Genomic DNA, 68,802 nt, shown 5'->3' with positions numbered 1-68,802 from the left:
TTATTGTTGTTGTTCAGTTGCCCCCAGGTGTGAGCAGAATGGCCTGGGCCCCCCCTCTGTGGAGGTGAGCCTGTCAGTGGAGGAGGGCTCAGAGGTGCAGATGGATGGGCTGGAGAGGACCTGTGATGGAAAGTACAAGTGTAGCTACTGCAGTTACACTAACAAGGGCATGGCTCGACTGATAGAGCACATCCGCATCCACACAGGTCAGTGTTTCAGCTTCACTCGATCCAGTTTGGGGCTTGTTGTTTGAGTGAAAGTAGCAGTTTCAGCTTCAAATCTAGCAGAAGGATTCAGAGTTGTGGTTCAGGGCAGTCATTGTCACTTTTGAATCTGTGCATTGCTTCATCAAAGACTTAATATTGCTGTGATGTTTCTTCACTAGGAGAAAAGCCTCACCGCTGCCAGCTGTGTCCCTTCGCCTCTGCGTATGAGCGTCACTTAGAGGCCCACATGCGCTCCCACACAGGAGAGAAGCCATACAAGTGCGACCTGTGCACCTTCCGCTGCAGTGACCGCAGCAACCTGTCTCACCACCGACGGCGGCGCCACAAGCTGGTCCCCGCCAGAGGAGTGCGCTCTCCCTTCACCAACAAGAGAATGCTGAGCACCCTGCAGAAGAGGACGGGCTCACTAGGCTTCAGCAGACGGCTCTTCCTCAACCCTCCCTCCGCGCCAATGCCAAAGTCAGACTATCTGAACGACTTGTCTCAAAAGCTTCACCAGCATCTGAACAGCAGCCTGACCAAGGTAGATGAGAATGACGGCGGTGGCAACAGGGATACGAACGTTTTTACATACGACAACCCACTGGACCAGCTTTCTACGCTTGCCGGCCAGTTGTCTGATCCTCCTGCGTCTCAGACTCCTTCATCCCCGGACAGGGACTCTTTGAAAGACGAGAAACCCATCCTCATCCATCAGGTCACCGGCGCGCTGGTGTCTCTGTCTTCGAGCGGGGTGCAGACGTCACCGCCTAAAGACGAATCCCCGCACTTGGGCAGAGGCAGTTGCAGCCCCGCGCCGGGCCTCGGCTTCGACAACAGACTCCCCACGAGCGTCACCAACAGCCAACCGAGTACGCCCACGCTGCTGACCGCCACAGACCAACAGCTGTTACACAAATGCCAACACTGTGATATCTTATTCTCTGACAACATCCTCTACACCGTTCACATGGGTTGCCACGGCTACGATCACCCATTCCAGTGTAACATCTGCGGCGTCATGTGCGGCAACAAGTATGACTTTGCGTGCCATTTTGCCCGTGGACAACACAAAAAAGTGATCTAGAGTCTCACATTCTGGTTTTCTCATGAAACGCGGTGGCATTTTTCTTTCCAACTTGAATTTACATATTGACATATTCTGTGTCTTGTTTTACACGTATGAAGTGGAGTATGCTGTTGCCTTATTGCAGTCGTTGTGTGGTTGTGGATTGACGTTTGGTGGACAAAACCGAAGAATATTACAAACAAAAAAAGGGTGATGTAAGTACCAATTTAATGAAGCTCAGTTTCTGCTCAGTATTGAACTCGACTCAACGTTTTTCCCCGAGCAAATCGAACCTTTACAGAATCTGTTGTGATTCAAAGTTTTGTATGTAACCGATGTGGACATACTGTAATAGTTCAGGGTTCTTCTCAATTACAAGCTGTATATGAGCTGTGACTTTATTTTTGAAAAAGTAGCTTTATTTTCAGCAGTTTGGTTGAGTTTGACGTGTTTGTGATGTAATGGACAGGAAAGGGAATCCTCCTCTTAAAGACTGTGATAGTTTTACCTTTTTTGTATCCCGACAAAAGATTTAAACGTTTTCTGCTAAACATTTTATATCATGTACATGCGTAGACTACTAGTGCTTATAAAACTTAAATAAGGTCAATTTTCTTTTATATTTATTTGATAATTAAAGAAAAAAAGGAAGCCTACATTCTTGTGTTGTTATTTAACTTGAACCAACATTAAAAAAAAGCATGATTAAATTAAAAATACATTCATACCATTTGACTTAATCTTACCTTTGTGGCGATGTTTACGCATTTATAATTCTCATCAAAATGTCCTTTTTATCCTGGTCAAAAACATTCACGGCTGTTTTCACCACATGTTCCACATCGATGTCTTCATCTTGACTGACAAGGAGCTCCTGGAGGAATTGCGTCCTCAGGTTGTGAAGAAATCTTGTTTTAGATTCGTTAAGCTGAGCTGCCATGGACCTCATGTGTTCAGGGGCCACCTGATGTTCTAAAGTAAGGAATAATGTTATTTTCTGCTTATATTTACGGCGTTTTGTTCTGTGTCTTGTTTATTATAGCTCATCACTAACCTCTGGCGCTCTTCATGGCTTCAGAGATCAAGCGTCGACAGGCCTGGTCAGCTTGGTGAACCAGACTAGTGGCACATTTCAGGCGATCGGCCTCCTGCGGAAGAACAAATACACTTCCCACTTACATGAGCTGCATATTTAAAATTCATGTGTGAAGAGATTTGAGGGGAAACAACACTAACATGCCTTTTGTTCCGTATTGTCCTCCACAGGGCTCAGTGGGCTACTCAGCGCAGAGGAAATCAACTCCATCATCCTCTGGCTGAGTGGAAGCCACATAGGCAAAGACACAAGACAGAGATGACAAATGAACACCTGGTTCACGCACAAGAACTTATTTAGACATAACTTGTTCACTGCACTGCCTTACATGTCACATTTGGACAAAGTATCCGTGGTGTCGAGTTCTATGCTGTTCCTCTCCCATGGATTCTTCTGTGGATTTGGAGACTCAAGACGCTTCACCATCTCCTGTATCACCTCAGTGGGCACAGGTGTGGGCCTGCTTTGGTTTCTGCTGACACACGACTCCACGGGACATTGCAGATACACCTGGCAGTACCCCAGTGAATCTGCAATAAGAGGGAACAACGTTTTAGTATGTTTGGGCTCGGCGATGCATCAGGTCAGACAACTAAGCACACCTCATCATGTGTTATGGCTTCAAACAATAGTATCCCTGCACTTACACTTTCTTGCAAATTGGTACACTTCATATCTCATGCTGGGATAGTAGAAGTTGTCATCCAATAAAAGAAGAAGTGGTGTTTGGTGAGTTTGTGAGCGATCCAAAGAATCTACAGGCTCAAGCAGACCCTGAATGCATCGTTCCCATGCTGCACTGTTGATCTGAGACTCTGTCAACACCTGAGGATTCTTCAGGAACTGCTCAATGCACTTTAACACCGACTGTCTGTGCGACTTCCATTCAGTGTGCTGGTAAGGAAAACAAGCACACACTGACATTTCATGCACACGGGGAACAGAATTCAAAATCTGTCTTGCATATCGAATGAAACCTCAAACTTCTTTACCTCCTCCAGCAGTCTGGGTTGAAAAGCTTGATCGGGGATGAGGTCATCGTAAGGGATCACTGCGGACCTCCACCCGCGCTGTGCAGCCAGACTGCAGATCGCGCGGCCCAGCGTGGACTTCCCGGCAGCAGGCAATCCACACAGGACACACAGACACACCGAGGGACGGAGGACACACTCTGAATCATCCACCTCCATTTAAGACGGGAGGGGAATGTTTTGTTATACGGCTGTTCGCGTGTAATTGTTACTAACCTGCATTACGTTCAAAACACAGGAAAAGAGACGGAACTTCCGGGCAACTGATTTCAAAATAAAAGTCACACATTTGATGAGTTTCATTACATTACATTACATTACATTACGGTCATTTAGCAGACGCTTTTATCCAAACACATGTGAAAGCCCTTAACTTAATTGCAGGTTTTCGAAAAGTTTAAAAATATTCCTTGGGAATTCTGTCCATGCTCAAATATTAGCGGGTATCTATTGCTGTAACTGACTGTAAGATTTAAATACCAGATCTTTTTGACAGAGATAAAAACCATTATTGACTTAGCATTCAACAGCAGTTCACTCATTCTCTTGACCCCTGACCCTTGAGGGAACTGAGAGGGAACTGTCACCTGACCAAGGTGAGGAGAAGCTCATAATGGCTGTTACAGTTCAGCTTCTTGCCAACTTTGCTGGTCATTGAAGATGATTGTAGGAATGGTGCTTGTTGCAAATTCACACAAACAAACGACACACTCTCTCCAATCTCTCTTGGCAATCCTCTTGTAACATCTTCGTGTCCTATGCAAATGCCGGACCCCTGAACAATGTTTCTGGCAGGTTTGCACAACATTTAAATACAAAAAAAAGGCAGCCTGATGCTAACTAAGTGCATTGATCATTTTTATTACAAACATTCCTGAAGTCAACATCAAAATCTTTAAAACATTTTTTCAAAAACATGTAACCGCATCAAATACAAAATATTTGTGATTTTTTTCCTTCTATTCCATGTGCATATATTTCCATACAATACAAAGGGTGACATAAACAGAGAGATCATAAGACACACACATAATAAATAAGTAACAGCCTCCACCACCATGTTATTACAGTAGCCTACATCATTATAAAAGGTGCTGGCAAGAAGTTAAGAGTCAGAGCATTTTCAAAATAGCTCTTCATACAGTGCTGATTGTTTTTGATTTGATAAAATCCTTTCCCTAAATTCCAGAAATTCACAATCCAAATGTCAATATGTAGAGGGTAATAAATCACTGTGGTAATTGCCTAGGTGGGATTGGTTTGGGCACTCCGGGTCCCTGCCTGGGAGGAGGTGGCCCTTCAGAGGCGGGGGGCATGCTTGGGTCTGTATTCCAATAATCCAGTTCTCCATACCTGAAACTGAAATACAGCAGGGAAACGGGTTAAAGAGGAGCAGTTCTGCTTGACAGTAGATCATGTGGATCATCGTGTTCAAGTATTTACCCTGAGATTGGAGCTGAGGTAGCTGGGAGATGTTGAGGCTGGAATTAATGACAAAGATCGTAAGCGGTTTAGAGTGAATTTAACCAGGGATTTGTGTTTAACTAGTCAATGTTTGCACCAAAAATGTATTCAAATCAGATTTTCACCAGACGTTTTGTATGGTTTTTAAAAATGTAATAATATATATTCATTTATTTTAAAAATTAACAGGGAGGAAATTAAAAGAAAATCAGCCAGCATTCATAAACATCTAGCTGCTTTAACTGTAGTGATTGAGTAAGAAATTAAAAAAAATCAACATGTTTACCTTGTCAGCAGGAGGACTTACTGGAGGCTGGACTGTGGCAGCTGTCGGACCATTGCTGTTCACGTTGCCATTTTCTGTATTACGTGTCCTGTTTATGTACAAAAAAAACCCCAACAACACTGATTTCATACTGATTTCATTTTTAAAAACTACTATATAACCACTGCAGTTGCATGTCGCTACGTGTAAAGTTTCACTGTACCCGGCACGTTTCTTTTTAAGGCAGATATCCAGAGAATCTCTCCTGTAGATGTAGAGTAGCAACAGAATGAGAAGAACCATAACAGGAACCACCAACAGGAAGAAGATGAGCAGGCCATCCCTGAGGGAGTAGTCTGAGGAAGAAGAGAGAGAGAGAGAAAAGGTCAGGGAACATACATTCAAGACATACAACATAAGAAGTTACAGTTAAAGTAATCCTACTCAAAATAAAATCAGTGCTGAGACCGTCTGTGTAGTTTAGCAGAATCAGTGTGAACCCACCTATCTGGGAAGGGCCGCTGTCTATGCTGCCACCCCAGCCTGCTCTGTCACAGTTAGGGAAGGCCCAGCCGTCTTCACAGTGGCAGTGTCCCTGATCATTGCATACCTGAGGGAAAACGACAGCAAAGTCATACTGTGTCCCTGTTGGTCGTGCTTTGAGTGAAGCCGTGTTCGTCTCTAAAGAAGCCGCCCGTCCTTACCCCTCGACCGTTACAGGTGGTCTCAGCGTCGCAGCCCAGGTCGGCCAGCAGAGCGGAGGCGTTGACACAGTGAAAGTCCAGGCAGGTCTGAAAGAGAGGGCATATTTTGATTGATTTTCTAAAATAATAATAAATCATATTAACAATAAAGTTTTTGTAATTTGGGCTTATAATCGTGACCTCAATTGATCAACCTACGAAAGATTAAACTGCTGATTCTCTGTGTGTCATCTTCCCTTTCACAATAACATTGTTGTCTTTGCTAAACCAGTTAAATCACATCACAACCTGCTGACGTTTCCTCAAATAGTCTGCAGTCATTAGCTCCTCACCTTTCCTTTTCCACACGGGCTGCCAGGGTTAACATAGGCGGGATCTCGCACATCACTGCCAAGCTTGAAGTCTGCGTTGACGCAAGTGGCGTCTTGGATGATTTGAATACTGACGTGGGCGCCGGTGGGAGGCCTGTTGACGTCAACGTTGGTGCACTGCACCTTTCCACACATGGCGTCGCTGCAGTGCCGGTGAAAAGAACAAACAATTACTTCACAGTTGGTTGGAGGTCAGAAAGCAAAGATCTAATCTACGTATCCTGACCCACATTCAGACTTTGTATCAGGTACCATGGCCATCCCCATCTTCAAATAGGGAATATTCAGCAAATTGCATTTACCTGCTGATCACATCCTTACAGAATCTTATTGAGAAATATAAAATTCAACTGTAATAAGTATGCAAGTCTGTTGTGATCAAACAGAAGATCTTAAAATGTGCTGTTAATAATTTAAATGCGTGCACAGTAAAGTTTCTGCATTTCCTTGACCAAAAAACAGAGACATACTTACGCAACACTGCATGGGATAAAGTCTCCCGAGGAGGTCCTTCCACAGTTTCCAAATAGATTTCCCTTGGTGTTTGCATACTGGAAACAGACATCTTCTGCCTTTATAGCTGGATCTACCAAAGAAATGATATGCAAGACAGAATATTTATGACATAAAAAGAGAGAGATTATGATGCCAGGTCAGTGCTTTGGTCTGATGCACTCTTGACTGATTAAGAATACTGACAGTAGAAGAACTAGCAATTATTTTTGATCTGGAGTCGTTTGTTCATAGCTGAACATACCTGGAGCAAAGAGATATCTGCACTGGTAATCATAAGTCTGACATCGGCCCTCGTAGCAGTACGCGGCGTTGTTTTCACAGGGGACGCCGTCTACGATGTAGAAGTCGCTGGGACAGAACGCAGTCTTGCCGTCGCAGTATTCAGGTAGGTCACACGTGTTGAGGGATTTTCTGCAATTTGTTCCAGCGACTTTGATCTAAAACAGAAACCCCATAGTTTACAACAATGGAACAAAGCCATCTTTGCATACGACCAAGTGTCTCCCAACTAGTCCCTCTGCTCACTGCAAGATTAACCAGTTTAAGACGCACACAACGCTAACCTGACAGTTGTTGCAGCAGCTGCCCTGAGCACATTTAGACCCTGGGGTAAATTTGCAAGTGGCCGCATCACAGCATTTAGTTTTGCACTCCTGTAGGAAACACAAACAAGGAAAAACAATCCTTGTCAACACACTCAATTAGAGGAAACAGTGTGTAAAAGAAAAAAAGAGATAGAAACAGCCACGAGGGAAGTATTTTGGTGTATTCATGTGGTTATAATGTGTTGTCGAACAGGAAGCACACCTGTGGAGTGCCGCAGTCACATTGCTCTCCGCCCTCCAGCAAACCGTTTCCACATTTTGCAATGCCGACCACATCTGTGAAGGAGGGCTTGTTCAGCAGACACGCACCGCCTCCACGTAGGATCAGCTTCTCAAAGTCGTTTCCACTGCAGGTGCTGAACGCGGTGGAGCCGCTGTAGGGAGAAAAAATGCTCTTAATAGGCCAGCACATTCGCTTCTTGCGTTATTAGCTGCAACCTGAGTAAATAAGAAGTACACGCTAATTGCGTATGTGCGACACTCTCATCCAGTCGTTATTTGTGCTGAGTGATTCATGTACACACAACTGGCCGCATGTTCACCAAGACGTCTGTGTGTACAGAACAGGTCTTTAGTTACTGCTATTCATAATTGTATTGGCAGTGTATTGGCTTTGAAGCATGTTGAAGATTAAGATCAAAAGACTGCAAACACAATACAAATATATACACATTTGTAGAAAAAAGTGATTTTGTTGTACCTGGCGCTGGCTCCCATGATGCAGCCTTTACCGTCACAGCTGCAGCGCTGATCATCATGATTCATGCCCAAGTTATGGCCCATTTCATGAGCCACCACAGTGGAGACGTACGCCAGACTGTCGTCACTGAACTATGAAACACATTGGATACATTTAGAATCTGGATGATTTATTCCCAAAAATGTATTATTCTGAATCAAATGTTCACCTTAGTAATATTTCAACTATAATGACAACAATAAAACAAACCACAAAGCAAGATATTGGGACATAAGGAAAGATAGGATCTTTCAAACATGGAAACAAGTGGAATATAAGTTATATGATTAAAACATTTTTAATGGAAAGTCTGTAATCACTCTTTTTGGAGTTCCATGAAGACTAAATGCAATGAAATTCAAAATTTAAAGAATCTTAAAAGCAGAGTTGCCTCATCATAGTGATCCAGTTAAACCTGTCCGACTTCTGTCTTATTCATAGCTTATAAGAAACGAACCCCACTCTTATAGAACTCTCCATGAATAATGTAAAGAGTATCTGTTTCGGAGGAATAGCTCCCGCTGCCAAAGCACCGCGGTGTCAGCTGGTGCGAGAGGTTAAAAGTGAGTTGAACTTACCACATTGATCCCTCCTGAGCTCGCCACAGAGCAGACAGAGCCCACAAAGGCCATACCCAGCACACCCCCTCCATACGCCTGAGGCTGACCACTAGAAAAGAAAGCAGGAATGTCAACAATCACAACAGTCGATACACCCGACCGTTAACCATCCGCCTGTGTGAGGACGGCAACTTAATATTTATGTGTTTTATGTCATCAGATTGCTAAAACTAACAGACTAAAAGAAACCGCCCTACTTGACAAACACTTACACAATGAGTTGACCGATGTCATGCCTGACCCTTGGAAGCAGCGCGGCCTTCCTCCACGCCACAAACCTCTCCAGCACCTTGCCCGCCGAGCCGTTCACATCAAACGGATTACTGTCCTTAAAAACTTCCAGGCCTACGAGCACCACGCGGATATTCAGCTGCTTGTAATACTACGGCATGACAGAAAATAGAAACAAATGATATGAAGCTAGTACTATCAAAAACAAGTTGTTGGATTAAACATCAGTATTTCAAAGCTCACCCCATCCAGTAGATTGGCCATTTCCACCATCTCCTCTCGTACTGCCGTCTCATTCCGTTTCTTAAAGTTGTACTGTGAATACAAGTATAGCACGAATGAAAGACTCATCCTTCCCATCCTGCGTAAGGATTCAAGTATTTCTTCCACGTGTAAATCTGTACATAAACGTAGACATAAGAAGATGGAACTGTATACACTCACCCTGAGATTGTCAACAACCAACGCCAACTCCACATAACTGGTTTCAGGTAGATTGCGCTTCCTCTGTAGAAACAAACAGAAAACAGGCAAGGTGATGAGTTAAACCCACATCCGTTTCCAGCTTAATACTGGCTCAATATCTGTTTGGGTTGAAGGTGACAAGCATCCTCACCCTCAGCAGCGATGTCAGCGATTGGTCGGGATGAAAGGGTGAGTGGCTTTGTGTTGAATTCTCACTCAGCACGCCGCAGGTGAAGGCCCCAGACTGAACATCCTTCAGTTGGTACAACCGGTGCTCGTTGGTCACAGAGTGAAGGACCGGTTCAATTGCGTAACTCCGGTTATCAAATACGATCACTCCTCTACAGAGTAAGCAGTACACAACATGAAATACGGCTTTACATGAATGCCCTTGTCAGTGCCAAAGGCAGGGTGTGGTCTCGCAATCCTAAACCACAGTATTTTCCACTTCCTCTTAAGTACTGAAAAGCTACTTTGCTTCTTCACAAGTTGAGTTGAATATCTACTTCTACTATTACTGACTATACCTTTCAAAACAATGCAAATGTTGATATGTGGAGGAATGGAGCAAACGTAAAACCAGAGTAAATAAATGAACAATAAAACAGGAGAAACAAGAATGATGACCAACCTGAGGCCGGAGCAGGTGCTCAGGGCGACCAGCGAGTCCTCGTATCCCTCCACATCTCCATGGTAATAGCAATGCACCTAAAAGGGAACACAACAAGAAAACAGCTTCAGGGGGTGTAGTTAAAATTAGCAGAAAGTAAAGTAAAAAAGAATGAGAAGACCATTTGACTTACATTATCCTTTGGGTATGTTCTGTAACTATTGCTGTTGTCGTGGGAATACTGAACAAAATTCTGGGATAAGAAGTTTCTGATGAGGAGAAGGAGAAATGTTTGATCAGAGACAATACCACGAGTTTAAAGGAGGAAACCGTCAACAAAAACAAGTCGTACTTGTTCCTCTTTAGATGAAGGTGGTGTGTTTGGTTGTTAATGGTGAGTGCATAGGAAATACTCTCCTCTGTATATTTCTGAAAAGGAGAAAGAGTCAAAACAAAGAAGGGTATTTTGTGTTTTAATGTCAGAATATAAATTTAAAACTGTATCTCATCTAGGGAAAGTAAGTTATGTACTTACCTGTTCTGACTCTGGGGGTGGGTGGACACTTCTTGCCCACCTGTGAATAATTTGTGGACTTACAATTGAGTACTTGTTGAGATTTAATGTGGCGTCACTGGAGATATCTGGAAAAATCGATGAACACATAGCAACTTGTCCATGAGTCACTGAACTACACAAACACAGAAAGGAGATACAAAAGATGCGTTTTTTTACGCTAGAACCAATTTAACGCAACAAGAAGCACATAAAGAAAGGAATAAAGCCGTAGTTTGGTCTCTTTCATAAACTAGTAACAGGCTTCGTCCGGTGTACATTTCCTCACTGAAACATCAGCACCCTTTTCTCCGTTTCCTCCGTGGTAAACACATCGTTCGAATACGCCAGCAGTCATAAATCAACAAAAAAACGTCGTAACTCACCTATGCTGTCGATTCCGTGTGTATAACAAAGCAAGAAGCCGACAAATAAGACGTATTTTCTAATCATGTTTGAAGCATATAGCCTGTTGGCTATTGTTCAGGGTTACATTTCAGTCTCCGTGTCCTGCTTGCTGATGGGCGTGGCTAACAGGTGAGGCATGGTCAGGTGTCAGCAACACTATTTATATTATGGTATTAGGGTTTGTTTATCTAAAGGGAATGACTGAATATATATTTAATTATGATGTCAACCCCGTAATACAATAAATAATCACCTTTATCATTTTACGTTAAGTTTGGCTTTGATTTGGCCGTATGTCAAATGAATCAGTAGTAATGTTTAAGTCTATAAATATTTATCTTTATTTTATATTCTAGTTTCTACATACAAAGCTTGTGCACCATGTAAGGCTATGGCTTTTTAATGTATTGGAATAAAATGCGTTTAAAAACAACGTTGTCCTCATACAACACCATCATACGCACACAACCGTTAGGTTGCGCAGTACCCGAGCTCAGCAGATAAGGCGGGAGCTTCAGAAGTCTGTAGCCAATAGGGAAGCAGAAGGAACCTTCCGGAAGGAGACATAACTTTAGAATACTTACATTTTCAATGTAAGGGTTGTAGTTAGAGTTACGTACCACGAACGTATGACAATGAAGCTTTATTCGTGCAAAAATAGAGACGTATATATATATATATATATATATACACGACATTTTGGCGTCACGTGACCACGGTTGACCATTCACAGCCCACACCCATGTTCGTCGAATCACGGGTGGGGAAAGAACTGACGTTGTTGACGTTTTGTAACAAACCATGGCAGCTCCTCTGGTCAGGATTGTCTCAAAGGTGAGTACATACTTCATATCCTTCATTAGATTTCTCCATCTTAGTGCATCTTACTTTATATCACACAATGTATCGTTGTGTTTAAATAGCATAACTCATTATCCTAGATTACGTAGCCCCTTCATGTTTCACGCCACAGCTAACGTGGCTAACGCTAGCATCAATGATGTAAGCGTACAAACTCGCATAAATGTATCATCCACACTAAAATAAAGGATTTGATTCTTTGCAGCTTTGCTTATGGATGATGTATAACCTCACTCGTTCATCTCCACTTAATATCAATGACGTAGGCTTGTTGTCTGTCCCATTTCCAGTCTTGCAGACAGATCTGCAGACCATGGGGGTTATGCCAGGCTGGTTTCCGGTGCAGGTCCACCAACTCTGCACCAGATTTGTCCTCAGGTGTGGATGCCGGGGCGGGGGTCTCCTTCCCTCCACTACAGAGCTTCTCAGAGGAGGAGGGCATGATGAGGGATGCAGGTGAGTCTAGAAACAGGAGGTATAGAAGATTTAGTTTGTTTTAAATATAGTAGGCATGGTAGAAACACAATCTAGTCAAATATAACACCATCCAAAACCAGTTCCACGTGAAAACTTTATACGGGATCTTTTCTGTGTTTCTTCAGTGAGAAAATATGCACAAGAGCGCATTGCACCGTTTGTGTCAAAGATGGATGAAAAGCATTCCATGGATGAGGAAGTGATTGCATCTCTCTTTGAACAGGGTGTAAGTGTGTATCAATGCATGTATCGGATCAGACCTTATTAACAGATATAAGAAGGTGCCGTGAGATCTGACTCGCTATCTTTTCACAGCTCATGGGCATCGAGATCGATCCGGAATACGGCGGCACCGGCTCCACGTTCTTCTCCTCCATCCTGGTCATCGAGGAGCTGGCGAAGGTGGACCCCTCCATAGCCGTGCTCTGCGACATCCAGAACACACTGATCAACACGCTCGTATCCAAACTGGGCACGCCGGAGCAGAAAGAGCAGTACCTCAGTCGCCTGGCAACAGACACGGTGAGGAGAGCCAAAACCCTGTATTGTGTTTTGTGTTGCAATACTTACCTGCGGGTCTCTCAAACGGCGATGTGATGTCACACAGGTTGGAAGCTTCTGTCTGTCTGAGGCCGAGTCTGGCAGTGACGCCTTCGCCTTGAAGACACGCGCTGAAAAACACAAGGACTATTACATCATCAACGGGTCTAAGATGTGGATCAGTAATGCCGAGCACGCCGGGGTGTTTCTGGTGATGGCAAACGCAGACGTCTCTGCTGTGAGTACCTGCTTCTATTTCTATTCTTTAAGAGTATTCATAGCATATTAGACCACATTCATATCATTTGGATTTGATCTACAGGGATACAGAGGCATCACCTGCTTCGTCGTGGACCGGGAAACGGAGGGGCTTGAGATTTGCAAGAAGGAAAACAAGCTGGGTCTGTGTGCGTCCTCCACCTGCCCGCTCAACTTCGACAACGTCAAGGTACGGCCGAGCACGGGGTCCAGTGTACGCAGCGAGACAAACACCTAATCTGACCGATCTGTAACTTGCTGCTCTACATTCATTGCAGGTCCCAGAGAAGAACATCTTGGGGAAAATGGGCCAGGGCTACAAGTATGCCATTGGAATGTTGAACGAGGGCAGGATTGGAATTGCGGCTCAGGTAGTTTAGTTAGTTCACATTTAAAGCCTGCTATGTAGACCGTGTCAAAGGTTCTAAGTTTGTCCTTCTATCTCTCTAGATGTTGGGCCTGGCACAGGGTTGCTTCGACCACACAATTCCTTACACCAGACAGAGGATGCAGTTTGGAAAACGCATCTTTGACTTCCAGGTAAAGATCCCAAACATAACACGTCAGTCATGTGTCCCTTAACCTCTGGCCGCCAAGCACGTCGTTCACTTTGTTTGTATTTCAGGGCATGCAGCACCAAATAGCGCACGTAGCCACGCAGATCGAAGCCGCGAGACTGCTGACCTATAACGCCGCTCGTCTGAAGGAGGCGGGCAGACCGTTCATTAAAGAGGCCTGCATGGCTAAATACTTTACTGCTGAGGTGAGCCGCCTCCTGATCCACACACCACACTTCTAATAAACATGGTGTGATGTAGGACTCAAGTGTGTGTGTGTGTGTGTTATCTGCAGCCTAAATGTTGTTCTTTCTTCCTCAGGTTGCAACCCTAACTACATCTAAATGCATAGAGTGGATGGGAGGAGTGGGTTTCACTAAAGACTACCCCATAGAGAAATACTACAGAGACTGTAAAGTTGGTAAGCATGATCGCACAGATACACAGACAAATATTGACGTGAATTGTATTGAGCAGTGTGCACAGTTTGTTAGATGTAGTGTACCTGAGAGGTTGTTGTATTGCTGTTGTTGTTGCACTTACAGTAGTTGCCACAGTATCATTTCATGTATTGTGTAAAGGACTCCCGAGGGGTGTAGGAAGGTCAGCTGTAGCTTTTTGCTATTGGACCACAGAGGGGTGGAAGGAGGGGGGGGGGGGCTGATAGGACTGGCTGTGCTGCCAGGGGGCCAAGTAATCCGACACAGAAGAAATTCCCCATGTCTGACCTTGGCGTGCTGCGAGTGTCATTACGCTAACACGCCGCCAAGGAAGCTGTCGGACCAGAATGTCGCTTTTCCTTTCATCACGTCCATTTTTTTCCCCCCCGACAAGAGCTCAGGTGGCTCGAGCTGCATAATAACCTTGTTGTTCTCTCGTCTGCCGATAGTGAAAGCTGCTGTTTTCATGTTGTGGAATTCCAACAAAATTGACCCCGTGCTCTGTTCTCGGCTGGCTGAATGTCATTCTTAGTCATGCTTGTCTTTGTCTCTGTGTGCAGGTACCATTTATGAAGGCACAACAAATATCCAGCTATCTACTATGGCCAAGTTCATTGATAAGGAATACGACCACTGATCCGATCTAACCTGAGCTTGACAGTTTGCACTCTTCTGTGTTCCACTCCATGGCTTTATGCTCGCAACTGTAGTGAGAATAAAGTCGCATCTAAGGCTGTAGTCAACTAATAGTGTTTGTTTCGATTAGTTGATTTAAATGAATGTTCCTGTCATCTCCTCATCATAACTGTACTAGCCATCTATGATGATTATAGTCATACAAAAGCATCTCTTGAAATCTAGAGTTTTGTCGCTATTTCAGTTGTGATCCATAATATTACCATCTTGTTTCCATATTCTTGTAAAGTAGTCGTATTGAGTCTATTGCTGCTTCCTACTACTGATGCACCGGCTGTTACATTTGCTCAAAAGTGGGGTTAAAGGGTTAATCTGGTGTGGTGGCAGTGGTTCTAATTTTTTTATTTTAGCTTTTCAATGTGTTCATGAATAACAGATCATTATTTTGCCTTTTGATCCGTCATTTCTTCTTCTTTTTCTTGCAGTTATGTCAGATTGTCACATTTCAGAGTTGTTTGGGATTTTCCTTGAACGTGTCAGTTAGTGCCTTCAGAGGTTTTCCAATGGCATTCATTGAAAGCTTTCACTAAGTGTGAACTAGAAATAATGTACAGTTCTGTGAAATTGTGAAAGATCAGCTAATGTAACGATATAAATAAAGATGAAGTTTACCGGAACGAACTGGTATTATGGTTGCGTGCTGTAACAATGTTTTGTCGCTAGATGGCAGCATTCCCCTGCATCACAACAACATTTATCATTTGGAGGAAAACTCACCACATCCTCCAACGGCCTGTGAGGTTTAATGTTTGTTTAAGTTTAATTACATCTGGATCCGGCTGCTTTACATACATTTATCAGAATAATAGTTTTTAGAGTAGGACTGTCTTATTTTCTACACCTTTTATGTTGCATAAAAGGTATTTTCTTTTACACTGACAAGCATAGGCCAAAATAAAGGTTACATTCTTTACTCTAAAGAAAGAAAAGCTGAAAAAATTCCAAAAATTCATCATGTTATTTATACTAAATTGTGCCACGAAAAGTTTATTTTTTAAAACATGGTAGAAATTTGACTTTCCAGCCCTTACAATAACTGATTGTTGGAATGATGTCACCTGTTGCCAACAGGAGCAGATCTTTCAAGGTTTTAAGCTTGCATATGTGAATTAGAGCGTGTTGAGATATGTAATATTAATATTAAACCAATATACAAGGTCTATGAAACTGAATTAAGTTATATCAACATGTTTCCAAAAGAGAAAGATAATCGATTACATACAGATACAAACTGTGTGACCTACTTTGCACCAGAATTAATGTGATAAGTACTATTAGTGATTTAATATGAAGCATTGATTTGAGGTTGCAGGTTGTAATCTGCTTTAAAATATACAAACTGGGGACATACAGTCCATAGGCACATTTTTGCAATACTGATAGTCTTCTTTGTTTTTGAGCCACTGTCTTGTTGTGAATGTGGCAGCAGCGCTCGTTTCAAGAACATAATTGGATGAAAACAGGATCCATCTAAATGACTATTTGCATAGTTTAACACAAGCTCAACCGGCTCGTTCCTCCGCCCCCATCTTCATCACGGCCATGAGACCTCTAATTACGCAGGGGGGGATTCAAGTATGCTTTTCACCAAACACAGCGTCGTCCTTCAGAGCTGGAGAGCGATCTGTAAGCTGAAAGGACGCGCCGCTTGTTTTGCAGGTTGAGCAAATCCAATTGATTTGATTAGACCGGTGTGCCTCATGTCCCGAGATGACAGATCACAAAGAGAATCGTCCGGTTCTGTGCAGACTTTCCACGTATCTGGCCATAATAAAGTGAGCGCGCATGCAGTAAAATAGCGTTGAGGAGTGTTAAATGTTTTTGAATAACATTTGTAGTCTAAACGCAGAAAAGAGCCAGAAATAATTTGACATCTTTTGAAATTGTACTCAAACCGGCCCCTCATTCTATGTTCTATGTCCACCCATCAACCCTCATATGTCTCTTCCTCCCTCTCAGATGAAGAATCAGTCTTTACCTCCACTTCCTTCAATCTCGTCTGGAAAGCATCTTGACTTGCTTTCAAATATAATCTACCCTCCTGTCCCATTAAGTCTTTATTATCTGCTAATTAACGCCTAATCTGATTACACTTGAATGTCTCCTTACACGAGCACGATCTCCTGTATATGCAAACATTAGTGTCACCGTAATATGTGGCAGACACGAGCCTCGTGGCCTCATTATGAATTACATCACCTGCTTGCCCGCGCGCGTGTTCGCAGGCTTTTGTACTGTATCTTAATTCACTTTTAATCCACATCAACCAAACTGTAATTGAGGAAATGTGTTAATTTATGTTATATCATAGTGGTGATGATTTGTGAACGCCAACATGGTCCCCTCCCCTCGTGTGTGTGTGTGTGTGTGTGTGTGTGTGTGTGTGTATGGGGTGGTGTGTGCTGTCAATGACTTAATACGCGTGCGTAAAAATGATGCGTAATTCGGTAATGTTTGTGCCAAGTTGCGTGGTGGGGTGTGTGATTATCATAAGTATCCCTGGATCACTTAGTCAATTTACTGACAGGTGATTGCGGCTCGTGAACGCCCCCCGCCCCAAAAAAACCCTGAGACGTTTTTCCTCTTTATTCTAATTGGATGATAAGTGGGTGCGCACCGCTGAGCCCGGAGCCAAAGCGCTTGTGCGGCCTTTTTTCCTCTTTCGGGCTTCTATTCTCGTCACACCCCCTCCCCGGTTTCATCTCCAATCCCATTTGCTTTTTTGTACCTGCCCACTAAGCAGCAGAGACCGAGCGCGCTTTAACTCGGATGGCACTTTTTATATCATCATTACAATCCGGCGAAGTTTGACGCATCGTGATCATCCCTCCGATCGCCCCTCAAAAGACCATTGAACGCAGCATCGGGAGACTTTCCGGGGGGTTTCTCTTCTTCTTTTTCCTTCTTCTTTTTCTGCGCTCTTTCAATTTTTACTGCGTGAAAACTGAAACATCAATCGTCCTGTTTTTTCCCCCCTGGTGTTTCTTCTTTCATTGATAAGTTTTTGCATGGTGATTCTCCGTCGGACAGTGATCGGTAATGGCAGACTCTGATGCGCAAGAGACACGCCAACCCGCAAAGGACTCGCCGTTCTCCATCAAGAACCTGCTGAACATTGACGACAAACCCCAAAAGCCCAGAACCTTCCTGGCCTCGTCCAAAGGAGTGTTTGAGGGGAGCTTCTTCTCCCGGCTCGGGGACTTATCCTTCCCTCGGTTCGAGCTGCCCACCCAGAGAATTGGACTATCCGCGCAGTATCTGGAGAGAGCGTCTACCTGGTGGTACCCATACACGCTTGGGACGCATCTGAGGACCGGAGGTATAATTCTTAGATCATTTAATTTAAGATTGAAGAGAGATAATGTCGTTTTATTAAAGTTGTATATCATTCAAATTCGGGTTTGTTCAGTTCTGTGCTATTTCCCTTACCAATTATGTAACGAGGAAGAATACAAATGTTAATATGTAAACATTTGGGGGAATTCTTATTCTTGTTGAAGTTACAATTGCATTTTGAGTGAAAACAGGCTGTTTAAAGGAAAATCTGAATATTCGTTTCAGGGTCCGAGAAGGCCAGTTTGAGGGAAACATCGCCGGCACCAGATCGCCGTTCCCCGGATCTCCAGAAATGTGATCCAGATGCCAAAGAGGAGAGCGCAGACGACGACATGGCGCTGGATGAAAGTGATACCGAAGAGCCAAAGAAAGAGGACCAGGAGGAGGACTGGAGGCGGAAATCGGACGAGGACTCATGCGATAAGAAGCCTTGTCGAAAGAAGAAGACCCGCACGGTGTTTTCCAGGAGTCAGGTCTTTCAGCTGGAGTCCACCTTCGACATCAAGCGCTACCTGTCCAGCTCGGAGCGCGCCGGCCTGGCCGCGTCCCTGCACCTGACCGAGACGCAGGTGAAGATCTGGTTCCAGAACCGGAGGAATAAGTGGAAAAGGCAGCTGGCCGCGGAGCTGGAGGCGGCCAACCTGAGCCACGCCGCGGCGCAGAGGATTGTGAGGGTGCCGATACTTTACCACGAAAACGGAACCGCGGACACGCAAGGGGGCCCCGCTGGAAACTCACCGGGCGGCCAGTCCCTACTGTCCTTCCCGCACCACATGTACTATTCACACCCGGTCCCGCTGCTCAGGCCCGTTTAAGACGGACTGCCTCAACCCGGGATGTATATATAGTTTTGCAGTTGCAGTTAAAATTTTAAATGGTGTATATTTTTTAGCTTGACCTGATTTATTATTATTATTATTATTATTATTATTATTATTATTATTATTATTATTATTATTATTATTCACCCTGCTGAAGTGCCCATAAGCAGTACACAGAGTCATTGTGTCGTGCCATGGGTGCTGCAATGCAACAATTGAAAATTATTACTAATACTATTATTATGTGCGAAATTGTGAAATGGTCGACAAGGGGTGAATATTATGAATGCATTTTGTAATGTATAATTTAATGGAGAAAAAACAGGGTTGATTCTATGTATTTTACAGAGATTTGTGTCAGTGTTTGTACCTAAAACGTGGAATTTAATATTTTGATATTTTCCAATATTGTGCAATACCGTTTGGCTTCACGTTAGACTATACCAGGCTGTCAATCATCGTTCACTTTTACAGAAAACCATAATAATTTTCTCTTTGTAAAACTGTGGACAATCATGATCCCCCCCACCAAAACCTGCAGGTGACAGGTGTAATTCCTTTTATGACGTCATGTTTTGCCAGTGACTTTAAAGCCATGAAAGAGCCAAATAACAGTTTCTGTTTGTGTAAGGGGATTTTCTTCTGTTATTGTTATGGAAATTCTGTATATAATGAAAATGGTCTTAAATTCAGTAAACATTTTGTTCCAAAAAAGAATTCCACCTTGAATGTGATTTATTTAACGCACAAGTCTGTATCGCGTCAGAATTTTGTCATGGGCATCTTTGGATCTATTTTCAAAAGTATAGGACATTAAGGGTCTGCAGCCTTTTACTATGCAGTTATTAAACGTGAATACCGGATGTTGTGGATACAAAACGAGTGTTATTTTAACCGATTGAAATTAACACTATTTTGGTCTAATACAATACTAGATCACGTGTCCTGTGCCTACAAAGAAATATATATGGATTTTCTTAAATAGACAAAAATTACATATCCATATTAATTAAGAGATATATAGGTGTCATAAAAATGCAATAGCAATGGCTCGTCTTCACTAATCAAACCCACGATTGTATATTGACTGCATCCGGTCAAGTTTTAGGCTTTGGCATTGGACAAAGGGGCCTTTTTAGTGGAATACTAGATAGACTTTATGCTGTTGTATCTGCAAGCTATTCACCCAACCACAGAAAATAGACTCAAAAATGCTATAAAGTGCTACAATTTGCGGTAACTCCATTCAGAATTCCTACAAAATAAAGTACATTGCATCATTCAGTGGATGTTTAGAGTTGACGCCGGTCTAATTTCTTCTTCTACGCCTCATTACAGGTGCACCTGTCCAGTCACCGTAATGTTAGTGATAGGTGATATTATATTCTTACAGTAATTCACAAAACCTACTTTACTTCTGTGTTATAGAGTTAGACAGTTTGTTGTTTGCTGTGTGACATTATGATGTTCTACAATGGACTCTGTACTGAGGTTTGCACTGCAGCCTTTAACGTAGCAAAGAAAGGTAGCGACGTAGTGTAATTCTGTAATGCAACGTAATTATTTTACATTATTTATTACTCTTTGATTGCTCTTTACTCGTATTGTCAGTTGCTCGTAAAGATATAAGATGAAACGTTTAAATTAGAAATAAACTTACCCTGTGAGAGAGAGAAAGCGAGGGAGGAGCTAGGGAAAGCGACCGTGTCACGTGATTCACTCCAGCGCAACGGAAGCTTCCCCTTGAGCTAAACATTAGCCAATCAAAATGTAGGCGGGAATTTGAATGGCGCTGTCAACCAATCAGGAGCTTCTAGACCCTTTGGCAGCGTTGAAAGAAGAGTAGCCGCACGCAACTAGCTATCTTGCTAGCATTTACCGAAGCGAATATCCAATAAATCAAAAGGATAATAAGAAATCCCATTAAACAGGCGAAACGGAAGCGTCCATACGACAAAAATCTGACGGGGTAAGTTTGGTGAAACGGGACGGAATGGCTTTTAGCCGCGGGATTAGCTTTACCGCTACATGCTATACTAGTGGAAGTCGAAACAGGCTTGGTCTAATTCCTGGATTCACACACCTTGCCGTGTTATCTTTCCAAAATAATAACAAATGCGAACGTAAAAGTACAGATACATGTTGCTATCTACTATTCCTATTAACATTAATGTTTCTCCTTTCATTTCTAAGTAAGCAACTTAATCCCGAGGTGTTGGTTTCGCTAAATTCGCGATCAAGAATCTGTTGTTACTCAGGGACGACACAGATCCATCAGAAAGACTAAGTTCTCCAAGATATACAACGCAATCGCATGCAAATATGAGTTTTTAAAACAGGGGAATCCACCACAGTGTGTTTTTAAGTATTACTGATAGAGCATTGAATTGTATGATACTATAGTCATTCATTCCTACTGTGAGGAAACGTAAACAGAATGCATGTGAGCCACTTTGAATGGGAAAACATCTAACAGGGAATAGTTTTAGACGTTTTAGAGAATGCTTATATGGCTATTTATGATTGGTTGCTTATTTATGGAGTAGGAACAAACATTGATATGCTTAAACACAAAATTAATAAAGTAAAATCCACTGTTCTCTGTCTGAGGAGCCTACATCACACAGCAAACAGCGTCACTAGGCAACATGTCCAAAAGCTCAATGGCAAATTTGTATTTTAGTGCGATAACAGTGCAACAATGTTGTGTGTGTTGCTTTCCTTCAGATGACCGGGTCAAATGAGTACAAGCTGAACCAGGGCCCAGAGGATGGCATCTCTGCTGTCAAGTTCAGCCCCAGCACGGCCCAGTTCCTGCTGGTCTCCTCTTGGGACACCACGGTCCGCCTGTTCGATGTCGGGGCAAACACCATGCGGATGAAGTACCAGCACACGGCCCCAGTTCTCGATTGTGCTTTCTATGTAAGACAATGTTCATTTAGTGTCTTTCTTCTTCGTGCTTTGTAACAGAAGAGTGTGGTACAGGTGGATAAATATGATGACTACTACTACTACTTTCAGGATCCCACACATTCATGGAGCGGAGGCTTGGACGCACAGTTAAAGACTCACGACTTGAATACAGACCAAGGTATGTCTGCCAGAACTAGAAGTACTAATATAAGCAGTGTATATAATAACGTTTCATGCAAGCATTCAACCTATAAGGGTTGAAATAAATTAATGGATTTGTGATTAATATTTCTTTCAACCTTTCAACAGATACAATAGTTGGAACACATGATGCCCCCATTCGTTGTGTGGAATACTGCCCAGAGGTCAATGTCATGGTAACGGGCAGTTGGGACAGATCAGTCCGGCTGTGGGACCCACGGACGCCTTGTAACGCGGGAACCTTCACTCAGCCCGAAAAGGTAGAGCGATGAGTCAACATGTGCAAGACTCGATCATAACAATGGTTTCAGTTAATATGTCGGCCACAACAACATGTTTGGAATGTGTGTGTTGGTCTCCTGGATTCATTCTGGTCCTCTTTGTGAAAGGTGTACACCCTCTCTGTGGCTGGGGACCGTCTGATCGTCGGCACGGCTGGAAGAAGAGTCCTGGTCTGGGATTTGAGGAACATGGGCTACGTACAGCAAAGAAGAGAGTCCAGTCTCAAGTACCAGACGCGCTGCATCAGGGCCTTCCCCAACAAACAGGTACGCCCGCCTGAATGAACACCCGACCTTTACGTTAACCTTGTGTGAGCACGCACGCAGTTCAAGACCCAGACAGCTCATTTGCACCTCAGAGTATCATGTCAACTGTACAAATTCCTTTGCCTAATGCGAAGACGGCGGTTTTGTAACGTCGTATCCCGTGTCTTGGCTCCAGGGCTACGTCTTGAGTTCAATCGAGGGCCGTGTCGCCGTGGAGTACCTGGACCCGAGCCAGGAGGTTCAGAAGAAGAAGTACGCCTTCAAGTGCCACAGGCTGAAGGAGGAAGGGATCGAGCACGTCTACCCCGTCAACGCCATCTCGTTTCACAGCGTTCACAACACCTTCGCCACAGGTACGACCGGCCTGTGGTTAATTATTTAATCCAGCTTTCTAAGAATATACGCTGCTCCCTGCGTCTGTCTTCTCATAAGCAAGTAGTTTCTAATAATGCTATTAGCTCTGAACCGTTTTGACGCTAACCATGAGCCTCTCTCTTTCAACCAGGCGGCTCGGACGGCTTCGTGAACATCTGGGACCCCTTCAACAAGAAACGCCTGTGCCAGTTCCACCGCTACCCCACCAGCATTGCCTCGCTGGCCTTCAGCAACGACGGCAGCATGCTCGCCATCGCCTCCTCCTACATGCACGAGAAAGGCGACGTCAGCCACCCGGAGGACGCCATCTTTATCCGCCAAGTCACAGACGCCGAGACCAAGCCAAAGTGAGTCTTCCGCAACGGCGCGTTCGCCCTCGCCGCGAACAGTTTTGCCGCTCAGCACACGTGGCGAGCGGCTGTAATTGTAAAGAGGCTTCTGAGGCATATGCTGATCCGTATCTCCCTCCGTCCACTTTTTCCAATATCCGACGGTTGACAGATAGACAGAGTTGAGAGAATCTTCCCCCCCCCCATCAGTTTCTGTATCTATGCTGGTGTGTGTGATAAATACACACTCAACAACCAGAAGGGAAAGAAACCCAGATGTATAATGTAATGCAATCTGGTACAACAGCCATCTTCATTCATTTACTGTATGCACATTAAATAGGGTCATTAGGTTGTAAAGCATATGTAAATCTCTGTTGTACTATTTTTACTATTACACACATTTCTGCACCTACTTATACAGTTTAGCCCAATGTAGTTGAACCTTTAAGCAACCTTTCCTCTGTTCTGTGTTACCTCAAATGGTCAGTTAAGGCTAATTCGTCCCACGCAAGTCCGCATGACCTCACCGTATCGATCGTTGTCACCGGGGGCGGGCGGTTTTGCTCGATTTGTATTTGACCTCAGACAGAAATAACACCGCGAATGAGAGATTTTACGTTCCTCCCGTTTCATAGGTTCATTGATCGCGAACTCTCTTTTCCATCTTTTTTTTTTTTGCTTTCCAGGTCAACCTAGGTCCACTTCGGAATGGTTCGAGCCCCCTTTTGTCACCATTGGACTATCTGCTGGCATCCAGTGTACCATTGACCCTCTTTTGTTTCCTCTCCCCCCTTTCTTCCATTCCAGTACAAAAAGTAACTGTTTTCCTTCCTATTTTTCCTTTTTAAAATTCCCTTTCCTGTCTGTTCTGATGATCAGTAACGCTCCCTTTGTTGAATCTGATTTATACGTGTTCCCTTTTTGACAGTTTGCTTTGATTTGTTGAGGTGTCGGCAAACATAAATTATACGACTCAGTGGTTAATAGTTATTTTATTGTTTCGAGATGTGTTGGTGTTGCTTTGTATCATAATAGTGAAGCTGTTAACTGGATACATCTTTGACACTATATAGATTTGGCATGTGTGAAATAAAACAATCTCCATTTTTAACCCGCTGCCGCTCGGACTCAGTTCTTCTTACGTTGACGTTTCACACACACGCACTCGCCTTTTAAAAGATCATGTGACATGTCAGGAATGCGACGGGGCCAAAAGAGGTTGTTCCCCCCTTGATGATGTGTTGAGGGAAAGCGATGATCCAGTGATGATGAGTCTCGCTGAGGAGGCTCCACTTGGCCCCTGGACACTGACCCGCGCTGATAGACATCGCAGGTCTACGGCCTAAACTAGATCCAGCTAAATTACTTCGGAAAACTGGGCAGGAAAACACCAAACTGGTTGACCCTCATAGGGACTCTGCGGTGCTCTGAAGAGATTAAAAAAGAACATTTTCAGCTTTCTCTTATTTGTTAAAGCACGTTTAGGCGCTGGAATCATCAGGTGGTAAAGGAGGAAGTCAACCAAAGTACTGTCATCGAGATCGGATAATATCTATTCATGCTCTGTAATGACACCTACTTCAGAAAATTACATTTGGTAGTTAGTAATAGTAAAATTGGTAATTATAGTCAAATTTGAAAGTCTTTAAACCTATTTGTCATTGCGTACACACTCATTCAGAGGATCAGCCGAAATGTCAAAAGTCAGGATAAGTCGTTCTGCCCCTTTTATGCTTTTTAACAGCTCGGGTTCGTAAACTAAATAGGGTTAAAGAAATCAAATACTTGCATTGTGAAAGTTTGAAGATGGGGAGATGATAGCAATTTTTGTTGACTTATAACTTTTTGTCCTTATCGCCGATCTGATCCGCTGCTGAAAGTTTATCACATTTGTGTCTCACACCCTGTTAGTGCAGACTTTCAGTGCAGCGTGGATGAAGATGCTGAGCTGTACAGCAGATGTCTTCTGTGGCGTTTTTTTTTCTTTTCTTTCTCTGTTCACATTTTCAGTGGCAACTAATGTGATTTCAGAAGCCCTTGGGCCAAAGTACAGAGAAGATAGAGATGTCAATTATTCTATTTAAGAGCTACAATTTTTTTCTAATGGCTCTATCTGCTTCTGCGGTATCCTGGAAATGATTAGTTCGTTTGGTTAAATGAGGTAACTAATTCCCATGATTGTCGATAATGACTCGGGTCTTTGACGTCGGATTATGACTGCAGCTTAATATGAAATGGCGTTCATTTTGGAACATAATCACAGCAGACGGAGTGGCCCGGGGTTTATTGTGAGGCTACAGCGAATTACCTTCTTTCCTGTCCTCTTTGGCTTCCACTAAATTGGAAAATTGAGTTCCTTGAGAGCACATTAGAACTGTTAAGGCTTCCTCGTCTGTATTGGTAAGCTATTTTACAGGGGAAAGTAATTTAGTGACCTATTTGTCGGATCCATTAAAACAATTAGCGTTGTTTTCTTTCCAGCTCGTTTTAACACAATAGATTTTAATTGAATTTACTGGAAATATTCATTCACAAGCATGAAGGGATTTTACTAAAATAATGCCGTGGATGAATCCAGCGCATTATCTATCACCATCTTTCGTCTTTTAGCAAAGAACCAGTTAACCACAGCTGCGGTTGTGTGGCCTGGCTCTGATTTCCAACCACTGAAGTGTTGCAGACAGTTTGGCTCTACAAGAAACCATTACATGACAATTAAAATGGGTGATTGTGCTCCTACAGCCTGTCAGGTGCATTTAACCCAACCACAAAAGGCTCTTATGTTCACTCAAGAGGGCACGGATGACCTTCAACCAGACACCTTATCTCTCAAGACTTATCTCCCCGAAGAGCGCTTTCTAATATTATATCAAGCTGATGATGCTATCCCTCACCAGCTGTGTAGAAATGGGGAAATCACATGATGTATCGGGAAAATATTGACAGCATTTTATATTATGGTCTGTCTTCTGTTTCATCGCCACATATTGGAGGCTGCAGAGATTAAGAAGCAGCAACAACTTGGATTCATTCAGCTACAGTACGTGGAATTACTAAAGTCCCAATCCTTAGTGTTTGCTCCATGTCTTAAGCGTTTGGTCAAGTTGTCAAATTGTACATTAGATGGTGTATTAATCTACTTGTACTAAAAACAGCATTAATTGTAGAAATTGGTGTTTATTGTGAGACATTGTAACAAAATCGTCACATCTCCTTTGGCAAAGAAGGGGGTTGAGAAATTGATTTGCGCTGATGGATGGGGTCTTAAGGTTGTTTGGTTAAAGTGAGGAAGCGGTTTTAACAAAGCTGTAGACAAGAAACAATCGGATAATTAGTTGACAGAAACCCCAAAAACAATTTTAATAATCATTTTAAGGAAAACACAAGTCTCATTTGTGAATATTTACAGCTTTTTTCTGTATATGTATGTGTATAAATTGGGGTTCCGAACATCACAAGAGGCAATTTGTCTGTTTATTGACATATACACCAAATGACTAATGTGTTAAGGTCCCAAAAAAGAATGATAATGAAAATAAAACTCAGCTGCAGCCCTACATACAGGCCAAAGACGCAGACATGCTCAGTATGGATCTGATACATCTCAGCTGGTGAATGAAACCTGAGCCTTTGCCCCGGGGAGGCTTTTAAAGAGATTTTGGTGGGTGAGACAACATCTCCTCCAGAGTATTGTAGTTACATTAGAGCCCTAATTAGACAGCAAAGCTCAAGGCCATGTACCCCACTGTTAACTTTCACACTCGCTCCATCCATCTCTGCAGACAGGCAGCAGGAGACTGGAGTGGAGCTCACCTGGGAGCCGGAATATTAAATCAAAAACCTCCGGGGCGTAACAAGAGGGTGACAGATTCTGGACTGGAGGTGCCACACTGAGCTTCAGATTAATCATTTGATGGGACAGAATTATTATGTGTACCTTTTGTAATAGAGTGACCATAAGAACCAAGATGAAGTAAAGCCTATAGGGCAGTGTGCAGTTGTTGCTTTTTTTATTTCAGTTTTTAAATTAAAGGGAGACCAATATCAATATCAGATAAATATGACTTTCTCTGAGGATTTACAATATATCATAACTGCAGAACTTCCTCAACTTTACAAAGCTACCAGGGCATAATGCAAGAATAATCAACTCTGCTAATTATCCAATGACTCAAACATTGTAGAATCACTTTGGAGAAGATTTAACAAATAATTGATTTTATTCATACAATCATGAGGTCATAGCTCATGTAAACAACTTGGTGCTTGCCTGAAAAAAAAGCAGCATTGAACTCATCCTTCATGTCACCTGTCAAACTGATGAATGTGTGTATAAATACAAGGGGAGGGGGGCGGGGTCAGCGGTGCATCAGGGATCAGGGTCATACTTGACAACGTATGGCCAGGGGGCACCACAAGCACAGAAGAGTGGACCAGCGCTTCTGACCTTTTGTTTGTTAAGGTAAGTAGCTCCACTCACAATTACTGACAATTCTTAATGATTACAGAGATTCCTTTAAGTTGTGTGAGTAGTTTGAGGCGTTTGAGGTCATCCCCTGCACAATACGGATATAAAACCCGATGGCTTGTATGAGGGACACCATTCCCATGTATAGAATATCATATTGTACTATGAAGAGGTGATAGTCTATCACCTCCAGGGGTGAAAACACAAGTACTTCAACAGAACTGATCCACATTCTATAGAGGGCCGCCTGTCAAGCCTGTGTGAGAACCCAAGCCAAGTCCTGCGGATCACACAACAAATTCCACTTGAAAACATAGAACCTGTTGCATTGTATGGGTGATTTGCGGTCAGCTTTGGAGTGACAGTCATTTTTTCTTTATACTGTCAAGAAATACGCCGTCGGAGGGGTTTGGCTCCCATGGGGGGGGGGGATGTTGGTGACTTGTTATCCCCGTTTAAGCAGAAATCCGATTGCAGGCCTTTTCAGCGCAGCTCCTTTGGATGGATCCCATGTCTATGAAAGCCTCTGTGCTATTTAATGGCTTCGTGGCCACAGGGCAAAGGGTTACAGTTTGTCCTTCCTGCAATTAGCATTCACGGTTAGCTTAGCAGAACTAATGCACCACATCTTTGAGGCTCAAGTTCCCCCCGAGTGGCCGCGGGCAACATTTAACTGACGGCTTGTATCCATTTCAAGCCGCTTTATTAGACGTTATTGGCAAAAATCCCCTGAAGAATAACATTTCACCAAAACTATTACCAGCCAATTCACCGGTCATGACATAATGATGATCTTTTAATAGAATCTGTCCCCATTGTGGTGCTGCTTTGACTTAAGTAAAGAATAACAGTCTTACCACACACACACACACACACACACACACACACACACACACACACACACACACACACACACACACACACACACACACACACACACGCACACAATCTGAATGCTGTTATACACCTGCAGATTACAATAGCAATAGCATAACAATAGAGTTTCAGCACAGTAACTAAGTATATAACAGAAATGTATGTATTTTGCTATTTTGGGAGACTTGTTTGTGTACTTAACATATAATTATATATATATATGTCATTGATATCAGCTGTTTCTCATCTTTCTTTCTCTAAATTGGAGCCTGAAAACCTTTGTATATTAATAGACACCAGTTTATCATAATACAATATTTCTTTAATGCAATTTTATTTAATTGTTTGTCTTTGCCCGTATTTCTGCATCTGGACAACAACAACAGCAACGATCGTATCCATGATGTCATTCCGCTCTATGAGTCTGAGCTGCTGTGTGATATTTAGGTCAGGGCTCTGTGTGATCGCAGCAGGACTTTTTGTTGAAGCAGTTGTGGAGCAGTGTGGATCTCATGGTTTTAAGTGACGGGATTAGTTTTCTCTTTGTTGTGTAATATTACACAGAAGTTTACACATGAAGCAGCTGATGTTTACAGTATGTAGGTTGACTGCAGTATTGTATGAGAAGTATAATGAATATGGTGTGACTGTGGATGGAGGTTCTAACCACCCCTGAGGTAGTGAGTTTTGTTTATGTTTGCTTTACTTATTTAAAGGAAAATGAGGTCGTAGAGCAAGAAACGAGTACTAATTTTATTTATATTGCTTATTGCTTCTGGTTCAAAGCTCTTTCTGCTTTACTCCTCCAAATCTCATTCAGTCATTGCCCAATTTGGTTCATAAACTATTAAGATAAGCCTGAAAAAGTTGTTTCTGATTTTCAATTCTGCACAATTTATCCTGATATTCCCAGATACGATTTAGGTTTTTCGCTACCCAAGTATTCCTCTATTTATTGCATTTGGATGCAGATCCAGACTTGGATTGTGCCCCCTTGGTGGAGGTATACACTCTCTGAAAGCTTTCTAGTCATCCACATATGTAAAAGTCCAACCTGTGACTAAACAGGAAAAATAATCCATGTTATTGAATGTAAAATACATTTGTAATTTCCAAAGTGCATTTTGTCTGAGTGATCAGCAACCACAGCACATTATTTTCTCCATCAGAGCAAAATCAATGACACAAAAAGAGGCGCTTTCATAAACAGCTTTTGATTATTGGACATTATTAACTTTTGTGAATTCGGCGAAGTGAAATAGTGTTCTCTCATTGATTCGTAATGCAGATTAAGTAAACTAATGTGAATGCAGGGATCAATGTATTCATCTAGTGACGCTTCCGTATGTAGAGTGGCAGTGCGGAGACCCTCAGCAGAAGTCTGGCTCTAATTCATCATCGTCCACACATTATGTTATTATTGATGGTTATTGCCTTGGGCGAGTCCATTTGTTTTTCAAAGCTGTGACAGGCAGCAGAAAGCAGGATGGAGCTTTACTCTCTCTATGCCAGCAGCTCTCTTATTTATCTATTGATCATCATACCTCCCGATAATCTGCCGCCTGTCACATTTAACAACATTATGTGGGAGAGGTCAAAGGACGGAGCTAATGAAACTGTTTGACTGATGGATGTGGTTATCCGTAGCATTAACCTTGCAAATACTGTCAGAGGGACACATTTACCCACAAGCCATGACCCTGCGGAGCCTGTTTGGATAAAACAGCAAAACTGATCTGGGAAATTAAAATAAATGGTTGAAGGTAAACAAAATAGAAGTATAGATGTCTCGATCAAGAATCTACTTTCCCATGCAGGATTAAAAACACGTTTTCCCATTTTGAGAGGGGAGAATAAATAACGAGTTGCGAGTTGACTTTAGTGGTTTTCTTTGACCCAACTTTTGACCTTGAGGTTCCTGCAGTGCTCTCCTGTGGTCAACCCAAGTACTGCCTGTTGTTCTCGAACACAAAATACTTCTTTGGCTTAATTTCCTCAACTAAAATACATGCACAGACATGTTCGCAAACCTGGCAAACGGTGCAAAAAAAACAATCGTAAAACATTTTCCAGAGGAAAATGTGCCACTCTACTTATTTACCAACATTTTTGCCTTTGGTAAACCCAACACAACGTCTAAAATGTGTCATATTAGGTAATAAATCTACGGTGAGATCCAAGGCCTTATGCAATATGTTCAGACTATGTTATGTAGGGTTTTAATCTGCAAAGCAACTGGTATCAACATCCTATAATTATCCGACAAAACTTTGGAAACAAGGTAGAAAAATAAGCGAGCAGTGTGAGTGAAGTCATAAAAGAGGAGAGGTCTGTCACACCAGGCATGAAGTGAGCTGTGTGAGTGTGAACGCTCCATCCCGCCTGCCTAATGCGTCCCTCGCAATGGCTGGGGAGGGACACACACACACACACACACAAAGCTCCACCGCGGACACGTTTGCTCCAGTAATTGGCGAGGAAGCTTCATTTCATTCATCGGTGTCTGTCTTTTGTTGTCCCTCTGCTTTTTTGATGAGTGCGCTGGTTTCAGAGACTTGAGACTGTTGGCCATTTATCTGACAGAATACAGAATGAGACGTTCTTTCTTTATCTTGATGCACACTCGAGTGTCCTGATAACAGAACATTTAATAGTGTCTTGATGAGAGCCCTGCTTTAATTTTCAACATCTGCAACACATCTAACTCTTCAGCCTCGCCGCTCTTTGTTGCCGCGCGCCATGCCGTCGTCACAGAGGCGAGGCTGGTGGACGCTGAGAGATGACCTTTTCGTTGTCACATTGTAGTGGGAGTATAAAAGCCTGCAAAATGTAGCTCACAATTACTTCTTCACCACAGTTACACTTTGTAGTGTTGTGAAATGTATCAAAAGATGAATGCATTAGTTTCTCATAAGCACCCTTAACCCCGTGATACGTCCATTTTATATGAATACTGATGCGAAGAACGTCCTCAAGGGGAATCAATGCGATTTGCTCTTGCAGGTCAGACTGGAATCAAGTTCAGATTTTGCTCATTTTCCATTGTATATTACAGACAAACCAAACCAACAAAGATACAAAAAAGTAAAATGAAACAATATGACAATGTAGAATTTTACTTTTAATTCGCAAACATCTTCCTCCTGCTAGTGTGTATTGCTGTAACAACTTGGCTCTCACTATCCAGATCAAAACCCTCTTATAATGAATTTATTATGAAATTCAATGTGACACAGGCTTCATATTTTCACAACAGGGTGTACAGTTGCTTGAAAATCAATCCAGTAGCTTAATTTCACAATCAATTCTCCCTTTGTGTTAGCTCTTAGAAGCCATTTCTTACTCGGTGTATGCACACGATACACACTCTGTATCAATTTTAGTGTCAGTTGTGCCATATCCTCACCGAATGAGGTGTTTGCGAGATCTAACACCAGACAAAATCCATTATTGTAAAATGACAAGAAAACAAGATGTGTTAGCTGTGGAAGTTGTCTTACGTGCACCGTTGTCACTCATGTTGCTTTATTTTTGACCTTCATCAAACATGCTCTGACTGTTGCCATTTTTGTTAACAGTTTTGAGCAGATGTAGATGTTTTTAGGATTTTCCTGTGCTGACAAATGAGAATGATTTAGGTTTCAGAGTTCACAGTGCCTCCTTCTGGATATAGGATCTAACGTATTTGACGTATAGCAGCTCTATGCAATCACACACAAACTTAGCCACACAGGCGAAAGTGGTTTATGGTGCGCAACATGTTTTCTAGACATACTATGGTTGTAAAAGAGCATTGGAAGGAAAATAGATATAGGAGTTCATGCAATAACTGCTTATGTACTCAAGCAGGTGCAAGGAAGTGTTTCAAGCATTCAGGACAGGATAACCAGATACGTCCTCCTGCCCTGACCCATATAAATACCGCATTGTGGTGGCGGGGGATTCCCATGATCCTTCACATATGTCAGTCTAAAGTGATCCGTCCCTTTATGTCCGGGCTGCTCTACAGGTCCTCATATCCGATCCGACGGAAAGGTCAAACCATTCACCTGACCCCGCAACCCCGGAGTCGGACGCTGAATGCCTGGAGGTCAGCGTCGGACACCTGGTCTGACTACGGGGTTACGACCTTTTGGTTCTTAACTTACTGGACGTACCGGGTCACCAAGTCTTCGCTTTCCACGTTCACACAGCTCAAGTGTAACAAGAAGTAAAAATGGCCTCTGTCAATGTTCGACCATTGATGCATTGATATGTACGTTAATGTTTGTACATATTTACTCTTATGGATCACGAGTGCATGCTTACAGCTGATTTTATTGTACTTTTCTGCGGTTTTCACTGAGACTCAATATCCAGGAGCATTTCCATTTTAACAGAACCCTCATTGATTCGTTGTCCAGAGGAATTGCAGGCTGGATCAGCTTACCTTGTTACCTTGTCGTGCTGTGTTCTGGTCTGATCTCTGTGTCCGTTTCCGCTCAGCTTCCCCCTCCCGAGTCGCCCAACAGAGTTCCCTTTGTCCCCCTGCGGCCAGTCATCCATTCCTAATCTACGGGCCTTTACCATGTTTGCTTTCAAAGAGCAGAGTGAGCTGTCGATGGATGCGCTCCGTCAGCCCAATAAGGTTCCAGTGCAGAGAATTGACATTGAATATGGAGGTTTATACAGATATGGTCTGCAAAAACAGGACATCCAAACAGTCTTAGGAGCTTGATTTAGGCTGATTTCATCTCATAGTTTCAGGTAGATGTCAGTCAAGTACAGCCTGTACACAACAACCTTTAACTTGAGTTTTGTTTTACCAACCCCAATGAAGTTGGGACGTTACAATGATTTGCAAATCCTTTTCAACCTATATTCGAATTGAATACACTACAAGCGGTGGCGGGCGTTTTTGGGTGTTGTTGATATATGGCTTTTGCTTTGCATGGTAGAGTTTTACGTTGCACTTGTAGATGAAGCGACGAACTGTGTTAACTGACAATGGTTTTCTGAAGTGTTCCTGAGCCCATGTGGTAATATCCTTTACAGAATGATGTCGGTTTTTAATGCAGTGTCGCCTGAGGGATCGAAGGTCACAGGCATTCTATGTTGGTATTCGGCCTTGCCGCTTACGTGCAGAGATTTCTCCAGATTCTCTAAATCTTTTGATATTATGGACTGTAGATGATGAATTCCCTAAATTCCTTGCAATTGTACATTGAGAAACATTGTTCTTAAACTGTTGGACTATTTGTGCGCGCGGTTGTTCAAAAAGTGGTGAACCACGCCCCATCCTTGCTTGTGAACGTCTGAGCCTTTCGGGGACCCTCCTTTTATACCCAATCACGACACTCACCTGTTTCCAATTAACCTGTTCACCTGTGGAATATTCCAAACAGGTGTTTTTTGAGCATTCATCAACTTTCTGGATCTTGTTGTTTTGCCCCTGTCCCAGCTTTTTTGGAACAATAGTTTGAACATTAAATATCTTGTCTTTGTAGTGTATTCAATTGAATATAGGTTGAAAAGGATTTGCAAATATTCTGTTTTTATTTATGTTTTTACACAACGTCCCAACTTAATTGGAATTGGGGTTTGTAGTTGTCTATCGTTACAGCAGTCAACCATAAAGCAGAATAAAATAGAAATTCAAACAGTTTCACACAGTTTCTTGTTCAGTTCTTTTTTTTAATATGACACCAAATCAAATCGTACAAATACATGTAAACATACACACACCTGATTACATCACAACTATAAAACACCCCAAATAAATCAACAAAACCATCTGAAATCAATGTTTAAAGTTCTGCCTCTTGAGTTGGCTTGATGCTGAAAGTGCTGGAAGTTAAATATTCATTGTTGAAATATAATAAAGCTACAGTACAACCCAACCTTTTCAGAATAAAAGCTACAAGGTTCCTCTTATCACACACCAGCTAATATCATCAAGGCTGTTCTGTCAGGTTCTGTGGCGTTGTTAAAAGTTCCTGAGAACAACCTCTAGTTCTGAGAATGATACATCTAACAACACAATCATATCCTTAGACAAACACATATGGCGCTGTTGTTTGAGCGTTACAACTCTCAAAGACATATCAGCCACACAAACACACGTTTTTAAATAGAAATTCAAACAATGCTGACCTCAAAGATCACAAAAAAGTTGAAAAATGTGAGCAAACACTGTAAATATCATTCTCAAGTCATTTATGTTTGATGTTGAGCTGTTAAATTTGAATTTCTGTAAAATTAAATCTTGATTTGAACATGCATAGATTTGGTGTTCTTATTACATTTGAGGTCTGCTTTCACTGCCTTTGCAATATTTTAGTGCGCAAAAATACACATTGAGTCACTTCAACTCCATTGCTGTAGCACCACTGAGTGAATCAAGCCATTTAAAGCGCTAGTCTGGTGTGTATGTATGTGTATATGATGAGATAAACAGAACAAAAAGCAACAAATGTCCATGAAAGTCCCATTTTCTTTAGTGCTTCCAATACAAATCAATATGTTTGTAGAATTTTCTACAATACTGGAAACCGTCTTTACTGCACTGTTGATCTTTTTCATTTGTTTCCAGAAACTTTCAGATAAAAGCGGCTTGATGAGAAGGAGATTTCTGCAGTGAATGAGTGCCTCAGGTGACTCTGCACAGCCTGAGTACAGCATAATGATGTTGCAGGTAGAGAGATGCCATGCGGGGGGGAGATAGCATCCAAACAGAGAGCTACTTCTATTGGATTAACTCAAGGCACTGATATCCTGATGGAAATAACTTCATTTTGCCTGCTACCAGACACAGTAAATACGATTGCTAGCTGTTAGCGCAGCGGTGTAAGCTGGGTAACTGATGCAAAGTGACTGGGACACAGTTATGAATGGTGCCGTGGGTGCCCCTGAATATTATTATCGCCTCCTCCTCAGTTGCATCACCTACACAGACCGTACATCACTGTCCATTAAACCATCAGAGGCACGGGAGCCGCTCAGTGGTCGCCACCGCGCTAAAGGCCGTCCATTTTTAACCGCCGCAATCAACGCGTTACGCACTTCAAGCCTGAACTGATTTGACACAGTTGGCAAACATAATGGCTAATTAATGGTTAGAGTGAAGTGTGGGCCAGCCCTAGAAATTCAAAACAGGGGAAAGTTAATCAGGCTAATTGTCTGAACCATCTTCATTAAGATAATTGTGCGCTAGTGAGTAGAGCGGAGCATCAGAGAATCAGGAAATTGGTACAGTAAATGAAAAAGTGTTAACAAATCCTTAAATTTTAATCAAATATCTGCTAGGGTAGTGAAATAATCTCAACATATTTAGGTTTTTCCTAAACGTAAGAGATTTAGAATGTGATTATGGCCAAAAATTACATAAGATGTGAAGACTGTGTTTTAAGTACAATAAAGAGAAAACAAAATATAGTAAAAGGCACTCAGGTAGGTAATTAAGAAATAGGCTCTCGTCGGATAGGAATTGATTTTGTTTTATGTAACATTATCCTGTGCACGGCATGTTTGGTTCATTTCCCTGCAGCACCTTCTGTCATGGCTTTCCTCTTCCTGTGCTCATACTGACTGTCATATGCTGAGTGTGATGCTGTGGATGCTGTTTGCCGGGATTTTGGCGTCTGCGTCCTCCCCGCTGATCCTGAAGATCACGTGAGTGTTGGAGGGGATGGTGGTGGTGGCGTTCAGGGACTTGCCCAGCCAGCCTTGAGCTCCGCGCTTGAACATTTTAACTTTTACCTGTAGAAGAGAGAGAGAGAGGGGGACGGAATAAAACAGACATGTAGATATGTTTTCCAGAGAGGCTTAGATGTGTAAATTTTTAGGTTCTATTGTTACTTGTTCAGGGTTTTGCTGGGGTCGTGACCCTAACAGAGACCCCCCCCCCCCCGACCTCTGGCTACAACAAAGCAGGCACTCGTGACTTTGACCTTTGACCGCTTCATGTGCAAGCTGTTGCTTTGTCTGGGGGCTCTGGAGTACACGTTCATGTTGGATCAGGGACTGGATCTGATCCTGTGTCAGCTTACAGAAATCTCATGACACCACAAATGTAAAGAAAATGTGTTTTGGTTTTTAAATTGTCTTTGTTTCAAATGACTCAATACTTAATTCTACAATGGCAGTTAATAATACCCCAAATCCTTATTCTGTGAATTATCCCCTCAATTTTGTAACTTCTATGCATTTTATTTGTTTCCTTTACATACGTGTTTATGTGTTGCTTTTGGTTTCAACTATTTCTTTAAGTGCTCTGCTCTGCAGAGCACTCTGCATTTCTCCTCCACTCCATTACTGTTGTAGGGCTGGACTACATAGTGCTGCACAAATTTCAAATTGAACATATGTATAGTTTTTGCAGAGTAAAATGTTAACAAATAACAACTGTCAAATTTCCCTTAATCCTGCTGAAATGTTACACGGGTCTTTTGGATCAATGATCCAAATGGAGGTTTGTGACGGAGTAAATATTAAATTAACCTCATTTCTCACTGTGGGCTTTTAATTCCCCTCCGCGTCTTGAATGGAGTCATGCTTCTCTTGATTTTATGTAGGTTGAAGGGCGTCGTACGCTTTAACACCACATCAAAACTGCCTATTATGTTTGAGCTTGACAATGGGAGCCTTAACTAGATTTAGACATGCAGGTAATTGAACCACATCCATTTCAAACAGAATGCCTGGCAGCATCTCTTGTTTGGCTGCATTTACCGGGGATAACAGAATATTACAGTGCCTTTTCACAGTTCCATTTTCTTTCACTTTAGTATTAGGCAATTTTTCAATTATTATTTTTTTTCCATGTTCTTTCATCCTCGGCTCTCCATAATGTCTGGGCCTTTTAGTTAATGGTAGCGACAGTCAGAGCCCAGTATATCGGCCCTTGTCCATTTTGCGGGTCATTGTGGAAACCCAATAGGCCTTTTATTACGCCGACATCAAAAGGCAGATAAGCATTAGAGGTGGGGAAAATACCCTGCACTAGATATGTTCCCTCTTTCCTTTGTCTGCTATTGAAAGTGATCATTTTAATAGTGAAGAGGTTGGCGAGCTTTGGGGCTGATGGGAAGTGCGACACCCCTGGCGGCCTGCGAATATGAGCGAGTTGATAACACAACACGAGTGCGCAGCACACCCTCAACACCTGCACGCTCTCACTGCTCACCCAATTATCTGCAACAAAGGCTAGTGCAATTTCACACACACATCTTTCTGCCATTTACTTACTTATTACTGTGCATTAAAACAGGCAGAAAGAGAAAAACTCAACAATTGCGTCTTGTATTGCAGCCTTGGCCGAGTGCCACATGGCTTGCGTTACAATAGCATCGGATACTTCAGAACGAGTGAGTGGCTTTTAATTTGGGATCCATGAAAAAATAGTTTCGGGACAGCTGGTGGCAGACAAGCAAATACGACAACACAAAGAAACCAGAGGAGAAATTATTCTAACAAATCATAGCACGACATAATGGTCGGTAACAAGCAATTATTTAATTTAAAGTAACTGGAGTTGAGTGTTTTCACCTTTGTGGTGCGGCGAGACACTGAACAATCACATTCAGCACTGGACAAAAGTAGAATAGGTCTTGTTTCATTCACAACGTTAAAGGTCTTCCTCTACATTGTTATTTTAGTCCCAAATGTATTTTTTTACAAGTTAAAATAAAGTTGAATTTGAAATTGAGGGAAATCTCTTTGTACCAAATAAGAATAAGTGAGTGATTAAATAAGTGAGTAAGATTTCTTGAAGCTACCTAAAAATCAATAACCATCAAACTGCTTGATTCTGTTTCAAGGTTAGGTTCATATAAGCATTAAAACATTAGAAATTACCTTAAATGTGCTTGAAACATGCTTCAATATTTTGGGCCTCGACCACAAAGACAATATTTACACTATATCATGTTTTTTGCAGTGTACAGGTCTTTTCAAAACTGAAATAAAAGTTAAAAATTGCAATTGATAAGGGCAAACAAGAAATTTGTGATGTCGTGTTACATAAAGTCATCCAGACAGGAAGAATGCTTCTTATGTCCTTGGCATAAAATCAAAGAGGGGGGAGTTCTGTGTGGTCTGGCCTACCTGCCTGCCAGATATGATTAAAGAAGCCTTAGAGTTGCTGTGTCAGGTAACGCTCACTGCCTGTTAACATTCAGCCACTTGAGACAAGTGTCTGAGGGTAAAGATGAACCGGATCTAATTTACAGTACAAGAAGGGCATCGGAGTTACAAACACAAAGGGCGGCACAATGGCGGAGTAGCAGATGGTGCAAAGGAGCAGCTTAGGGGCCGACCACAGTGTTCCAGTTAGCTTTGGGACTACATGCTATAACGTTAAGGATGGGTTAGGGTTAGAAAGTGAAGCTATCCTTTAATATGTAATATCATCCCAGCCATGGTTTAGACACCTCCATATTTAGTCAAAATATGTGTCAATCTCGAGTGTGTGTGTGTCCACAAGTTTGTGATCATCATTATCATTACCATTCCAGGCGCAGACAGGTCTGAATGTGTGTGTAACACTTCATGGCAGGGACAGCACCCTTGGGGCAAAGGGTGGGTGTCACACAAAGGGCTGAGAGCTCACCTAACGGTGTCTACCCCTGATCCCCTCTCACTTTCGGTGTCGGGGGAGATGTCTGAATGACATCACTCCTCACATTTCAACAAGACAAACTCCTTTTTCTTATTTACCGTCTGCTAACAGCCATAAATCCTGCCTCTGGTTCGCTGTTCACCTTTTACCCTCTTAAACTCAAGAAGACAGCTCACTCTCTCACCAAAGAAGAAACACCTCTTTAACAAATACCTGATAGCAATCTGCACTGCACAACACAGCCACTTTCCTTGTTTTCTACCTGTGTGGATGCTAATGACACAGATTCACAATGATGCACTCTCACACAAGCAAAAAGGTGAAAATCTTCATCTTATCAAGTTGTTGTTATCTATCACCGCATCAGGAAACTCTAAATGAATCAAAACTAGTAAATACGAATTCGATTTCATCCCTATTTAGACAAATGAAAGCATTCACTATACTGCAAAGTGTAGAGTAACAGTTAGCGTGAATTTATGTGTCAAAATTAACCAAAGTTGACCTCAATTAAAGCCGATTCAATTGAATACAACTGAAATTTTGAATGAAACCCACTGGCAAAATTTCCAAAAGAAGTAGATTTGGACCAAGAGACAATTGTAATTGGAGTAATTTCACTGAATATTGTTTGACGTGTTTTAGGCCTCAAAAATAGACAATGGAGGACTTTTTGCAGTAAATAAGAGTAATCACAGCAAACACACACACTAATACAAATACTTATTACTTATATATACTTAAATAATTTGATTTGTCAGGGAAATAGGTTGAGAGACATTTTAAGGACTTGATCACTGCCAGAAATGATGAGATAAGATAGATATTTTTGCAGTAATCATTTAAGCGTACACTACCCTCGCACTGATTGTTTATAGGCCTGACTGCTGTGTGACAGGCCTGACAAGCATGAATAATGTGAGGAACTGTGTAATTGTGTAGGGACGTGTCACCACCTGTGTGTATCGCCATTCACAAAGTTCAGATTCTTCTCGTGATAAAGTCAAAGGATCCCAGTGGGGTATCAGTCAGCAGGGACTGTTACCTGGAGCAATGGGTGCAGTGTTTCAGGTGAACTCTGAGTGAGCGTAACGCCACACCGGCTTCAGGCGGCCGGCGCTTTGTTCCGCGCCGTGTCTCACCAGACGCAGATGGGAGGAAACAGTGAGTAACACGCCTCTGCAGCGCCCCGAACATCGTTGTCGACAAGCCAAAAATGCCACGGAGTCGAGACCAGAAGTGGTTTGATGTTAAATATGTGACCCATCATTTCAGCTCGATATAACAACAATCAGGCAGACGTGTGGTTTGGCTCAGTGCATGAATACATTAACTATCTACAACAGTGGAGACACTTAGAAACAGGAAGTAAAGGAAGTCTCCATCCTGTTGTAAGATGATTTACGATAATGTTATTCTGGTGTCGACTCAATTTCAATATGTTTCTAATACAAATTTAATCAATGCAATGGAATTAAGACAAATTATGATCCATTTTAGGCTTTCTTCAGGATTAATCTTTCAAAATCCCTCAATAGAGATCTCATCTCTAGGACTCACAAATACACAAAACAAACTCTTTAAGATGGAGGTTTTGCAGTGTAGCCTGGACTCGGGGCCTGATTCACTGCAATACATCACAAATGAAATACTCATACATTATAATGGATATATAATATAATGGAACTCCCATGCCGTCTAGGGTTTTGACCATCTGATGAGATGCCGAAACTTTCCCCACGCCATTGACGACATCGCAAACGAGCCCCGTAACTACATTTGCTCAGAAGCCACGACCCGAAAAAACGGCTGGTTAGGTTCGCGAATAGCTCCGTCTCTGCTTTCCAACCTGCCCGGGCCTCACAGGAAGCCATTAGAGTTTGAGCAATAACCATTTACGTCCATTCACCCAGCTCTGACTTTATTTCCATCCGCAATAAGTGCATTTTCTGCGAGAGGTTAAAATATGAATCCTCCCCTTTTCTCTTCAATGGGTCTGGTTGTCTGGCTGACTTGAGAGGGCACAATCTATGACTGATTTAATTTGCTCTTTACGAACATCTCTAACAGCATTACCTCCAGAGCATACACCGACCGCCCCCATCTGACTCCATTAACTCCCAAATCAGGTTTAAAGACCATATTGATGCCGTCCGTTATTAAGGGTGATTATCAAAACAACAGACAATGGGCCAAAGTGTCTGTTAACTAGTTTATCCCTAATTTCACATAACTGTAACAGATGGCAGGGCTGTCAATTACACGCTGCTTCTCTGCTGCTGCACACACTGTACACACACTGAACACACACACACACACTGTCTGGATATGCAGCATGTTCGCCTTTCTGTTCAAAACCGTCGGACAAAGACCACCTATGTTGTGTTTTTTGCTCTCACAGGTGGTGGTGGTGGTTGGGGAGGGGTGGGGGGAATGGGCCAGAGCACAAAAACACACTCACACACACAAACACACACAAAATAAGCTATGCACTGCAAAAACAACATTATAAGGAGCTTTGATACCATCCTATTTTAGAAAATCTTCCTATCAAGCGCCATCTGCACTAGATTCTTAAGAGGGCTTCACACTAATTGGTCATCATTTGTTCCTGTCTCTTTCAGCTCTAGAGTCTGAAAAGTTAATTGGGCGCATCAATATTCCAAATATATGGTATGACAAAAGAAAATGGCTAAATTCAAAAGGCCAAGCTGAATAACTCCTCACCAGTAATTTGTCTTGATATTACATGAAAGTTTACGTCTAACAACTGACAATGCAAATCAGTTGAGTTGAGTTTGTTGGGAAAAAAAAGGAAGAAGAAATGAAATGACTGCACTAGATTCAAGTGAATGACACAATGTGACAAATAAAGGCAATCAACAAATATAATTAAATCAAGTTTCTACCTGATAAGGGATCATTTGATTGTTTGTTAATGTTTCTAATCTGCACGTTTCTTTCTTCAGTGTGAATGAATAAACCATCGAACTTTTGTCTGGATGTGTAAAGCGGATAATGACAAAAAATTCTTGTTGCTGTTCAGTCCACTTCACCACCTTTATTCTCCTCAATTAAAGATAATGGCTTTTGAAACTGTAATTAAGTGTCTCTGCTCCAATAGGCCTCTTCATTATTCATGAATCCTTATTGATCATATCTCGTACTGTAGGGAACGGGGATAGCTGTAATATCCTGAATCCCCCCCAAACAAATAATGACTGTTTTATACAGTGTGGAGTTTAATTTAGTTATTTCAAATTAACATCTTGACCAGTGACCAATGAAAAGGTTGAGATTAGATAATAAATACGTTTGGGTTTTTGATGCCACTGGATGATGTCAGAGCATCATTAATATGAAAGGGAGGATTTATGAAGCCTTCATGAACGTCTCAAGGGGCTGCAGGCCCACACACTCACGATTATGGACCCAGCCCAACCCCTCTAGGAAGATAAGGATAAAAAAACATGATCATTTAAGAAGGAAAATGGAAGAATATCCTTAAACGGCCAGGTGTGCAATAGAAGTAAAAGGGGGGAAAGCAGACAGAAGAAAGAATAGAATAACAGAGTGCAGCTAAGATCTGATTAAGCGAGAGGATCTCAATTCCACAAAGATACTGTGGATCAGAAGTCACACTGTGCACGGTGGTGCTGCAGCAAGGGAAAGTGTGTGAATGTGTTTTTGTGCATTAAAGCTTGAAAATAAGGTGTTTTGAAAACCCCATGTAGTGGATCATGCATGTCAAGTAGTTTAGTTTTCTTCTGGATATGCAGATATTTGGTGTATACATGTAACGTTTACTGTGTCTATTGCAGAGACAATGGCTCTTACACAACTGCAGCTCATTCCATATTCAAAGAACTGCCTTTGTAATGAATATTAATGATTTGGAGTATTTTTAAACATGTATTCAAATTTACTGGAACTCAATCTCCACCTGTGTTAAAGCAGCAATGTGTAAAACATGAACTGTGCTGCTTGATGTTTAACTAAATTAACAAAAGAGTGCTTGAAAGGCCCTTTGGAATGACTGCTGCGGCATGCTGGGAGATGAATTTGGAGGAAACACATTGAGTCATCTTCACTCTGACGGATACAGAATCTCTCCACGGGACTCTTCACTGTGCCTCAGAGCTCCAGAGGAAAAAAAAAACAGATTTTGCCAGGTTTAATCACGTCCTATTACAAGGCAGCTTTTATCATCGCCTTCCACCGCCTAAGTGCTGGTGTCTTCACTAGTTCATTACACACACTTGTGATTCTGCAACACTCTTCTGGTGTGTAATTGCATGCTTAGCTTTCTCTGGAGCTTCCTACACATACTCCTCTGCAAATGATTTCCAATTACAGTTTCCTTTTCGAGAGCCATGGGGCAATTACAGAAACCTGGAAATGTTTGTAATCCCCTACAACATATTTTTTTTCCGTGTCAAAAAATGCTATTTCCCTTCAATTCTTCAGAAACCTTGTGGAAAAAATGCAGAAACTAATCATTCCATCAAGTGTAGTTGGGTGCTTGATGAACACAAAGATCTGGGGGCTGAAAATCTGATACTTGTACTCGATGAAACAACCTTTAAGTACACTCATCTCTGAATATACACACACCTGTGTTAATGTGTTCAAACATGATTCATTCTCAAGTGGAGTTCAGCAAAAGTGCAGATCTAATAACGCTGATACAGATTAGTTTGAGTAACTAATTCTCTTTTCATTGTTGATTCATCGTGTTATTGTTTTTGATCAATCGCTTTAATTTAGTCCACTGTTGCTCTGCATTACATATGGTTAAGAGTGCATTATGATGATGTCACTTGGGAAATGATGACTGGATGCCACCTCTAATAATTTGCCGCAATAACGCAGTTCCCATTGTTTTCATTATCTGCAGAGTCATTGAACACTTCAAGTACCACTGGTGGTAAATGTGCTACAATTAGAGAACCACTGATTTAGTCTATAAATGCTCATCTAATGTCCTCAAATTGGAAAAAGCTGAAAAAAAAAGCCTGGAACCAGATAATTCCCGACATGTTAATCAAATTAGTATGTAATTAATTAATTGCCCATTGATAAGCTAATCATTTCAACTGTAAATATTTTCTTAAGGGCATTCAGTTTCTAAATATTGATTTGATTGATTTTGATTTTTGAGAGTGATTATTATGAATGATTTATTTATCAGTAAGGACCACTGCATAGATCCTCTTTAAATGGATAAACACTTTTTTTTCTCAATATAAAAAGAGACCAAAAAGCCGCGCTGGCTGCCAATATGATCTATTTAGGCAGCAGAGTTTGCAGGCTGCGTAAATGGCCCGGGCTGCTGGCCTATTGTGTGCCTCCATTCATTAACACCACAAAGCCAGTTGATGTCCCCTCCTCTGTGGCTTTTCAGAGCTAAGCAGCGGCCCCTGTCCATCACCAGCCCGTGACGCGTGCACAACCTGGGAGACGGCCAAACGGAGAGGAATGTGTCTGAAGGGTAAAAATAACGAGCCGGGTGGGGGGCGGGGGGAGAGAGATCTGTGCGGAATCTGAGGCTCGTGGCAGAGATCTCTCTCCTCTGGCAACGCCGGTCAGAATATTTGTGCCAGTTTCTTTTTTGTCAGCCTTTTATCCTCTCGGGTGAATTTTCTAGCTTCTATTAATCAGCTGACAGGGAGGTGTAGTCAAAGGAGCTCCATTGTTGTTTCTCAGCTATTCAATTAGTCAACTGGAGTTTTTTTTTTTTTTTTTTAAATCACAAAACGAAGAGGCTCCATTTCTGCCAGAATGAGTTGGAAGAGAAAGGAAAAGAGGCTTGATGAAATAGTCAAACATGAAAATGAGAGAGGACATAAAGACGAACAACATAAGTCACCTGCGCTTTACATTGTGACATGAATAGATCTTTAGCTCTTTCTCCATCTGCCTACACACATACTCGCACACACACACACACACACACACACACACACACACACACACACAGTAATTACCCCTCAATCCATACAAATTGAATGAAGCCAGAACCGTGGTCTAAGAATATAGACCATAATTAATAAATTACAGCCACTCTACTCAATCATTCTCCACTTTGGGGACATGTAGACATCCCATTCTGCACAGAGTAATTGACCGAGCCTACGGAAAACACACCTAGTTGCCTTCCGCGCCGGCCTTTCCGATACATCTCGCTCCATTTCTTAGCCAGGCTGAAGCCGTAGGGTCATATCGCAGATCTTCTGGAAAGCCATGTGTGTTTACAAGTAACAAATCAAAACTGTGCATTATTACCGGGATCTGAAAATGCGCCTGGGGGAGATATCAGGTTTCTGTGGACCCCCGAGCTTCCCAGAGCAGCTGCAGCACAAGAGTGAGGATCTTTTCTTTACTGGGAAAGAATGGTTGACACACAATACGTCCAATAGAAAAATATAGTGTTTTAGCATTTTCTTTCTTGATCTATTATTGCTATAGATAGCTGATTAACGTTACACTGACATATTAGTCGATATTGGCATATCACTGTTACATTGCATCATTTAAATCATATATTGGCTGATATGGAAAGATTAATTATGAGCCTTGTAAAGCGGCATTCAAGGTGAATATATATATGTATTTATTTTGTATTTATTTATGTACTATTTGTGTTTAGTATTGAATTTCTTTGCTAGCTGACTATACTTCTGTCCTGATCTTAAACATTTGAATTTATTGTTCAACCTTGAAATATCACGTCTAACATTTCACAATTAAGGACTCCTTACCAAAATATTATTGTACATATACAGGTACAGCTTAATAAATTAGAATATCATAGTCTTCCCCTTGATTGTGTCGCCTACTGAACCAGACTGAAAGACACTTCAAAGGCTCAGGGAACCTCAGCAGGTGATTTGAGTTAATGAGCTGATTAGAGTGCGACACTGTGAGGCTACAATATTGAACTGTTTCACAATATTACAATTTTCTGAGATACTGAATTTGGGGTTTTCATGAGCTATAAGCCATAATCATCCAAATAAAACAAACAATGGCTTGAAATATTTCACTGTGTGTGTAATGAATCTATAATGTATGAGAGTTTCACTTTTGGAATTGAATTACTGAAATAAATGAACTTTACCACGATATTCTATTTATAGTATAGAATATTGCCCAACATCACTTTTTATATATATACTTAATACAGTTATCCAGAAATGATGGTGTTAGTATCTTGAAACAGGACTGGAGAGTGAAGATCACTGCACTAAAATCAAGATAAATTACACAAATCTTAGTGATGATTTGTAATAATCTCCCTGGATTAACAGATGTTTTTGCTTGTTTTAAGAAAATACGACTTTTAAGACTCAATAATGGATGAAAATGACGTATTTGGTGTTCTACATTGGGTAAGATACATACTGTAGTGTGCAATTCATATTTCTCTGTGAGTTATGGGTGTGTGTTTCCTGATGAAGAGCTACATCCTGCCATTTACAAACATGTCTTTGAAATTAATATATGTTGTTGTCGCTGTGTGTGTGTGTGTGTGTGTGTGTATGATGTGTGTGTGTATGCGTGTGTCCCCCGGAGCAAAAAAAACAGGCCCATAGGAGTCTGTCTAATGATGGTTGGGTCATGTATCAAATGTACAGCAGCTGGAGTGCAGCGGGTGGGGGGTTAGGGGGGGAATGTACAGTCTGGGTGTCTGGGTGGTGAGGAAAGCCCTGACTGGATGTGTTTGGGTGCAGGGGTCAGAACTCCAACCTTAATCTGGGGAGCCTCAGTTCACAACAAGTGCATCCGAAGCCCCATAGGAGGAAGAGATTATTAAATGGTACAGAGGGTTGATTGTAGATATGTGGGATTTATATCACAGACGGTTCTGAGGGAGGATTTGTCAACATGTTTGCCAGTTTCTTTCAAACTAAAACCATATCTAGAGGCAGGTGTGATTAAACTCTGATCTAGGTACTGATCCAGATCTGGTAGATTAAAATAAAGATTTACACAGGAGGGAAACACCAGATCAAATTCAATAATTTCAAAACTTTACATTATGAATTACTCCAATTTAAATTAATATATCTGCACCCTTTACTGGTATAAATGGACAAACAGAACATGTTAAACCCCTGTATTCTAGTTTAAGGCATAATTTACAGTGCTACTGCCACCTGCTGGTGTTTGTTTATGTTGGGCATCACAGCTTGCAGTCTCAGGCACAGCATGCATCCCTCATGTGTGGATATTATGTGCAATCCTGGAAGCTAATCAGAGCCGGTGCAGTCTGCGAGTGTGGACTAACCTGAGGGGCGTGGCCCAGCAGGGCCCACAGTGAATCTGCCGTCAGGGTCTTGACTCTGGAGAACTCCAGCGTGTCTGTTTCCTGGCGGTTCAGAGCGATGTACTGGCAGCCCTGGTAATCTCCTTTCAGCTGCTCCCCACAGTGCAACCTCACCAGGTCCCACGTCCCCACTTTCCTCAGGACTTCCCGCACCGCCTCCATCTGACTGTATGACAGGTGACCTAGAGAAAACCCAGTTCAACCACGAATTCAAATCAAATTAGATTGTTGATTGATTCTCAGTATGGGAAGGATGAAATATTACAACAACAGATTGTTCAACTCACCAGAGAGCCAAGCAGGAGTGAGTGCGTCTGACACCCAGGCTATGTAGCCCTCACTGAACGATCTGAGGAAGGTATCTATCTGTCTGTGGGAGACTAGCTCCCTCCTCTTCCTCAGCTCCTCATCCAGCTCACAGTCTGGAGAGAGGAAGACAATTCTGGGGAAGAAGAGGTTTTGGCACACAGACGCCCCAGACCTCTTCAAATGGTGACATAAGTTTGCCGTCTTGGTCTGCGGGAGTAAACAGTTGCATCATTTTGTGATCCCGGCAAGAAAGAATCAAAGAGAAGAGAGGAACAATCTCCATCTACTTTTGTTTGTCTGATTTAAGCTGAATTATTTCAGTGGCGTGGAGTGTGTTTGCCCCCAGACACTTGGCGAGGCTCAGTCTAACCTCGGCCTCTATAGAGATGGAAATGATCGACTCACGGAAGGTAACAGCTGTGTTTAGGCACCTGCCTGCTTTTCTCCCTCTGTGAATACAATTATGGTCATTTAAATGAAGAGGGGAGGTTAGGAAGCCGCACTTCTAGTGTTTACAATTCCCATGTAAATTGGACGGAAGAAGCCTTTCACTGAAAATACAAGGATTTTCAATAGGTTGTGAGAATAACCTTGTATTTCCTATTTGGGAGCTGTTCCATTTGAAAGGTTCTCAGCGAATATGTTTTTGCCTGACACCTGAGTTTATCTTATGCTGAATACACTGCATAAACTAGTATTTTGAACTGTTGTGCAGAATAATTACAGTATAGCGAAATGGAAATACGTCCCATACCATTATAGCTTTGAGGGGATCTTCAGTCTGCTCGATGAAGGTGTTGGCAAAGTTTTGGTTCTCTTCATTCACTTGCACGTGCCAGTTTTGGCCCTGAGCCGACACGGTGCCATTCCAGGATTTTACATCTATGCAGAAGATCCCTCGACCTTCATGGAGAAACAAATGAAAGACCAAAGGACATGAGTTTAGGCAAGAGAATATGAGGTAGATTATTTCTCTTATTACTCGGCAAATCACTATAAAAACTGTGGCATCTTCTATTTGCATACACTCAGCATAAGCATCATGTAGAAAATATGCAAATGTGTGAGAAAGAAAACAGAGTTCAGAAGTAAAGTTGATCTTTGTTCAGTAACACAGTGAGATCCTTCTAGAAAAACAACCTGCAAGAACAACAACGTCGATGGCATCTTTGGCTGTTTGAAACTGGTTGGGAATACGCAGATTGCTGAAAACATCTTCCTTTCTTATCCCGGTGACTTTCCTGGAATGTAAAGGGGAAAAACAAGTCGTGAAAGGAAAAAGGATCATGTTGATTTAGAGCAGGAGTTAATTAAATCAGTCAGAGAAGAAAAGATTGCACTGAATCTACCTGAGGTGTTGTATGAAGTCAGGTAGAGTTTGTGTGTGCTGTGTCCTTGGGCCTTTCGCAATTTCTGAAGCTCCTGAGACATGAAGCTGTGTAAACAGGCTTCCAAGCTGAATCATTCTCTACTTTTATCTGCAACAGCAACAGCAGCAACAACAACAACATATTTCAATGAGAAGTCATGGTTATATAAGTTATCCACTCCCCAATGTCATTTCACTTACAAATCACAGCATTTGTAATTTTCTTGATTCACTGATTCTTTTAGTTTCCAGTTACTGACATTCGAGTCTAGAAATGTCCACACACAAGTTGATCACTGCATTTGAATGGAGCCTTTGTAAGACTATAACTCTAGTACTGGTGGAGAGCCAGTGACCTACAAATTCCTACAGGCCATATTCCAGTACATGCTGTACTGTTTTGAAAGTTGTATTTATGAAACAAGAGTCCATGAGTCCTTCCTGCAAAGTCAGCACTGTTTCCATCCAACACATTTACGCAAGGCATTCCTTTTTCTCTGTGTGGCTCTTTGAAATCAAATCTCATAAACCATATTCATGATTCAAATTATACTGATCACAGATAATCAAAACTATATGGTGTCAATAACTGAGCCCTACAAACTTTAACATCTGACAGCTGTGACATCTACCAGTGCATTGACATTATCTCAAAAAGCAATTATTCTCAGAGTTTCTCAATAATAGTTCCCTCATTAACTCCTGCTGTGCTGTTAGAACGATAAAAACTTGTTAAATCTCATTGAATATCACGAAATACACCAGTTCTGTGAGTTCAAATGCAGTTTTTGGATGACAAAACAAGCGACGTTCAACGTTTTACAGGTTTGTTGACAGACTCGAGCGAACTTGAAGGCACCATGGAGACGAACAGGACGGAGAACAAAGAGCAGAGGGGTGCACATGCTTAAAACAAAGCGCTACATACTGTGACGTCCGCAGCTCTCACTGAAGCGTTTCAAGTCAATAATAAACGGGTCACTTCGACATATTCCGCTGTTTTTGTGGACGAGCCTCTTTTCCTCACAGCGTAACTCTATCCAGGAAAGCGCTTTCACAATTCCACTATTTCAGGTCCGCCCCGCCCCCTCCCTCAACCTTCCTGGAAGAAGTAAACAACAGACCACGTGCACCACGTGCAGCGTCAAGTTTCTCCCACGTGCATCCATGACGTCAGAGTCATGGAAAGGTCAGTAACACGTCACACAGCCCTGTGTACAGTGATTACCTCATGCTGCATTTATGGGACTATACATTTTCTGTAAAAACCGCACACTTATCCTTTTGCTTTATTTTGATGGAAACCTTTTATGATTTTAAATGTAAGTTCCGCAAATCCTGATGGCCTCGTAGAGCCAGAATGAGGGTTGACTGATAAATTCTAAGCCTTGGACTAAATCAGCACTAAATCCTTATTAATTTTGCACTTTGCTCTGTGACTTGTACACAAAATTTTTTTAAAACTGTGCCAACATGCATCAATTGTGTACTGGTTGGCTGCTATCTATGATTGGAGCGTTGAACTAGTTCAGCTCCCTCAGAAAAATAAAATCAACAAAAATCAACCCCACTTGAACTCCTTCTGGCCCATCCTGCCTCATTTATATATAGATTGATATAATGTTACATGTGAAAGGTGAATTGTATGGGACCATAAAGTATTTATAGAGCATTTCCAGAGAGTTGGTTGATATAATATTTTTCATTTCTTAGCAAATCCAATAAATGAATAAAAAATCATTGTGTATTTTTGTATTTTGTGCAGTTTGCCTGCACACTCAACACGATTCTCACATTCTGCATGAGCCTACAGAGAGGATATTACAAAAGTGATGAAGAATATTTAATTCCGTAGTAAGTACACAGTGAATATCTCAATGTGGTGATAAACAATATCCGGATAGCACAAAATACTGTGAAAGAGCTTAATATCAAGAGCAGATAGCCAAATCAGCTCATATGGGCTCAATGGAAGCCAATAAACAGAGGCACTCTCCCTCCTCTGACCTTCACTTCTGGTTGAGATTGGGGTGATAAAGCAGGCGCAACCTCAATAAAATCCAAACAATGGAGTTAAATAAATAGATATTAAATTAAAGCAGAGGCAATATTGGCTGATCTGCTGCAGGAATTCAAGAACAAAAGCATCTTTGTGCGATTTAATATTGTCTACAATCACCACCTCATGATACATTTACAATCATTTCCATCTCTTGGTTTGGCGTATCAACACATATAATCCTCTTGTTGTATTGGAACTTGCAAATGACTCGTGTTTGAGCAGCTACGTTTATATATTAAATGTGGTCTGTGCTCCTAGTTTAGCCTTTTCTGATACATTTCATATGAGATTTGTTATGGGCTTGGACTGTGACTGTCTACTGCGCCTTTTGTGGAGTTTCTGATCAAAATCTAGTGTGTTTTCCATTAAACTCTAAACTAACTGCAATTTATTATTAAAGAATTTTGATTCAAATTGCCCAACCATATGAAATCATGTGTCAATATTGCAAAAATCAGCCAAGACGCCCACATATGAAACACACATGGATGAAAAAAGTTTTCTGTGTTGTTATCAATAGGGAACTATATGTGTAAATAATGGAAAGACAATAAAATATGTTGTTGCTTTGTTGCTTTGTTGTGTTGCACCCTGAGGTGATTCAGTGGTTCTTAAACTGGATTTAATAAGGATTCCTCTCTAAAATCTTTCCAGCTTTGTGTTGGTGAAGATGACTACATCGTGGGTTCTTGTATGTGCTCAAAGGAAGCCCACAAGAATCAGCTAATGGTATTTTTGGTGGCGTTATAGACGTGGCTGCGAGACCTGTCTTTTGTCTTCATTTCAGCCATAGAATAGAGCGCGTTCCCTCTCCAGCTTCGCCTCATGCTTCAAGTGGTCTCTGAATACTGAATACCATTGTTACTGGTAATATCATTTCCTCCTAATGCACCCAGAGAGCTTCTTCTGAGGAGCTCCAGCTCGTCTCTGCACTCCATTAGGCACCATCGCTCCTATTTTAGAAGGGGGATTAGAGGTAGAAAGTTACTAATTAGAATTATTGTATTTTACTTGAGTATTTTCATTTCTAACTACACATTTGAGTGGCAGGTATTGTAGTTTACGCATTTTACACCTTGAATTAATTTTACTGGTCTTGAGGAACACCAGTCATACTCCAAGTGCACCTCTAAATGTGTATGGAACATTTCCACTGATTAGTATTATTGATAATTCACTGAACATTGTTAAATTTCTCTGTCCTTTATTATTATTTTATCACTTGTTATTTTTGACCCTGTTTTACTACATTACATTAAAGTAAAGGATATGGGTATTTGTGCCACTGGGTCAGCCTGGCTATTGTTTTATGTAATAACACTTCCAATAATATAATTTAAAGTATTTTTGTAGATGACATTAGATTGTCAGATTGAAATTACACATCATCTGTCATTTTGGTGATATTTCCATTTTCAATCTTTCAAATCAAATATCCCATTTGCAGAAATAATGGCTGCTGCATGACATCAGTGTTGCTCTGCTAACCAATTTTTGCTCGCTCTCTCTAAATTATTAACGGGAGAGTCTCTCCATATGCTCTCAGAGGATTCTCAACCATTCATTTCTGAAAGAATTTGCATTTTACAGTGAAGAGTATGAAGATCTTAACTGCCCCAATCAAAGGGGGTGATTTAAATCCTGTCTAATCGAGATGTTTAATAGGGGTTGCAGCTGTGTGACCTGAAGTAAATGGTCCGAAAATGTTCCCGGTTCTCCATCACCTGTATAATTGGGACAATTTCACCTGAAAAAGCCTGGGTGCTGCTAAGAGGCTCTGAAAAGTGATAATCTTAGAGTAAAATCACCTCTTGAGAGCGTATTTTGCTCAAATGATGCTTGCAATAAACAGACATACAACTAATACCCCACTGATCTAATAAACACAGTTAAACCTGGGCTCAGAAATGAAGCGTAAAGTGTGAAAAACAGTTTGGTATCCATCACGGAGCTCCTTCTTTGTGACTGTCCTGCCTCTGTAATTAGCTCTGCCATATGAAGTGGTCATTTGTATGCTAAAGTTTAATTGTCCAATTATCACAGGTTGTAAGAGGAGGCCTTGATGCCATTTCATCATGTTTGAAAATAGTGTTGAAGCCCTCATGCCTCATATCGTAATAGATGGCAATTACAGCGAGAGCCCTCTAACTCAGCCGATTGATGCAGGATGGAACCTTTGCAACCTGCCTGGTGCAGTTTGTTAGCGGTGAAGTGTGAGCTCGTCGGCCCACAGAGGTGAACCACCTCGCTCGCACTGCTCGAACGACCCAAACTAACACAACATAAACACCACGTATGTGATTACCGAGGACAACATGTTAAAGCAATGTTATCACACAGTAAACAATCACATTGAGAACATTATTAAGCATTCAAGTCAGTGTGAAGAGATCTGTCACTGCCTTGTGGTTTGCCCTTGGCTGGGCAAAGGCGAGTGAAGTAAAACCTGAAGAAGAGAGAGAGTGGAAGCAATGCCAGCCCGCCTTAAATTCCACTTAAATCCTCCCAAAGCACAAAGATCATTGCTCCAGACCAGGTCAGGATGGGGGAGAGGTGCTTAAGCTCAGGTCAAGGATGTTGTTGGGAGTGCTTGGCCCCAAATTGCATGCTGGTGTCTGTGGAAGTGTGTTCGCTTTCACTAGAGAGAACCAGCAGGACCCAACAACAACCTCAACCTCCACTGTGGCATGCACAACCCAAACTGCTTCACTTGGGGCAAACCTAGAAAAATATGTTTGTTTGTATGTTTGTAAGCAGGATAACTCAAAGGGCTGAGAGTGGTTTGCACTGTTATCCCACAGCAAGAGGGTTGTGGGTTCAAACTCCTGTGGCGAGGAACCTTCTTGGGCCTTGACCGAGGTATTGTATGTGCTCCAATGAGGTGCCTTTAAATTGGCTGGCTGACTGATTGCATTGCAAGCATGTTTTCTTATATCTTTGCAAGATAAAAACAAACCTTTACAAATTAATTTTACATATTCCTCACCCAGAATATAATCGTCTATTCTTTAATATAACAATTAATCAATTAAACAATTCACTCAATCTCATAATTAGCAACAGTGCAATGATATTTATGTTATTTTGAAACTGTTTTATAAGGCATGAAGCATTCTAGTCAAAGCATACAGACATGTTGCCATCTACAGGTGGATAATAAACAAGACAACAAGAATTACAAAGATAGAAGAAGTCAGGAGGTTTGTGTACCATGATGCAACATACAAAACAGTTTTCTTATGTCATTATTACCAATTTGACACTAAATCCACTAAAATGATAAAAAAAATTATTTATTCCTTTCAGTCAATAAAAAACATCTATACTAAATAAATGACAAATTTAAAATACAGAATATGTCATGGGCCTTTCCTGTGATCTGTGAGATGCTGGAAGGTGTTTGATCATGAAGATACACACAGTTTCACACTGACTGGGGTGAAATCCCGCATCTGTCTCATCTTGTGGCTGTTTTGGAGGCAGGAGGTTTGTGTAACACACACATTTATCATGTAATTACATCTCCACAATCCGTTTCTGATGACCTAGGGATGATGACCAATGATTATGGTCCATTTTGTCCTTTTCAGGGGCCCAGATGGGAATCCAGGAGACAAAGGAGCCCCTTCACTCTCACCCAGCCTCCTTTTCAAGATTCTCATTAGTGTCTAAATTGAACCATATGTGTTCAGTGTCTAATTGGCTGCTTAAGAACAATGATGAGATACTGTATCATTAATAGAGTGATCGTTGATACTAGAAAGACTGAGATCGCTTTAGCTTTTTTGAAATCATTTGTGAAAAAGATCTTTTACATACAAAAAAATAGACAGAGCTTAAACTCCTTCTTTAAAATCTCCTTTTAATTATTTATCTAAATGTTACAAATGGAAAGCAGACATGGATGATACTTCTACTCTATCAGTCCTGTTCTTACATAAGAGAAAAGTCATTATAAAGCTCAATGTTCCACTTTAGGATGATGGGAAAAATGACGATTTCATTTTAATATTAAATTGAATACAGCTCACTGTAGTGGAGCCCCTTATTTCATTTCTTATACTGTTTCAAAGATCTAATAATGATGTTTCATGTTGTGAGATTCAGGTGATGAAATCTTACGAATCATTTACATTTCAACAACACGTAGCAGCGACACAATAAAGATGCTTTGATGAGTGATTTGTAAAAGTCAAAGGTACAACTCGTATCTTCATCTGCCCTCAAAAGCTGAAAACCTCCTTTCATGTTTGTCCAGCTAGATGAATCTGAAACAAGGGTGCAATTGTGGTTGTCACTAAACAAAGACATTTTTTCCTTTCTTTCACTCTCTAAATTCCCCATATCGTCTCTACACAGTCGAGCAATTTGTCTGTCATGAGGTCCGGGGGCATCACTCCACTCTGGGCCCTATTTCACTGACAACACCGTTATTAGAGGTAAGCTGAGCCTCCAGCCAATGAATCTGCCTACTGTTCAGAGGGCCGGGGCTTTTTTTTTCAGCGATTAATTTGATAAATATATTAATTATGAATCTGGATGACAGTACAATCAGATTGTCAGGCTTCCAGGCTTGGCCTTTGTGATAAGTCGGCTTTGTGAGATGGGGGTGTGTGTGCGCTCGGGTTTCACGAGCTGTCATCCCCGGGGCTCAGCCTCTTATCAGTGCCTGACCCATTCACTCGGTAATTTCCTGTGTGTTGTAATTAAATGGAGGCTTTCTGATTGCAAGTGACTCTCTTTAAGATGTGCTTCTTGGGTTTCAGGTAGAAAGGGATGTTGAATGGATCGGCTGTCTCTCCTGCCCTCCGCAGGATACACGAGGCACTGACTTCTGAATTCATCAGTCTATTTATAGTGGACTTTTTGTTTTGCATGGTAATGTATCTGTTGTCATGTAAAATTCATGTTGACTTGTGCAGTAACCTTTCAATCCTTGTTTATACAGCAACAGAAATTCAAGAAAGTCACAATATTAAGTTATACGATCAAGAAAATAATGTTATCAAGCAGCATTTCAGCTAAATTCTAAGATTTTATTTGGCAAACCTCAATAAATAATCAAAACAAGTCTGAACAAGCCAATTTGCCATGAAAATGTCAAAGGTCAAACTAACAGAATAACAATGAAATTCAAGTTTTATCTCCAACAAGAACGTTATATATATTTTCAGTCCCATTTGTTGTCATTCATGCAGCATAAACTACAAGCATAATGAAGGTCTGCTGGGATCTGTGATAGAATCTGAAAGTCTGATATTCTTAAACCAGATGATGATTTGACAGAATGAGACAGATCACTGCTTTGTTCTAGAAAGTTCTTCCATATTTTATTACAATGTGATCCGTCCACACTTCATTTGAATCTGTGCACAACAAACTGGCACTTCTGGAACTCCCAACAGCAGCACACAGGGACTTTCAAGCACCTTTTGACTTCAATTTGTGGAGTTTTATATGTTTTAAAGAAGCAAAACAGTCTCTTATTACTCCTGCTCATATTGTTTTTGAGCTGAAACTAGGAAATTGAACCAGATTACAACATATTCTTCTTTCGATATGGTACAATAGTAGATACAATTCAAATAAACTGTAGTTTCTTAGACAGATGAACAATTTATGTGAGAAGTTATGATTGTTGAGACTTTACACAGACCTTAACAAGCTTATCAGACCGAGACTAGCACTTTCTTTTTCTATTGTAATTCAGCAGTGGTAAAACCCTGACGCTCCCTGTCGCCCTCTAACTTTTTCACTGAGGCCTATAATTAAAATCACCTTTTTTCATATGCTCGCTGTGTGCCATTAATTCAGAGAGCAGAGCCATTATGGAGGCCGAGGCTCCCGGTAGTGCTCGGGAAAAGGTGGGGCTGTGGCTTTTCAGCATTAATGGCCCCCGGTGTGTCGCTGCTATTAAACTCAACAAGGAGTGAAGTGGCTCCATCGCAGCTGTAGGCTCACAACAAATCTACTGCAGAGATTAAATGTAGGTTTGTCTTGAGTCCTTTACTCTGACCCATTTGTCATTTCAATGGACAATATGCGGAGGGGATGACTGATAAGTTTTAAGCCTAGCACAGAAATAAAGAATATAGCAAAATAGCATCTTCTTCCATGTAAACAAACAACAAGTCCACTATCATCTTAGTCATAACAGTCTAGTTTGTCCAGCTTGACTATCATTTCTTTCTTTATCAGGCTCAGCACTTATCAATCTATGCTTGTATTCAGGCACTGTTTCAAAATTGTAAAATAATCAATGCAAATACAGTATATGGACAGGAACCAGTTAAACGCTAAAACCTGGGCTCCAAATGTAAACAAAAGGGGCCATCAGATCACCATCGATGAAACCTGCTATAATTCTGTTGTACTGACCTTTTAAAACAACATTTGAATAAAAAGTTATTTATATTTCTGGCGCTGTTTTAGATTTGTTTACCCCACAAAACAAGTATACATGCTCAATTATCATCAATTACAAAGACCTGAAATTCTGAGCTATACTCATTAGACCAGCTCCTCCATAATAGCTTAAATTCAAATAATAATATTTCAGATTGATTCTTAAATACAACTTATTTGTAACCTCTCCATGTTTCAGAATCCAGGGGGGAAGTCTGACCCCTTACATGCCGCAAGGGGGCACCATTGGACAAATACTGAAGGTAATTAATGTTTCTGTAGTACTGTGATCCTCCACTAGATGGCACATTTGCATAAACTTCTGACTGCAGATGTGTCCCAGTGAACAGGAAGCTGAGATGCCTCTGTTATATAAACCACCCAGCTGGACAAACAGGACAGTTGAAGCTTTGAACTTTCACGACATATCAAACAGATTTCTGCTCTCACTGACAGCAGTAACTTAGTTAATTTACTTAAGTTCCAAAAGTAAAGCTGTTGTATGTAAAGCGTTTCATGTCTCTTTTGAAAACTTTGCAATAGAAAGAAAAAATGCCTTTATTAGTCTCAAGCTTGAGAAATTCCCCTTTCAAACACATGCTTGCTCAACTACATTGCTCACTACATGTTCTACACAAATGCTAAACACACATTCGAAGGTTTGCGCCCCCCCTCCTACACACATGCACCAGAGGGGGCATCGCAAGCAACCAGCAGCCGGCGCCAGTGAAGCAGGTTGGGGTTCGGTCCTTGCTCAACGGCACCTTGACAGTGACCTGGAGGCAAACTGGCAACTCTAATACACACTTCTTTGGCCAACAGGGGATTCAAACTGCATGTAATGGAATGATTGAGCACATTTTACTTGCTGCTTTAACTATTTTTTTTGACTGAAGTTGTACTTGTGAAGGGCCTCTTTGTTGTGATATAAAAGAAACTGACCCCTGAGTATGTTTTGCCAAGATAAAATGACCTTAATGATGCTTTGTTACTGCCTGGGAGCTGCTGATGTTAAGAGAGGACACCAGAGGTTAATTGCTGTCTCTTTGTAAACCAGAGACCAAAAACATGCAAACAGGAGGAAACAAACTATCCTCTCATATTCATGTAATCACTCTCATAAGAAATAAAAGCCAAAATCTGCTCTTGCTCTTCTCTCCTCGTTGATTTGTATTTGTACCGATAACACAGAAGAGGAATTATGCATTAGCGTGTCTAATTAAAATTTCTCTTGTAGGTGAATGGAACACTGATGACATTTTTGCAGATGAATTAAATCATTTTTAAATCAAATTAGGATGAAAATGAATCCTTGCGCCGAATTAGATCAGTGAATGGGAAAATTGACTTTTTAAAACAACGTGACGGGTGGAAAAAGAAGGGAAAGACACCGGGCACAGAACAGCGAAAACACGTAGATACAGGATGGAAAAACAACTCTGTAACGTCTCTGTGTGAAAGTTCATCTCCGTCATCTCAGATTGTAAAAATGTCAAGGGAGGTTGAGTGAGATTACCGGACTGAATTATTTAGATAGAAGATTACCAAACTGGTGTTGGGGGACCAGCTGGTATTTACCCCCCTAACCAGGCAGCAAAGGCCATGACTGAGGCAGGCCGGCCCACTGTGGGAAGGCTGACGAACTGTAGTTGAGGATAACGAAGCAGCAACAGCAAGACAAGTGGCGTTTCCTCAGAGTGGGTTTGTCCACTTTGATAAGATGTGGACATTCTGATCCTCAAAGCTGTTGATCACTTTCCTCTTTCTCTGATACTCACGCACTGCTATGACATCACAGCATTAGGCGAGGCGTGTGTGTGTGTATTATCTCGTGGCGGTTAGATTTGCCCTTGTCCGTGTTTTTATTGTCGCGTGTGTGTGCTCGTGCACATTGATTTATTAGCCGGGTGACTTTACTGTACGGCTACGCTCTCGTGTCTCATCGCTGCGTTTTCCTTGCGTTCCCCACAATGCACTGGGAACATCTGTCTAATGCGTGTCATGAGGCCTGAGGGTGAATATCCCAAGAAGAATCAATTTTCTGGAGCGAGCTAAAGCTTGGCAATGTAAGATCCTTGGTTTTTAACATAAAAGTGTAAAAAGCGGCAAATTAGGATCAAAACAAAAAAGTGCAATATGTCTGCTTGGAGTTTTCAGATAAGATGAACTCAAAAATATGATCAACATGAGGTTGTTTCCTTACTTCCTCACGAACAGATTGAACCGAACCGATGTCAGGGAGGAAGATGTGAAGTGCGACACAGCTTGGGGCGTAGAAATCAATTCAAGATAAGGTCAAGTGCCGCAGAAACAACAGCTTGTACATTTCACTACAACAGAAATCTCTTCATCCGGAAAAGAAGAGACAAAAAATCCAATCCTCGCCGAATGTTAATCTCCACGTTATTGATTCACATAATCAAAAACGTCATGGTAACACCCGGTGCTTTGCTCTATCTAATACCAAGATCAATACATCACAGATAGTGTTTGCTTTCCGCTGTTTGATGTAGCGCAGACTTCAAAGACGCTGCTTGATAATGACACTGTGAACTCATCTGTGAAATAAAGAGATGAAAGACAGACGGGTGCATGTTTAAGTCGCCGTATGACCTCAGATGTCACAGTGAAGCCGCACGTAGGCAAACTGATGAACATCTCACCGCCACCTGAGACAAATCCGCCACTTGTGCTTTTATTTTCTGCAGGGTTCGACAACTTTTGCGTAGTTATGCAACACACTTGCTAGCGACCCTGCGCTGTGTAACGCTCGTAGACATAGAGGCGTGAAATGAATAAGTAAAAGGATGAAAGGAAAGAAATATAAGACTGAATAAAGCAGGATGACAACTCGTAAGAATCCTAAATCAGAGGAGCTTAAAAATTGGAAACGAGGACGAGTTAGATGATAAATAAAGATGTCCAACTTTACACAGGGATCGTAAAATAAAAGGGCAAAAAGTTGCAAGAAACTAGAAATTAAGGTCTAGAGCTTCAGCAGTACATGCAGTAAACTTCTATTTGCAAATAAATACAGGTCATTAAAGATGATGGACAGCAAATATTTACTGAAAACAAATCAGCGTAAACACTAATTAGAGTTTAGTGCTTCACGATCTGAATATGAATAAAGTAAACAAGCAATATGTCTGCAAATAAAATCACTTTGTGTGACATTTACAGTGTAGCAGTTGGGACGCCGGAGGGGCTTTCAGCTTGTTGTCACCACGCCAACAACCATCATGGATCCGTAATGAAAATAAGCTTGTACGGCGTAAAGTCCAGCGGCTCTATTAACAAGGTGCTTGATTGTGAAGCCAGGCGCTGTGCTGGGACTCCTCTACCTTCACCTGGCTAATGTGAACAGACGGTGGGGGAGGCCTTCAGATTGTTCTCACACTGAATCTCGGGGGCGGATGACTGCAGATGGAGGACGTGAGGGTCTGTTATCACTCGAGTGTTTGTCGTATTCACATGTAAGTACGTGTGACCTTCACAGCGTATGATATCATCTTGACACGGCGAATTAAAGGCGGCGTCCGCAATTCAAATACGGGAATTGGAGAACGTGTCGAGATTTTGCTCGTAGATGATGATGAGGAGGATTCTTAATGAGTTGTTCGGCGTGTGACTGAATCCTTAAAGTCTGATTTCACAGGGTTAAGGGCTCCACTCACATTGACTGACATGTGACTTCACCTGGACTCGACTCTTTTGCAAGCTTCCACAAAGTAAATAACATATTTTATGAATCCAAATTCCAAAAAGCATCCACTTGGACTTGACTCAGAACACTTGTATTGTTCATAGATTGTGATAGTGCCTGAATCAGGTCGCCCGCATGTTTATCAGGTCACTTTTCTACCAGACTGACCCCCAAAACGTCGCTGCAGAAAGCCTCAAATCTCCGCTTTTAGCTATGATGAAAATATAATTGACAACTCTGTATTCCAAAGGTGAGACAGGAGGAGCATCCATCTGAGCGGAATATTTACTCCGGCCCTGCCACATCCAAAAAACAAGTGAAGTGTGGAATTGGAACTGGCAGCAAATTCTAACTCCCACTGTCAGAGATGAGGAAGGAAGGAAGGAAGGAGGGAGGAGAGGAGGAGGAGAGAAGGAGGAGCGCTGCAGGCTGCGTCTCCTCCCGCCCTCCTTTAAGTTATCTCTCAAGTCTTATGACAGGAGGTATTATCTTCAAAGTGGAGATCTAAACTCTCTCTGTTCTCAAATGGCAAAATTCCTGATTTTTAGATGATGCAAACCCTCATATGTGAATAAAGATGATGATCGGTAGTGATGGCGGTTAAAGGATCCGGAAAGAAATTTGATCTTTAGTGGCGAAAATCCACAAAATACTTCTTTGCTTTGTTCTCCACTTTGTACTTTCATGCAAATCTCATATCATCCACCCATAATCATTAATATTTACCTATTTCTAATGTATATACTTCCATCTATCCAATATTTCAGTCACTCAGATGCTTCCTTACGTGTATTCAAGTATTTTTCCCATTGTAGTATTGTTACTTTTACTCATCCACTAACTATGACAGGCATCAAAGGAGCTGCTGTCCTCTATCCATCCAATTTGATTTCACTTGAAGTCAAAGTGTGTGTGTGTGTGTGTGTTCGTGTCTAACCGGGGCCTCATTTACATGGACGTGCATGGACATCAAGGCTCTGTCAGCTGGACCCCTGCGATCCAAACAGCTTACATATTTATCAGCGCACATCTGCCTGTTGTGACACGAGCCACAATGGAGTGTTTTATTTATGGATCTTTTCTGACTGCTTACATTGTTCAAGCCTGTCACTAAACAGGTCTATTTAAGGGTTAATCATTAGCTGCTCATGCACATTACACACTCCTCCCAAACTTCAATCCGGACAAAGCTGTATTTTTAGAATCAGGCCTCAATTACTGTGACGCTATTGTCCAAGAGATTGCATGCAATTGTGCAGAAGAATAATGAACGTGACGCCTCCAACAAGGGCTAGCTTAGGGGGTTCCCCCGGATATCTAACAGCATGAATGGCGTCGGATCAACTGGTGGCTCTGTGCCGATCGATACGCCTCTGATGTGACAGCACCCGGAGAGCTGCGAGGGGCGCTTATGGAAGCTCGTGTGTGTATGTGTGTGTGTACGTACCGCCTCTCTCCAAAGGCTGTTTGTCTTCTCATGTGAAAGTCTAATGCAGGAACGCATCCATCATCTTCCGACCCTGTCACAGAGCTTCCTCAGGGCCAAACTATAGAGCTGCATTTCAGCCTGGCAGAGATGCTCGTCCTTGTCCTGCAGCTGCCTCTTTTGCATTCATAAGGAGTTTGCACTACAGTACGTTTACTCACGTACAGATACGCTACTTCAGATTTACTGTTTAGTGTCAGATGGACGTATTGCACTTTTTAAACACATCTGCCAACCACAGTTATTACCTATTTTGCATATAAAGACATTATATTGAACATGACGTGAGCTACAACCTTAAATGTTAAAATTGTATTGTACTGAAGTGGAGAATTTAACCCTTCAAAATCCCCCCAAAATGCCTCATACACCATTTCTACCCTGCAGGGGAAAATCATGTATCTCCTTCTGTGGCTCTTCATTGTTTTTTGCAGAATTTACTCTGTTTGACGACAATCTTCTTGAAATTCAATGCACAAAATGATGAAAAACCACGAATCCTGCAACTTGGGAGGATTCCATTCTTCATATTTCACGATATGTGTTGAAAAATGTGTAATTGTAAAGGAGCGTCATTAAAGATCTGAGAACTTCTTCCATCACGTCTCTGCTCTTTCCTTCACAATGTCACATTCAAGCACCGCAGCTCACGTGCATGTGTGTTACAGCGATGATGACTCTTTCCACCCCCACACATTCTCCCTCCTTCTCCCTTCAACAAGAACCACCACCACCGCCGCCACCGCCCTCGCCCTGCTCCATCGCCTTCCCGCTCCTCTGCAGCTCACGTGCAGCGGTGGCACCACACTCCGCCGCTTTACTAGAGGATGACGAGAGACAGATCCCCCCCCCGCCCCCTACACCCTTGATGTCCGGAGGGACAAAGTGCGGGGGCGTCAGCTGTCACAAGGAACTGAAGATGCTTGCTGCCCTACCAGCTGATGAAGCATAAGGCATAACTGAGACATTTCACTGATGCGTTATGGGTAAAAGCTTGGAGCAGAATGTCCAAGGAAAACAAGTACAACTGGCCTCCACATTGGCTTTGATCATTCAGCTTGATCCCATTGTAATGATTACATCCATATTAATCAATATTTAGAGGTTTAACCCACAAGGAATAATGGCTGAACTCATGGTGTTGGTTTTCCCTGCACATCTACTGAGTATAGTTGATGGATAGATACATTTAAAGTGTTTCTGCTGGGAAAATAACCAAGCAACAAACATTTTCATTGAATGTTTGGCAAGATATAAAGCCATAACAGCATAATATGTGATAATATGTTAAAATGTATGTTTTGATTTGCAAGCTATAGTTGTCAAAACCCAGGTAAAGCTCTTTTAAGGTTTAATTGCAAATGAGTCTCGCTTATGTTGTGTATAAGGCTTGATTTAGTTCAGATGTACCATTTTCTTCCTGTAAAGCTCTGGCACAGGTCTGCTAAATTTGGATGGTGTGGGAGGGAAACTCTCTGGAGATCAGCAAAAAAAATAAAAATGTATTTCCCCTCTAAATCACTTGAAAAGCGAAATAGGCTCTTAACTCCTTTTAATTAGCCTTTTTGACTCTTTCTCCGAGGAGGATGAGGAGAGGTGAAGTAGCCCACACGCCGCTCTGTGCGTGCGGAGGGGCGATGCTTTCAGAGCGCATCACAGGACGACACATCCACTGCAAGACGCAGAGCCTGAACGCAGCGCAGAGGTTTGTCTCCTGCACTTCACACGTTTCTTATCATGGCTGAATCCTTCTAAAACATATTTTTTTGCTGGATTGTGGCACAAAACAAGAGAAGGAGAAGGAGAAGGACGCATGGAGATGTAGTGGAGAGGACAGATTCTCCACAGTGGACACAGCTGGGGGATGCACGGACACGGATACGGGTGACAGCGAATAGAAACATGCCTCTTTGCAACTACAAAGCGAGACTGCAGGATATGAGCAGCAAAAGTGTGAAACAGTGAGTTTGTGGTCCACAGGATGGACACTGCGGAGGTGATTCTGTCTGTGTTGGTTGTTGTGATCATTATTGTGTCGTTGCTGTCCAACGTCCTGGTGCTGATCTGCTTTCTCTACAACCCGGAGATCCGCAAGCAGGTCCCGGGTCTGTTCACCCTCAACCTCACCTTCTGCAACTTGTTGCTGACTGTGTCCAACATGCCGCTCACTTTGGTGGGACTCGTCAGTAAGGGTCAACCCGGAGGCGACGGCTTCTGCCAGATAGTGGGCTTCTTGGAGACGTTCCTGTCCACCAACTCCATGCTGAGTATGGCAGCGCTGAGCATCGACAGGTGGATCGCCGTGGTGTTTCCCCTGAGGTATCACTCCAAAATGCGCCACAAAGATGCGGCTTTGGTGCTCGGATACACGTGGGCGCATTCCATGTCGTTCTCCACGGTGGCCACTTGCCTCTCCTGGATGGGATATCACAGACTTTACGCGTCCTGCACCCTGTCCAACCCGAAGGCGAGCAGTCGGACCCAGTTTGTGATCTTCACCGTCTTCTTCCACTCCTTCACCTTTCTTTTGTCTTTTATAGTGCTGTGCGTCACATACCTCAAAGTACTTAAAGTGGCGAGATTTCACTGTAGAAGGATCGATGTTATTACGATGCAAACTTTGGTGCTGCTGGTGGATATACACCCAAGGTGAGTTCAGGCACATGCTCTTCTACATCTGATCAAGCTGAGTGTTTATATAATTGTGCTCCAGTCGTAGGCTACTACTGATTTTATGACTTATTTGGGTTTATATAATATTTCATGTAATACAAATTAAACAATACAAAGAGACTTGCACCAGAAATCTTATTGTATAAAGCGTACAAAGCACATCCCTGTATAATCAAAACAAACATTAATGTGAGCAGAGAGGTGTTAACATGCATAATAAAGACACACACACACATTGGCTCTGCTCAGTCTCCAGTGCAGCAAAGGATCCTGAACCGTCACTGCAGTGACATTTGAACTGAGCCCCAAAGAATCCCAAAGGAGGCAAAAATCTGGCTCTGTTGTGTCATCTGAGTTGCTTTCATTTTGCTGCGCGTGTGTGTGTGTGTCAGAGTGTGTGTGTGTGTGTGTTTACTTGAACTTTGTAGCCATCTGTTAAGATAGGATTCACGGTCATAAATCATACTGATCTTAATCATGTTTTTAATAATATTCCGGACTCCTCATGATGCGACTATGTGTGGGTAAATTATTAGAAACATCTTTAATTGCAGGTTTAAATCAACACTAATAAATCAGCCTGAACAAAAGGGTAGGTTTTATTGCAGGGCTATATTAGTATGCACCGGATGTACCTAATAAAGTGGCCACTCAGCATATACTTTATACAAAACGACAAACAAACAGTAAACATCAGTTGACCTACTTAAAGCTGTTTTTTAAGCAGATTTCTCAGAGACGTTTTGCGTTTCTTCCCAAATGTGTCTGACTTGAGTGCAGAGCTGCTGAACTCTGTGTTTTTGTTCTCTGTCAGTGTGCGCCAACGTTGTCTGGAGGAGCAGAAGAGGAGACGCCAAAGAGCGACGAGGAAGATCAGCACCTTCATCGGCACTTTCATGCTCTGCTTTGCTCCGTACGTGATCACAAGGTGAGCGCAGGAGAGCCCCATGGGAGGGGGGAAAGTGGGAAGGGGGGAAGAGTGGGGGACCACGTTGGCACACTGCGGCATACAGCGTTTCTTAACTGCTGGTGTATCCCCAAACTCCCACCCACCCACACCCACACCCACCCACACGCACACACATACATCACCACCACTGCCCCCATCCTCCCACCTCCCTCTGCTTGCTCCACATCCTTCAGAGCTGGAAGATGAGATTGGCTGACCTTGTGATAAGTAATATGCCTCAGCTCGGGTGCCGCTGCTGCTGCTGCTGCATTCGCACTTTCCCCCCCCTTCAAGTTCGTTGGGTGCACCTCACTTAGGTGGAATCCCTCCTTTAGCACCGGTCAGTCACATTGAAGCAATCTGGCATCTTTAAATACCAACAAACAAAACTTAAATTCTTGATATTGTGTGTGAACAACACAAGATTGTCTATTAAGTATTCATCCGTTCAACAATTATATCTGTTATTGTATGTAATCCCCCATTCCTATACTGGAAAATACAAAAAATAAAGAAATAAATATTGTTATCTGCTGTTAGATGTCGATAGATAGGAAATTCTTATTTACAATTGAGAATAGAATCTGAATTAAGTCATTTAAAATACAATGCAAGTGAAACAAAGTGAAAAGATAAAAAAAAAAGATACATTTTGACAGCAGCACTATTTATGTCAACTCCTCATTATGTAAATGGAAGCTTGCCCATTATATTGTGAATATATTACACTAAAAGCTCACCCGTTGCCTCTTTAATACCCATCTGTTATCAGGCTCATTGTGCATAATTGTATATAGTAAAAAGATCTACTACTTAGTGTGGTGAGAGGAGTTACTTAACCTGGCGTTCACTCTAGTGCAGTGGAGTGTGTGGGCAAATGCCAGTGATGGCTACAATGTAAGACCACTGTTAATGTGCTGACATGGCTTGATTGCAGACAGAGTAATCAGACAGAGTGCAAGAGTAGGAGGATCAGCATTTTGACATATTTTACATATTATTTTTATGGAAGTAGCGGTGCTAGTATAGCCAACACTCATCCTCACTTATGAAGGGAATTATTTATAGTGCAAATTCTGTATCTCTATGCTTAAGATGTGTTCAGGTATTACACACATACTGCAATAACAGGGCTATATTTCATGATGTTCATGATGTTTGTACATGCAATACAAAAACAAAACACATCAATACACAATCCACTTCTCTCCCCCAGAAGCCAAGTATGTTACACGTCGACAAGGACCAATCAAAATCTTTCAGTTCCAGTCAGGACCTGTGTGTTTGTCTTTCTAGGTACATTTCTACAGGCGACAATTTGGTAGAGTAACACACATACTTGTCTATACATAACATTATAATAATGAGGTTAAAGGGGGGAAAGAGCAGCCATATGTGTGCTTGAAATAATTAGGAAATAGTTTCTCGACATTTGTAATGGAAACAGGTTGTGGAAACATCTCAATTAACTGGCAGCGTATTCCAACCTTGTGCCTGCATTCCATCTTGTGGAATATAACAAGAAATAACTGAAGGAATATGTGTTACGGCTTTACACGGAAGTAAATTCTTCACATAACAGCGGGAAATAGGCGCGCAGAAGCCCCACAACCCCCCGAGTGTTATCGTAAAATGTGCTGCTATTTTTGCATAATGAGCTCAGGCCACGCTGGTCTTTCACAGCATGTTGATTTGCCCCTCCCTCCCTCTCTCTACTCTCTCATCCTCTTTCTCTCTCTCCCCGCCTGACTGTAGGATCGTGGAGTTATTTCCAGCGGTGCCTATCAACCCTCACTGGGGAATCGTCTCCAAGTGCTTAGCTTACAGCAAGGCCGCCTGTGACCCCTTTGTGTACTCTCTGCTCCGGCACCAGTACAAGAAGACGTGCACCGACATCATCAACCGGCTACTCAAGCGAAGCTCCTTGAACACATCTGGGCGCGGGAATGAGAACCACGGCAACAGCATCCCGACGGCAGAGTGACGGGAAAGAAAGCGGAGTGGAGTGATGGGATGCGCTCTGAGGAATGACCCTGCATGGCAACTGTCAGGAAAAGAAAAAAAAAAGGGAATTCGTAGCGGATGAGCACCGGTCGTTCGTGTCCAAGTCGGCTCGGGTTTGGCCTGACATGCCAACAAACAATCACTTCAGCTGAGGGTGAATCACAGCACAGCAGGACACACATCTGTGTGTGCATACTGAGCGCCCAAACAACACATCAGCGCAGTGAACTTGGTGGTGAGGACAATATCCAACGACAGATT

General features: G+C 42.0%; 8 protein-coding genes across 8 annotated transcripts in view; 5 read left to right on the top strand and 3 right to left on the bottom strand.

The window, feature by feature from the left end:
• LOC142992975 (zinc finger protein Pegasus-like) overlaps positions 1-1,502 on the top strand; it is a 1,956-nt gene extending 454 nt beyond the window's left edge. The window contains exons 2-3 of the mRNA XM_076143547.1: positions 18-206; positions 386-1,502. Of these exons, the coding sequence (XP_075999662.1) occupies positions 18-206; positions 386-1,293 (1,097 nt within the window). The 3' untranslated portion in view covers positions 1,294-1,502. The remainder of the gene's footprint in view (positions 1-17; positions 207-385) is intronic.
• Positions 1,503-1,688: 186 nt separating this feature from the next.
• On the bottom strand, positions 1,689-3,649 carry pstk (phosphoseryl-tRNA kinase). Its single transcript, XM_076143548.1, has 6 exons — positions 3,364-3,649; positions 3,019-3,265; positions 2,700-2,901; positions 2,516-2,591; positions 2,330-2,423; positions 1,689-2,247 (listed from the first exon to the last, which is right to left on the bottom strand). The coding sequence occupies exons 1-6, from the start codon at positions 3,559-3,561 to the stop codon at positions 2,036-2,038; spliced, it is 1,029 nt and encodes a 342-aa protein (XP_075999663.1). The 5' UTR covers positions 3,562-3,649; the 3' UTR covers positions 1,689-2,035.
• An 840-nt stretch (positions 3,650-4,489) lies between these two features.
• On the bottom strand, positions 4,490-11,091 carry adam9b (ADAM metallopeptidase domain 9b). Its single transcript, XM_076143644.1, has 22 exons — positions 10,932-11,091; positions 10,528-10,634; positions 10,345-10,421; positions 10,186-10,261; positions 10,014-10,090; positions 9,534-9,723; positions 9,362-9,424; positions 9,161-9,232; positions 8,899-9,068; positions 8,645-8,735; positions 8,028-8,158; positions 7,530-7,701; positions 7,286-7,375; positions 6,964-7,159; positions 6,681-6,792; positions 6,168-6,348; positions 5,836-5,922; positions 5,636-5,741; positions 5,355-5,487; positions 5,153-5,240; positions 4,846-4,883; positions 4,490-4,761 (listed from the first exon to the last, which is right to left on the bottom strand). Exons 1-22 carry the CDS (start codon positions 10,996-10,998, stop codon positions 4,632-4,634), a joined length of 2,454 nt encoding a protein of 817 aa, XP_075999759.1. The 5' UTR covers positions 10,999-11,091; the 3' UTR covers positions 4,490-4,631.
• A 594-nt stretch (positions 11,092-11,685) lies between these two features.
• acadsb (acyl-CoA dehydrogenase short/branched chain) lies at positions 11,686-15,399 on the top strand. Its single transcript, XM_076143653.1, has 11 exons — positions 11,686-11,787; positions 12,105-12,270; positions 12,417-12,517; positions 12,607-12,813; positions 12,899-13,069; positions 13,154-13,279; positions 13,368-13,460; positions 13,540-13,629; positions 13,715-13,852; positions 13,968-14,067; positions 14,647-15,399. Exons 1-11 carry the CDS (start codon positions 11,755-11,757, stop codon positions 14,721-14,723), a joined length of 1,302 nt encoding a protein of 433 aa, XP_075999768.1. The 5' UTR covers positions 11,686-11,754; the 3' UTR covers positions 14,724-15,399.
• A 2,422-nt stretch (positions 15,400-17,821) lies between these two features.
• hmx3b (H6 family homeobox 3b) lies at positions 17,822-18,933 on the top strand. The gene is made up of 2 exons (XM_076143647.1): positions 17,822-18,101; positions 18,344-18,933. Exons 1-2 carry the CDS (start codon positions 17,822-17,824, stop codon positions 18,931-18,933), a joined length of 870 nt encoding a protein of 289 aa, XP_075999762.1.
• Positions 18,934-20,741: 1,808 nt separating this feature from the next.
• bub3 (BUB3 mitotic checkpoint protein) lies at positions 20,742-24,407 on the top strand. Its single transcript, XM_076143505.1, has 8 exons — positions 20,742-20,908; positions 21,667-21,861; positions 21,961-22,030; positions 22,162-22,313; positions 22,443-22,601; positions 22,777-22,954; positions 23,107-23,323; positions 23,995-24,407. The coding sequence occupies exons 2-8, from the start codon at positions 21,667-21,669 to the stop codon at positions 24,002-24,004; spliced, it is 981 nt and encodes a 326-aa protein (XP_075999620.1). The 5' UTR covers positions 20,742-20,908; the 3' UTR covers positions 24,005-24,407.
• A 9,917-nt stretch (positions 24,408-34,324) lies between these two features.
• Positions 34,325-50,332, bottom strand: LOC142992963 (uncharacterized). The gene is made up of 7 exons (XM_076143531.1): positions 50,185-50,332; positions 49,237-49,365; positions 49,028-49,128; positions 48,642-48,790; positions 47,866-48,094; positions 47,540-47,760; positions 34,325-36,389 (listed from the first exon to the last, which is right to left on the bottom strand). Exons 2-7 carry the CDS (start codon positions 49,350-49,352, stop codon positions 36,222-36,224), a joined length of 984 nt encoding a protein of 327 aa, XP_075999646.1. The 5' UTR covers positions 49,353-49,365; positions 50,185-50,332; the 3' UTR covers positions 34,325-36,221.
• Positions 50,333-64,896: 14,564 nt separating this feature from the next.
• Positions 64,897-68,521, top strand: LOC142992964 (G-protein coupled receptor 26-like). The gene is made up of 3 exons (XM_076143532.1): positions 64,897-65,564; positions 66,403-66,516; positions 68,293-68,521. The coding sequence occupies exons 1-3, from the start codon at positions 64,897-64,899 to the stop codon at positions 68,519-68,521; spliced, it is 1,011 nt and encodes a 336-aa protein (XP_075999647.1).
• The last annotated feature ends 281 nt before the right edge of the window (positions 68,522-68,802 follow it).

This window comes from Genypterus blacodes, unplaced genomic scaffold (genome assembly GCF_046128005.1).
Source record: "Genypterus blacodes isolate CSIRO-AG114 ecotype Tasmania unplaced genomic scaffold, CSIRO-AGI_Gbla_v1 ptg000026l_1, whole genome shotgun sequence".
NCBI classification, from domain to species: Eukaryota; Metazoa; Chordata; class Actinopteri; order Ophidiiformes; family Ophidiidae; genus Genypterus; species Genypterus blacodes.
Note: the sequence above shows the minus strand (reverse complement) of the source record. Positions and strands in the feature narration are given on the sequence as shown.

Excerpts from the sequence above, each read along its gene's own strand:
- pstk (XM_076143548.1), bottom strand. The coding sequence starts at position 3,561 with ATGGAGGTGGATGATTCAGAGTGTGTCCTCCGTCCCTCGGTGTGTCTG. Across the intron at positions 3,266-3,363 it reads AACCCAGACTGCTGGAGGAG|CACACTGAATGGAAGTCGCA; the intron begins GTAAAGAAGTTT and ends TTTCCTTACCAG. Across the intron at positions 2,902-3,018 it reads GTACCAATTTGCAAGAAAGT|ATTCACTGGGGTACTGCCAG; the intron begins GTAAGTGCAGGG and ends CTCTTATTGCAG.
- adam9b (XM_076143644.1), bottom strand. The coding sequence starts at position 10,998 with ATGATTAGAAAATACGTCTTATTTGTCGGCTTCTTGCTTTGTTATACA. Across the intron at positions 8,159-8,644 it reads GCTCAGGAGGGATCAATGTG|TTCAGTGACGACAGTCTGGC; the intron begins GTAAGTTCAACT and ends TGTGTTTCATAG. Across the intron at positions 5,923-6,167 it reads GCCCGTGTGGAAAAGGAAAG|ACCTGCCTGGACTTTCACTG; the intron begins GTGAGGAGCTAA and ends CCTCTCTTTCAG.
- acadsb (XM_076143653.1), top strand. The coding sequence starts at position 11,755 with ATGGCAGCTCCTCTGGTCAGGATTGTCTCAAAG. Across the intron at positions 12,518-12,606 it reads CATCTCTCTTTGAACAGGGT|CTCATGGGCATCGAGATCGA; the intron begins GTAAGTGTGTAT and ends ATCTTTTCACAG. Across the intron at positions 13,280-13,367 it reads TCAACTTCGACAACGTCAAG|GTCCCAGAGAAGAACATCTT; the intron begins GTACGGCCGAGC and ends CATTCATTGCAG.
- hmx3b (XM_076143647.1), top strand. The coding sequence starts at position 17,822 with ATGGCAGACTCTGATGCGCAAGAGACACGCCAACCCGCAAAGGACTCG. Across the intron at positions 18,102-18,343 it reads GACGCATCTGAGGACCGGAG|GGTCCGAGAAGGCCAGTTTG; the intron begins GTATAATTCTTA and ends TATTCGTTTCAG.
- bub3 (XM_076143505.1), top strand. The coding sequence starts at position 21,667 with ATGACCGGGTCAAATGAGTACAAGCTGAACCAGGGCCCAGAGGATGGC. Across the intron at positions 21,862-21,960 it reads TTCTCGATTGTGCTTTCTAT|GATCCCACACATTCATGGAG; the intron begins GTAAGACAATGT and ends TACTACTTTCAG. Across the intron at positions 22,031-22,161 it reads CGACTTGAATACAGACCAAG|ATACAATAGTTGGAACACAT; the intron begins GTATGTCTGCCA and ends ACCTTTCAACAG.
- LOC142992963 (XM_076143531.1), bottom strand. The coding sequence starts at position 49,352 with ATGATTCAGCTTGGAAGCCTGTTTACACAGCTTCATGTCTCAGGAGCT. Across the intron at positions 49,129-49,236 it reads GACTTCATACAACACCTCAG|GAAAGTCACCGGGATAAGAA; the intron begins GTAGATTCAGTG and ends TTTACATTCCAG. Across the intron at positions 47,761-47,865 it reads CACTCCTGCTTGGCTCTCTG|GTCACCTGTCATACAGTCAG; the intron begins GTGAGTTGAACA and ends GGTTTTCTCTAG.
- LOC142992964 (XM_076143532.1), top strand. The coding sequence starts at position 64,897 with ATGGACACTGCGGAGGTGATTCTGTCTGTGTTGGTTGTTGTGATCATT. Across the intron at positions 65,565-66,402 it reads CTGGTGGATATACACCCAAG|TGTGCGCCAACGTTGTCTGG; the intron begins GTGAGTTCAGGC and ends GTTCTCTGTCAG. Across the intron at positions 66,517-68,292 it reads GCTCCGTACGTGATCACAAG|GATCGTGGAGTTATTTCCAG; the intron begins GTGAGCGCAGGA and ends GCCTGACTGTAG.